The following is a 72,089-nucleotide window of genomic DNA, read 5'->3' on the forward strand; positions in this document are numbered from 1 at the left end:
TGCCACGTTCCTCTCTTGTAATCATTGCATCCCAAGAGTCCAAGGCAGTTTGGATCCAACTCGACTGGTTGCGTGGGACTGTGGACCTTGAGGCAGAGGGTGTGGCCTCCACTTCTAGCTGATTTGGGTTGAGAAGATTATCCATACCTGGTTGGAATTCATCATTATCGGCTCTTAGCCATTTCCCAAAGAAACCAAAGTTGACCCCCTCACTTAAGAGAACTTGGACTCCCTTATCTTGACAATTGCGATGATCATGGCCGAGCATCCCACAGTCAAAACAAAAGTTCCCCAATTTTTCAAACTTAAAGGGGATCCATAGGACAGGGAGATGGTCCCTTTCCAAAGGAAAACCTGGGACTAAAGGGCAGCTAATATCCATTTCAACTCGAACTCTAACACATTTACTCCAAATCCCTGACCCAGGACCGACCAAATCAGTATCCAATGCTCTGCCCGCTATACTACCAATTTTAAGCACATTCTCCTTACTTCTTCTGTTGAGAGGAAGGCCATGGATTTGAATCCAGAACTCAGTGGTGGAGAAATCAACTTCTGACACACTAATATTAGAGCAGAAACGTTTTAGGATTAAATGCTCGCCCTTGACTGTCCAGGGTCTTCTATCCCAAGCACGTCTTACGTCTGCCTCATGTTTAAATGAAAACATAAAAATGTTCTTATCCACTACAGTCACCTCTATATCATTTATCACATTCCAGGCTTTCACCAATATTTCTTTGACTAAATTGCTTGGAAAAGATTTGTTGGTTAGAATCTTACCAATCAGAAGCTTTTTTGAATTTTCACTGGAAGATGGGACCACCTCAAGATTGATCTTACTTTTCAGCCAGCTGAGTTTGGCCGCTTGTGAGGTTATTGTGTCAACCAAATCTTCTGCCATAACATAAAAGGCCCGGATAAAGGAAAAAGGACGATGGAGTAAAACTATTAAGGGATGTATTATAATGGAATTAGAGCATAGGGAGGATAGAGATAAGAGGGGATGGAGAAAAACCCAAAGCTTCACTTGGAAGATAGGAACGCTCACAAGGAGAAGCTAAACTTCACTAGGAAGATTCGAGAGGTGCATACTGATATCATAGTAATAGTCTAGTGTACATTGAAAGTTTTGAATATCTTTACTCAAAAAAAAAAAAAAAAGTTTTGAATATCGAGAAACCTATGTAAGAGTAACCTCAAATCTGGAGGTTGTGAAGTGTCGTTTAGCTTAAATTCTAATATAGTGTTAGAGCTTTAGTTCAACAATTATAACATTATATTTCACGCTTCATCAATTATAACATGGTATAAGAGCTATATCTTACCTTTTAAAACATAATCAAAGTTATGTTTCACATTTTTTTAACGTTGTATCAGAATTATATTTCAACAATTTTAATATGGATATTTTCTTTAAAAAAATTTGATAATTAAGACAGCAGAGATCTGAACCTTGATAAACTTTATAAAGGACAAGAGGCAATAGTACCAAGTTACGAGACTCCTAGCTAACATGTTGGATTCTAATTTGGGGACACATTAGTTAGTCTATGAATTGTCATAATTTATATGCCTACAAATTGATGAGTTGGCCAAAAAAATTGATTTTAATTATGTTCTCTAAAAATTTTGGTCTAACCCAAATGTTTCCTAATTTATATTGGAGCAAAGAGAGTCAATTTTGTACTAAAAGTCGTTTTGATTTGAATAGGAAAATGAAAATTTTCAGTTTTAGTTAATACTAGTGTACCATCTCAGGGTTGTGTGTGTGTGTGTGTGTGAGAGAGAGAGAGAGAGAGAGAGAGAGAGAGAGATTTAAAATCCACATATTTAATAAGCCAAAATATTAGCTTAAATAACTATATTTTTTTTTAATTTTAAATATTTTTAACTATTTTTTATTGTACTTGCCTAGATATCAATTCTTATCAAAACACCCGAAAATCTCTAGTACAGAGTATAAGCTGGTGTTTTATCCAGGACATTTTGGTACCAATATAGGTTTTATGGCCGGTACAGTATTGACGTCCTTGATTGGACTCCTCATCCATACACACAAGACAAATATAAAGTACTAGATTGATAAGCGCCATCGTTGGTCTCAATGGTGAAGAAATTTCTTAAAAGGGCAGTGTTTCTTTCCCACATGCATTTCATCCTAACTGGATTTAAAATTAAAAAACTTAATACTTACCCCCAAAGAAAAGTTAAAATAAAACATCATAATGAGGACCTAAACTAACAGCACGAAAACAAAGATGAAAATATAGCAAAAGCTTCTCATATTTCCCACAATAACTGTAATTTCACATCATTTCTTGCTACAAAGAATTATGATCACAGATTCACAATACCTCCTTTTCAAGTTTTAAGACAGCCATGAAGGCTTCTTGAGGTACATCAACTTTACCAATTGCCTTCATTCTTTTCTTTCCCTCAGCCTGGTAAAAAAAAAAAAAGGAAACACTTATGCACAATCCTAACTGCAAATCACAGATTTTACATTATAGGAGTAGTCAGTTAAATATATATATAGCTCAACTACTACAAACTAAAAGACCTTTCGCTTTGCTACAGTTGAATACAAACAATAAAACTGTACTGGAAACTTTTAATATGTACAGTTACAATTTACTAACAAATTTGAAAGAATTTGTTTCCTCTGATCTATTAGATAACAAATACTCCTCCCATTCCACAATAACATAGACAGATGCTAGTGACATTGCAAATTTCCAATATTGAACTACCAATAGTGGTAACTCTTCCCGTGTTGTCTGACAATGCAAGATGAGTTGTACCTAAAGCACATATTTGTTTGCACGTATTGAAGCACGTAGGTTTTAATTTTCTTCAAACACGACATTCCACGGTCCTTTCAAACAAAATTTATCTAGATAGGAATCCTCTGAAATACAATGGACTTCAAGACCAGTTTAGCCAGTCTTAGGACGTGTTAGTACGCATACCTACACACCACCAACCCCTAGAACAATAAATAAAATAAAATCAAGGTGAACATGTCCATAAGGAAACAATTACAAAGCAGATCAATTTCTTGAATAACCATCTCCTATTGGCACTTAGTGTTGAGACTGTAAAGTAAAGCAAGTGAGCATTTTTAACAGCGTAACCTCCAATCTTTAAGCTAGTACTATAATCAACCTTCCACATAAGGCATATTTCACCTCATTCATGCTTCTCAGCTAGACGTAACAAGACAAATCTAGAAATGAAAGACATACACGTCATAATCACAATGGGTAGGTAACCCAGGGACTATCTCAACCCTACAACTGTATTGCCAATTCTGAAGGCAATTCTAGGATGTAAGTGACTTTTTTCCATTATATTGCTATAATTTTCGATAACTTTTCTTTTCTACATTCTTTCTTTGTTGCAGTAAGTATATAGTAATCACAATTTACTTGTCTTGATTGACACTTTTGAGATCTCAGATTGATGCAGCTCTGAACTCATTAAAAGCCTATCTATTTGATCTAGAACTCACAGAATCATGGTTGCCAATCAAAGTCTGACCATGGAGAAAGAACAGCATTACAAGAAATACAAATGAAGATTTCATGCAGAAAGCAGTTCTGAAAAGACTGAAGCAAAATGCTAGATAAACAATAGGAGATGCACATGCCTCCTAGATTGGGATTCATAGATAATCAAACACGCCACCAATATTCTTATTATATACCTATGTCTTATATTTCAGTACTTTCAGGTCAAGGAGCCGACATAATTCGAAGCACATCCATGGAGCATACCCAGCTCTTTGAGCATATTATTTCATCTTTTAAATAAAGGTTTCCCACTTTGAGTAATTCTCTTCAACCAAATTCTAAAATATTAATTATTCAAGTGTAGCCCCGAGCAGGGGTTTGTAGTTAGCACTTCATCAAATGACCACCAATTAATGAGATTATATGCTTTTCTGCTGTATTTGCATCCTTGCAACATCAATACAAAATATAATTTGTTAACAAATCCAATAAATTTTGGCAAGTGCAGCACCTGTTTTTTAAGCAGTTTCTTCTTCCTTGAAATATCCCCACCTACAAGAATTAACAAGAATGAAAAACATTCATGTCATTTAGTTATGAACACCAGTCACATGAGGGACAGGAGGAATGAAATGTTAACTCAGAAAAAGTAAAAATAACATTTTCTATTTATTAGAGAGAAAAGGTTTTGTAAGTCCTTGCATTACAGAATATATACAAAGCTGATAGATGAAGGCAAGAAAAAGGAATCAGGCTCCTCCAGAATTGCAATCCTTGTTTTCCCCCTACTAACGAGGGTTTTCAGAGCTCTTCGAGCACTTGACTATTCCCACTGGTGTGTGTGGGACGGACTATAGGGAAAAATCCCTAGGGGATGGCCCCAAGATGCTGGCTAGAGGTTTCGATTCATAATTACAATCTGGCAGCTGTATATCCTATGATAAACATTTATCTACTTCCTTAAAAGATGTTTGAGCAAAGTAAATGCACAGGAGATCCTATATGAGTGAGAAGACTAGACTTCAAATATATCCAAACATTCTTAAAAGAAAGAAGAACATCTTACCATAGCATTTAGATAAAACATCCTTCCTAATTGCTGATAAAGATTCACTAGCAATCACTTTTGAACCTATGCAAGCCTGTAATGGATAGAGGACATTAATGTTGCAACCAAGTTAGCATTACTAGCCAATAAGAGTTAACAAAGTGAAGCCCAGAAATATGCGTTCTGTGTATATAGATGATACTAGAATAGGATATCAGTGAGGGGAAAAAATTGAACACAAGTAAGAAAATATTTTAGTGGTTTAAGACACTAAGACAACCAGGGTACTGAGTGAATTCAAATGTATTACAGTTCAAGTCAATTGTAGGAAACTTCATAATACAAAGACACCAACTATAGATTGTGGTATGTCCTCCTCACACACACATATTAAGTAATCATGGTTTTGATGCAACTTCATTGCTGAAGCAGACGTAGCCAATATTCTACATGAACTTGTAGAAAACTAGGAGCCAAAAATGATACACAAGTGAATTCCTGACAATCGGTCTAGTAGTAAAGTTCATGATTTTCAAATCACAAATCTCATATTCCTCAATTTTAATTTAGCGGTTACATATAAATTTATCTGTTATTTGGGGGCAAAATCGAGTGACCAAATAAGATAATTTTAAACTACTCTCAGCCTAGATGCCAACAAGAAGTTCAAGAAAAAGCAAAGATGTCTCAGAAGCTTGATAAGGGGCAAACTTGAGACGCTGGATTGCCTAGTCTAGCTGATATCAACTCTAACTTTAGGTTTTCTTTCTTGAGTAAGCTGCTGGTTTAGTGTAATTCAAGATCCTTAGGATCTATTGGGTTTTTTGTTTTCCTATAAAAAAATAAGTAATACGAAACTCTATTAGTAATTCAAGATGCCTTCCATGCATCCCTATCCAGTGAGAGAAGACATCCATCACAATGCTAAGAGGTGGATTTGGAAGTCTCAATGTTTCTCAAAATAAGCTATAGCAAAATTTCTACTGCACGAGTAATAATTTGGGTCAAGTTTTATTATTGACTTTTTTTGTTAACTAGATGGTTTGGGAACGTTTACAGGAGAAGTTAGAATCCAAACTCCAAAGCACAAATTCAAATTTGGTAAGTTACAATGCACTCCCATTATTGTGAGAGAATTAAGTGCCATTAGCTAGAGCTCATTTGCTATCAAAAATTTCCAATCCATGTTAGCAAAAATAGAAAAAGAATGTAGAAGGCATTTTTTATGGGAGGTTCATGTTGCACTTTGAGGATGGCATTTAAGCAATTGTTTCAATAATAACACTCCGTTTGTTTCGATGGAAAACCTTGTGTAAAGATAGTTTTCCGTGTTTTCCAGTGTTTGGTAGCATAAAAAAAGATGAGTCAAAGGAAAACTATCTTTGGTCAACATAAAAAGTATGGGTTATTTTAGAAATTATTTTCCATTAAATTTTTTTGGAAAACAACTCTATCTCACAGCAAGCTAAATAAGGGAAGTTAGGAGGTTGTTTTTCAATTCATTTAAATTTGCTACCAAACATTGGAAAATGAGATAGTTTTATAGAAAATGTTTACTGGAAAATAACTCATTTTCTAGAAAACACCATTGCTGAAACAAACAGAGCAGTAAACATTATCACACCAAGGCTTTTGCATTACTTAGAATTAATGTTGCATAAACTACAAAAGGAGAATATCTTACTTGGATGGGTACTTTAAACATTTGTCTAGGTATAAGCTCCTTCAGCTTTTGAGTCAAAGCTCTTCCCACAGCATATGCCTGAAAAAAGGCAGCTAGAGTTGTTTTCATAACACCTTTCTCAATGTTAAATTTTGACAAACACGTAGTAAAGTGTCCAGCTCAGAACATACATGTTGGACACAACAATATAAGTAACATCTCTCTCTCTCTCTCTCTCTCACACACACACACAAAAAGATGTACATACTATATATACACACTTTTCCTAAGAATCTATATATAACTCCCATGATTTAAACAAAACTAGAATCACCTTATCCCTGTGCACGATAGTAGCCAATGGTTCCACACTATCGCCATTAATCTGAATGTCAAGTTTTAATAATTCACTTTCCTTGTACCTGTAAATCAAAAGGTTAGAATAAATGATAAGTTATTGAGAAGATAAAAAGTATCTCCGTTGCAAAATGGTAAAATACATAGATCATCCATTAGGCCAGAAAAGGGAAAGTTGAGAACCTTCATTTTTTTAGAATGAAATTTTTTACTCATTTCGCCCAAAAAAAAAAAAAAAAAAAAAAACTTATCCTATCAATTCCATATAATAGAGCAGACAAATATTATATCCATTTACCCAACAAATGTGTATTCCATGCTGGCATAACCCTTACTTCTGGACTTCAGCTGGTCAAAGAAATCACCTACCATCTGTAATATAAAGATTACAAAACAGATAAGGTAAAACAAGAATAAAATGGAACAGGATGCTATAAGAAAAGAAAATATTAGCTAAACAGAGATCTACAAGGGAGTTGATCAAGGCAACTTGAATACAATAATGCAAAACATTACCTCTGCTAGAGGTAACTCATAGGTGAGTGATGCTCTATTCTCAGTAATATATTTCATTTCTTTAAACTCTCCCCTTCTGTCTTGAGCCAGCTCCATAAGTGGACCAATATAGTCTTTTGGCGTAAGCATCTCAATCTGTAAGTATTACTTCAAAATGAAATAACACATAATTTTTCAAGCCAAAAAACGAATACTTTTTATCTTTGATTAATTTAACATTTAAATGAACCTATTAAATTACCGATTCTCTCAAAAACTTAAGCTATTAGGAAATGGTAGTGGGGCCCAACATATGGTATTTTTAATATTTTAAATGAGAGATAGAGTGGAGTCAGGGATCAAACTCAAGATCTCCTGCTTTGATACCATGTTAAATTACCAATTCTTTGAAAAGTTTAAGCTATTAGGAAAGTGTAAATTTAAGCATTTAACCTTAGTTCTAACGAAATCAATAAATATCTCAAGTTGCAATAAATATCTTAAGGCACAAGAAATAACCTTAACAAATGGCTCCTCAATCAACCTCCTCTTTCCAGGTTCAGGAAGTATAGATGGGTTTGAGCATTCAACCTTTAAGAATATTGAGATTGAAATTGGCAATGAGGTCAACATAACATCTAGTTTAAATAAAAGAGGTTTATTTGCAAATAGGGAATATAACATCATCAATATACAGTCAGAAAATATGGATATCAGATCAATGAAAAGAAATAAAAGGATGACAGCATTGCTGTGAAGTAATAGATGATGGTGATGGTGCAACTAAAGTGTGGTTAGAGAAACAATGACCTCTTGGAAGCCTAAGGTTAAGACAAAACTCAAGAGTAAGTGTCCATTATAATTAATTAGGTTTTTATATTTTATATATTTGGTTATTCTAGAGTCAAGGGTATTTAGTAATTCGGCAATTGTTGGGTGCGGGCCAATGGCCATAGTTGAGGGCCTTAGGTTTTATTTTACCATTAAGTCTTATTTAGTTGGGATTTTATGTGTGAGCTTTGGTTTGTGTCCATTAGGGTTTGGTTTTCTAGTAAAAGTAGGAGTCTAGGAGAAGTTAAGATATAGGGCTTATATTAATATGTTGTACTCAAACAAGGAATTGATTAATAAAATATCCAGTGTTTTGAGTATTGAGGCATGTTGGCCTAATTGTTCTTCCTCTCTTATTTTCTCTCTTTTATTCTTTTTCTTCTTCTCTCTCTTGTAAAAGTGTTCACGAGTATTGCTCACCCACATAGTTCATGCACATTGTTCATAGGTTGTGGAGAAATTCAATTTCCATTTTTCTTTCCATCATTTCAACCATAAATCAAATAATGTCCCTTCACTATGAAACCCATCTTTTAAAAGGTACTAAACTCTAAATCCACAAATCATCTTAAACCATAATTGACCACAGGCACATGTAACCAACGTCTCCAATTTTCCCTACATTAATTTGGTATTAGAGCTGAAATATTACTGCAAGTTCTTTGATGAGAAAACATCCTATTTCATTTCATTTTCTTCTCTTTTCAACCATCAATTAAATATTGTGTTTTGAACCCTAACCATTCTTCTAGAGGGGTTTTAAACCCAATATCCCCAAATCTTCTAAAACCTAAACCCACTACAACCACACTATTAACATATTGTGGAGAAATTTGATTTTGTTTCCTCTTCCCTCTTTTCATACCTCAATCTAATCTTTGCCCTCTCCTACAACACCCTTCTTTTAAAAGGTTCTAAAGTCTAAACCCTAGATCCACAAATCCTCTTAAACCATAACCCACCACAAGCAAACATAGAAAAATTCTCCAATTTTTCCTCTCTAACCCACCACAAACAAACATAGAAAATTCTCCAATTTTTCCTATGTCAATAATGTTATGAAAATTACTTATTAACAAAGACACAAGATAAATATTTGTGACATTGTAACAAATCCCCAATATAGATTTTAAAGTGAAGATTACACCAAAAGTGCATCCCACTATATTGTCCTCACTTACCTATCTAACAGTATTTTTCCATACTAGCACGGAGAAAAAGAAAAGGAAAACTTGTTGGCTGAAGGGTTAGTTTTCCAATAAACTTACCTATTGCTCTTGAATTCCCAAGCCAAATGAATATATCGTTATGGTTAGTGTAGGCTAACCGGGTAGCATTTTTCTCTTGGACTGCTGCTTTAGGCAAGATTCTAACTATAGATAATCTTCGGAAGAGGCATTTTGTTGTTCTTGAGTGGTGTTATATGTGCAAAAGGTGTGGGGAAGCTGTAAATCATCTCCTCCTTCACTGTCCTATAACATATGAGATGTGGAGTCTGGTCTTTTGCTTGTTTGGTATTTGTTGGGTGATGCCGCAAAGGGTAGTGGATTTGTTGGATTGTTGGTCATGCAATTTTAGGCGTCATCATAATATAGGTATATGAAGGATGGTGCCGCACTGTTTAATGTGGTGTATCTGGCGGGAACAGAATACTAGAAGCTTTGAGGGACGCGAACGGTCCATTCTTGAGTTTTAAGTCTTTTTTCCTTTTTACTCTTCTTGAATGGTGTTTAGTTTTACCATCTTTTTTCTTGTCTTTTCCTTCCTGTTTTGCTTGATCATTGTAATTTGGTTTCTTAAGGTTTTTGCCTCTCTAGTACATTTCCTATGTACTGGACTGTGTTCTTTTTAATAAAAATTTTCTGTTACTTATCAAAAAAAAAAAAAAAAGGTTTGAGAACATGACAACCATACTAAAACCTTAAAAATGCATCATTCTTACAAATCATTGATGCAGAGTTAATTTTGATAAGAAAATGAGAAATATGTTGCCTCTTAATCAAAAGGAAAATTTTTAATTTGCTTCAACTTGTAATGTGGCGATTGAAGAGACTATCCATGTGTAGTTTTAATCACATGACTTTTTTAATGAGTCATGTGACTTGTTTAAATAATACACATGGATAGTTTTATAAATTTTTACACAATGAATTGGAAGATGGCTTCAAACTTGTTTGAAGCCAAACTTTGTCCTAATCAAAATTTCAAGTTTTTCTGTCCCTAAGAGCTTCAATCCTACGCATAGACGGCAGTTAGTAATAGATAAATATAAACATTCATCTCATATTCTTGAAATATGTAAATAAAAACAAATGCAATGAGTTTAGGATCGAGAAGAAATTACAGTTTCACCATTTACACAAGTCACTCTATATACAACACTTGGCGCTGTAGTGATCAGGCTCAGATTGTATTCCCTCTCGAGCCTCTCCTGTAAAGACAGAAAAATTTTTAAGGGCATATACAAGACTTGAAAGGTTCAGACGCATTTTAAATTATTGGTGAAAGACCACTAAAGGAAAATGGTAGATGCTTCGTAGAAAAGAAAGCGTACCTGAACTATTTCCATGTGGAGAAGACCCAAGAACCCACATCTGAAGCCAAAACCCATGGCACTTGAGGTCTCTGGCTCAAACTGCATAAATGTTATCGAATCAAGGAAAGCAGCTTAAATTCAGTTTATCAATATCGGCTCACTCTCTGTCAATGTCAAATGCTTGAGGTATAACAACTTAACATATATGGGGTAGTCATATTGCAGAAACATGAGCCAGATAGCAAATAAAGAATTTATGTTTTGTAGTTTGATAATCATGTAAAGCTTATCCCTTGGCATAACAATCAATTAAATATCAAACAATAAGCCACCTTAGACTTAACCATAAAGATTGACCGAGGACATTTAAGAAAATTTTATAAGTTCTTTTATAGAGGGCGAGAAAAAAGTGCAAAATGAAACTTAATATTCAATCTTTTCAATTAAACCCATGTGCTTCAATAGAGCACATCCATCGAAAAAGCATGAGTCATGTTGTTCACTAGAACATGTTAAAACTCCACTCAAATGTCAATTTCCCTTTTATCGTAACCCAATTTATAAAACCAAACATTTATTCAAATGTTTGTTGAAATTGTAAAAGTGAAATGCCATTCTGGAATATCCAACATGGGTAGTTCACTTTGATTAGTAAGTGTGCAAGCAAGATGTCAAGTCCTTTAAATCATTCTGACAATTCAAGTGTTTCCAACCAAATTTACATATGTATGTATCAACATTTGATTTTATATAGAGGGATGTTTGGACCAAAAGTTACCCTTAGAGCGTCTAGGGCCAATCATTTATCTTATAACTTATAACACTCATTTTGTATAAGATAAGGACTTAATGCCTTAAAGAAAAATGTATATTTTTTAATCACAAAATTAAAACCAATTTCTTTAGAAATGTTTATTGTTAAATTATCAATTGTCCCAAAAGCTTAAGCTATTGAGATAGGGTAAATTTAATCATTTAACCACACAATTCTAACACTTACCTTTTTTTTTTTGTAGGTAATCATTTTTAACAAGGATAAATTAGCCAAGAGTATTGTAAATTTGAGTCTTTTCACATCAAGCTTGCCTGCTAAACTTCAACATAAGCTTTTACATGATTATTAGATGCATTTCATGGCTGGAAACTTAAAAAAGAGGTGCTTAGTTTATATAGCATATTGGTCATATATTACTGCACCTTCAACGCAGCATCGTTGAGTTGCAGTTTCTCAAGTGCATCACGCAACTCAGGGAACCTGGCAACATAGGAAGAAATAGAATGAATCCAGAGCCAAGGGGGCACAAAAGTTCCATTCTAGAATTCAGAAAACCAACAAGAACAAGAAATAGATCATTACTGGTCTGCATCAACAGGAAACAGGCCACAGAACACCATAGGAGTGGCTTCCTCGTATCCAGGAAGTGACTTTCCCGCCTTTCTACTGTAGTGTGTAATTGTGTCACCCACCCTAGCATCTGCAACTGATCTTATAGAAGCTGAAAGATAGCCTACCTGAAAAGGTAGAATGAGACATAGTTATACAGATTTATCAATGTCTTTCCACAGCATTGGCAACAATATTTTCATTAGAAAATGTGAAACCAAGGATTATTGCTTAGAAAAAACTACAGACAAGAAGGTTAAAGTGTTTATGATGCAGGGAGCGTGAAGAAAAGTCTACTTTAATTTAGTTTATTTAATTTTAGATGTCAATTGTATCTTTACTATTTTACTCTACATCTATTAGCTAATTAGTATTTTATTTTATTTTATTTCCTAGTTATTTTCATAATCCAATAATTGGGCTTTGACCCAAGTCAATTAGGATTAGGGTTTAGTCCTAATAGTCTATATAAACCTGCTACTGTACTCCTATGAAGACAAGCTCATGATAAATAAATTTCAGTTGAAAATTATTCTATGACCTGGTGCTTACTCCAAGCAACCAAGTGTTGATTCCTAGGTCTTGTTTCTCTTGCTTGGTGCTAATTCCAACCAATCCTAAATGCTGGTTCTAGGTTTATTTTATTTGTATATTTTTGTTGATTCTCAATTCCTTTTGAGAATATGTGCATCAATTTTGTATCAGAACTCATTATTTTGCATCAATTTTGGTATCGTAGCAAAATTTGACATAGTTTTCCTGTTGACTCCCAAAATCCACCAATCACAACAACTCAAACACGATAAACTTGTACCCAAACATCTAAAACCTCCCCAAAAATAAATTTGCCATTGTGTTTTTGAAAGAAAGAAAATAAGATGTTTTCTATTTAAGTCACCATCATTGTTGCACAAGAGATCACTGCAACCCTAACCACCATCACTCCAAGTTTTGCCCGCACTATCAACATACAATATTTAGACTCCAACATGCTTTATCCTGTCTCAAACTGAATCTGTTCAGTATAGGTCAAACAACTTGTTAAAAGATTCCAATCTCAATCCTGCACTGGCCTCACAAAGACTGGTCCAATGCACTACTCCATCCCTAATATCAAAAAGTCACTCACCATAGCATGTTTGTTAACTGCAATTTGAAAAAGATCACAGAATAGTGGTAAAAGGGAGGGAGAGAGAGAGAGAGTGATGTTAGCTCTGATTAAGATTTAAAGGCCACATATTGGAAAGGAGGGGATTCTAATAGACCATGGAATTTTGAACTGCACAAAAATATACAAACCCCTTCTGATATGCCTCCACAATCCCACCCCACAGAGGTTTTTTCCTCAAAGAAACTTAGGCTTTGATTTTTATTATATTTTTTAATATAATTTGATCGAAATAAAAATTGACATGTATAGCTAGAAAAATGAAACTTCTTTACCTGTTTGTTTATCACGAGTTCTGCTTCATAAACAGGAGATGTAGGTGTATTAGTTAAGAATCGTGTTTAATCTATAAATAAGAAATTGGAAATATAAAGAGGAAGACTTCTTTGGACAACCATAATAATTCCACTACTGACCTAATTTCATTTGCACACCAAAATAGGACTGCCTATTCAAATAGTTTAGTACCCATAGCAGCTCCATATCACTCTGTGTGTGTGTTCTCACGCACATGCATGCTCATGCGAGGATACGAGAGAAAGAAAGAGCAGTAGCAACAAGAACAAATTACTTGAAGCCATGCTGATACATATCATACTATAACCAAATTATTGAAATTTATTAATTTACCTCACCAGCAAACAGTTCTTCAACTTGCAACTGATTAGGAGACAAAACTCCAACTTCATCAGCAAAATAATCCTGTCGTTTCATGAATAAGTGGTATAAAAATTAGCACTACTTTGAATAAATTTTGAGTCAAGTATGGCAATAAAGCAACAAGTAGTGTACAAAACAATGAACAAAGGTCTCAAATCAGAAGATAATCCTATCAATATAAAAATTGGGGGATAGAAGACTAGAACAAGTATTTCACCTTCCCACTGGCCATAAAATAAATTCTGTCACCTTTCTTTATGGTCCCATCGATGACCCGAAAATATACTATAACACCCCTATATGGATCATAGTAACTGCATATAGATTCAAGGAAGCAAAATATATGACTTAGGATGAAGTTCAATGCCATATGTAAGTACTATAACCACAAAGGCAATTAATTGACCAAAAGAAGAAGATTTCTTCAGAAAATTTAAGGCAACTACATGCATAAGGGCAGAACTGATGTTTCTTTCAAAAACAGATGGATGATAGTATTAATACAAAGAATATAACGACATGATAGAATATGTGAAACATGTATATCATTATTCTATAGATGTGCACCTATGTTTTGAGATTAAAACGTTCAAGACAGTAGAAACAAAGAGACCGGTTTGGTGATGCACATCATTATTCTATAGATGTGCACCCATGTTGATGTAGCCACCCTCTACCCTTAGGCCAGCCAACCAACCCCTCTACTCTTAAGACTGACAACCAGCCACCCTCTACAAGCCAAACAGCCAGCCACTCTTTCTGACCTCTTAGAGCAGCCAGCCAGCCCCCTTATTTTGACATCTCAGATCTGCCATATATTCTCATTAATTTCAGCTTTGACTTATGTTGTGATAGCCTGCCCAGATGTAATTGTTAGAATTGTGTGGTTTAATGATTGAATTTATCATATCCTAAAAGCTTAAACTTTTGGGACAATCAATGATTTAACAGCAACAATTAGCTAGTTTATTTCCTAATAGTTAAAGATTATAAATAGGCTTGTTGTGTAAGAGTAGAATCAGTTTTTTTTTTATGTAACTTAACTTAGTTTCAGACCTGGACAGAAACTCTATTTCTCCAATTTTTCTCTGTAATTCCAGCTTTGATTCTTAATTCTAAGGCGATTCAAGTTCAAATTCTCATGTTTACAAATTTGGTGAGTACGCCAAAGATTCAAAGCCATTGGTTGCAAAATTTTAATCACCCCAACTAACTGGGGTCAGCTACATGGATTCTTTCACTCTAATGGGCCCTCTTTAGGGCCATGTCCCCCATTTTCTCATCCCAACTATCTCTGAAAATCCAAAGAAAATTGATATATCAGTGACAGCTGCAAATCATGCCAGCTCTCAGAAATTGGGAGCATAGATCCCCACTCTATAGTCCAACCTATCAATGGTCACATAACCAGTCAAAAGATCTCTTCTTTGTGCACGTATTACATCACATTTGCGTATGTCTGGATCATCATATGATGTTATTGTTTTCTATATCAGACACGTTTAGAGGGGCACCGGGCATGACCAAAATTTTCTCAAAAAGCAGTCCCGGGTGAAACACCAGTTGACATGTCTAATCATAATACAATGGTTTTAATCAAATAGGGAGACAGGACTAACATACATGTGGACACATTAAGAGAAAATACTAATGGCGTTAATTGTTATAAGACTCCAATAAAATCTAAAAAATAAGAAACATGTGCAGCTTTTTGGGGTTTCCAACCACCAACAGACTCTAGCAGCATTAAACTGTAAATATAGTCCCAAATTGCATTAAGCCTATCCACTAATTGAAACTCCAAAAAATAAGGCATTATTAAGTCCGACTGCAAAGGTTTGCTACCAAGTACCACTGCTTCTTCACTACTACCATGTAACATGGAGAAGAAACTATAGAAATTGATGGAAACCAGTTGGTCCAACTTTATCTTTGTGGTTTATTGACACAATAATAACAATTGAGTTAGGTTGCAATTTTTGGCAAAGTCCATGTGACAAAACTTGTGTCAAAGATAGGCTAAGCTCTAGGCTTAGGCCTAAGGCCCCACCTATCTCAAAAATTAATAGCCAATAGAAACCCAACCCAATTGAAACCTTAAATAGCTTCTCCACAAAATATATATATATATATATATATATATATATTTGTTTTTTTGCCAAACAATCATCAACAGCAGAGCATTTGCTACTTCACTGTCCTACAGCTCAATAGTTGTGGTCTCTTGCTTTTACAGCCTTTAGAGTGTTATGGGTCACTGGTAATACTTAGGCAGGTGATAAGACTTGTTTTAAAGGCACTTTGTTGTCCTTGAGTGGTGTTATATGTGTAAAAGGTGTGGGGAATCTGTTGATCATCTCCTCCTTCACTGTCCTATAGCTTTTGAGATGTGGAGTATGGTCTTTTGCTTATTTGGTATTTGTTGGGTGATGCCGCAAAGGGTAGTGGATCTATTGGATTGTTGGGCTTGCAATTTCAGGCGTCATCACAATATAGTGATTTGGAGGATGGTGCCGCACTGTTTGATGTGGTGTATCTGGCAGGAACGGAATTCTAGAAGTTTTGAGGGTTGCGATCGGTCCATTCTTGAGATTAAGTCTTTTTTCTTTTTTACTCTTCTGGAATGGTGTTTAGTTTTACCATCTTTTTCTTGTCTTCCCCTTCCTGTTTTGCTTGATCATTGTAATTTGGTTACTTGATGTTTTTGCCTCTTTAGTACATTTCCTATGTACGAGGCTGTGTTTTTCTCTAATATATTTTTATCGTTACTTATCAAAAAAAAAAGACTTGTTTTAAATCACTAGTGTGAATCCCCAAGCTTGAGACCAATCAAATAAAGTGCCTACAAAAGAGGCTAGAAGCTGATCCCCCAAGCTCTGGAAATCTTCAAATGTACAATTATTAGGCTCCCTCCAAGAATAGTTTTCTGATATTATTGTTTGAGTATTGTACTACTATTTGGGTGGGGGTGGGGAGGGGGGGGGGTGGTCATGTAACTCTATACAGTTTCCCTTACTTTGAAAGATGTTACAGTTTTAATTCTGTGACTAATATAGTTTATCAAGCATATTAAGTTCAACGACTTCAAGAACGTAAACTTATTTTAACTTGTATAATATTAGTTTGAAAATTATTCCTGTGCTAGCATTCAAAATAGTGTAAAAGTAATAATTACAAGTGAAGGAAAATATACAGGGAACATTCAGGCACAAAAACAATGCAGACTCTTTACTATGTATAAGAAACAAAAAACAAGAGCATAATGAAACATCAAGTTGATTTCCATCAAAAATATGTGATCAAGTCAAATATATACCTATCAAATATTAAAGCCCTCAATGGCCTTTCAGCAGTATCCTTGGGTGGGGGAATACGTTCAACAATCGCGTCAAGAATTTCAGTTATACCTATTCCCTCCTACATAAGCAAAGGAACACCAAATAAATATATATAGACTCTTTACTATATGTTTGGATGAGTAAAGATGCATGCCATGTGTTCAACAAAAAGAAAAAATGATCAAAACTGACCTTAGCAGAACAGCGTATGGCATTGCTACAGTCTAACCCAACAACCTACATTGAAAATGTGTTGACTTAGAACCAGTTAAGAAATTGACCCACTAGAAATGATGTCTTTCTAATTGTAAACCTTTGGGCAGGAATACTGCAATGAGGCTATAGCAGTAACGATAGGCCATTTTTTTAACTTGATATGTAAATTCATGGAAAAAAGATACTGAAGGGGTTCATCCAAGTATAAAAGAAGTATACAGAGAGATGCTCCTCTGACTTAAAAAAATATAAATAAACCCACCAAAAGTGTACTGAATCAATAAATTCCACAAATGGGGGGGCAAAGGTTATATACAAACATGTGGTTATTAATTAATACTTAATGTAAGAAAACCCACAAAATAATAACATATTCATTATATTTTCTTAATTTGTGAAGGATTTTTTGAATGACTAAGCCATTTTTTTATTACTTTTTTCTTTTTCAAAGTCAAAACTCTACATATGAAGGATAACAATCAGTGTTTTTAGAGTCCTAATGTCACACCCCAACTCATCATTGGCATAACATTGTCCTCTTTGGGAATGACATACAGCCTCATCCCTCAAGGTTTTAAAAGGCCTCAACATTCTGTCATGCCCTAACTCATCATTGGCATGATATTCTCCTCTTTGTTGAGTGACACATAGCTTCATCCCTCAAGGTGTTAAAAGGTCTCAATACCAATTAGAGTCCAAGGCTTCCATATTAGGTGTAGGACCTCCCCCTACCTAGGTGATGTGGGACTCAACCAAGATTTGGTTCTTCCTCACCTCACCCCACTTAAGAGGTCTTTTGGCCTTGGAGGTCCTGCACCTTATATGGAAGCTTTGGACTCTAATTACTATTGAGGCCTTTAAAACCTTGAGGGATAAGGCTGTGTCACTCAACAAAGAGGCAATATCATGCCAATGATAAGCAAGGGCATGACAGAATGATATCAAAGCTATCCCCTATGCAGATGGGATGGTGGGTAGATCCCACACGGGGACGTGTGGCAATTAAGGGGGGTGGATTGTGGTGATCCAAAAGGCCAAAAGACCTCTTAAGTGAGGTGAGGTGAGGTGAGGTGAGGTGAGGTGAGGTAGAACCAAATCTTGGTTGAGTCCCTTATCAGCAAGGTAGGGGGAGGTCCTACCTTGGACTCTAATTGGTGAGGGACAATCAAATGCGGACAATATCATACCAATGATGAGTCAACGCATGACTCCTAAAGTCCAAAAGTTTAGGGTCATATTAGTTTTTTTTATATCACTTTGAAAGATAACTATAATATTTTCCCTTCTATTAAAATTCTATTTTCATTATTTTCTCTAATCTTCGTATTCTCTCAATAGGTTTTGAACCTTAAAAGACATTTATAAAATACAAAATATTTTCTTTCTTTATTAAATAAAATTTGGCATATAAAAGAGATGATAGTGCGTGTGTGTATTTAAAATAGTATACCTTAAACGGTAAGTCAGTAACTTTTAGTATTTTTAGTGTCCTGTCCTAGAGACAAAGAATTTAGTTTTAGGGTTTTATTAGTTTTTTTTTATCACTTTTGAAAGATAACTATGATTTTTAGCCTATAGCTAGGCTACTTCCCCGATCTTTTTTTTTTTGATAGGTAAGAAAAAGTATATTGAAAATACTACAATATGCATGGATAGCAAAAGTAGTCAAAAAGTACAAAAAGAGAAGAAATACAGAAAACATAGTTAATTACAAAAAAGCAAAGAACTAACGAACAAAGGTATGCCTTTCAAGCCATCCCCTATTTGCTCAAAATCTAATCCCTCCACCATAGGTCGCCATACCTCTGTCTCCTGGAATAGTTTTTGATAAAACTGTACTATCAGAGAAGCCACTTCAGATTCCTCCTCATACACACCCCATCCACCTACAAAATACCCAAATGATTGTACCTTCTGTGAAGGTTTTCCATCCTGTGGAAAAACTTTGTATGATAGTTGCCTTCCTCAATGCATAACATCCTCGATTTCTAATTGTCTATCTCCAAGAAATTTCTTCCAAGGATACGAGTCGCACTACCTGGGACCTCAATTCTTCTCTTTCGCACTTCTCCACGTCTGAGAGTCCCACACACCTTCTTTAGCATCCAACCTCTTCAATTCCTCCAACAATTTTTTTCTTATTTATGCCTACATTTCCAAACTCCCTACAGTTCCACTGTATGGAATCTTCTTTCAACGCCTTCAACTTCTTGGCTAATACAAAACTAGGAGTACCATAGAAAGAACGCTGATTCCACCATGATTGAATTCTATCAACAAACCCATCTGTCTTCAACCACATATTCTCAAACCTGAATGGGCTTTTTCCCCTTGCCATTCCCCCTGCCTCCAAAAGAATTGGATAGTGGTCTAAAATAGGCTGAGGCAACAGCCATTGGATCACATCCAGATGGTGTTCCCCGACATTTATAAAATAGGAAAGATTTTCTTTGTTTTTTGAATGAATTTGGATATGTAAAAGAGACTATAGTGTATGGAAGTATGTTAACAAAAAAAACTTAATATAAAAAAATACATAAAATAAATTCATGAAACAAAAAAGAACAAAAACAAAAATCAAGTTATTATTAAGGAGGGGCCAAAGTTTTAACATAACTTCTAGTAGCGTTTCTTCATAATAATAATAATAATAATAATAATAATAATCATAATAATAATGAAAACAACAATTACAATAAAACTAAAGAATATTAGTACTGATTTTTTTAAGCGGGCCAGGGAGCAATATATATTAAATAGATTGAAAGAGATAGACCTACCTATTAAAGAAACAATGCCTTAGGCTCACAAGTGGAACATTCCACTCATTCAAAAGTTCAACTATTTCACTCCATCAACAAGACAAGCATACAAAAAAAGGGTCAATTCTTTTCATAAGTGTAAAAGAGGGGTAATTTTTCAGTCATTGGATTCTCATCCTTAGCTCTATTTGAAAAATTAGAAAACACTATCCTTAAAGGATACCCCCACACCAAAGATCATTCAAAGGAAAATGCTTGTTTCACATGAGTTCGAAACATTTCCTGTGTTTTGAGATGCCAATGCATTAGCATCCTTTGTACAAAAACAAAATCAAGACCATGGATATGAATTAATGTTAAAAATTTTGGCAGAGCATTATCTGTCTTCTTTTCTCACCATGTCCTCTCTTGTCTCTTTCTTACCTTACCATTCTCTCCGTTTCTTACCCTATATCTCCCTCTCCATCTCTATTTTCTCCCACCTCTGCTTCCCTCTCTCCACAAGATTATGCTTCTTCCTATCTCTTCCTCCTATTTCTTCACCCCATATAACGTTCAGTCTTATTTGTATTCCTATCCCCTTCCTTAGCCATAATGCTCTAGATTTTTCACTTCATTCACCTTTTTCAAGATTGCAAACCATGCTGATTCCCTGTTGTGCTAATTGCTCACCATGATGTGCAAGTATTTTCTATGTGGAATAGATATGCTTCTTCCTATTTCTTCCTCCTACATCTTCTCCCTACATAACCTTCAGTCCTTATTTGTATTCCTATACCCTTCCTTAAGCCATAACGCTCTACATTTTTCACTTTATTCACCTTTTTCAAGATTGCGAACCATGCTGATTCCCTGTTTTGCTAATTACTCACCGTGATGTGCAAGTATTTTAAAACAGAATTTCTAGTGGAGAATGGTGCAGTGGTAAAATGACCAATGAAAATAAATAGCCAAAAATATTCTTTTAATCCCTGAAAGTCCATGTTCTATTTTCTTCCCTAAATTTTAAAATTTTCTATTTCAGTCTCTGAAAATTTAAAATGTTCCCCATTTTGCTCTTTCATCCACTTTCATTAAGTTTTTTGTTGGTGCGTCTGACAGAATGCCTCTTTTAGGAACCGATATAGCACTTAGCCTATATTTTACAAATGAAAAGAATACAGTTTATGTTCTATTTTTGTCCCTAAAATATTGTCCAAATTCTATTTTTGTCTCTTTCATTAGACATCTCAGCAAAAAACTTAACAGGAGTGGACAGAAGGAAAAAAATGTAGAATATTCTAAATTTTCATGGATGGATATAGAATTTTTTTTTTTTTTTTTTTTTTTTATATAGAACCTGAACTATATTTTAAGGAAGAAAAAAATATTTCAACCCAATAAATAAAGTTCTCGCAAGTGGTAGCCCATTATGAACAGTTGGTCTTGGTTATACTACTCTTCCATGTATATCTAAATGCTATATGACTGATCAAAACAAAATCTATATGCCATATGAGTGATAAAAATAAAAAATAAAAAAAACTAAATGCTAGATCATTGGTTTTTTTATTAAAAAAATAAAATAAAAAAGAAGCCAGAGGTGAAAATTGAGTTTGGTTCATATTTGGCCTTTTGTCCTACTGAAATGAGCAATTTAGGAGGGTTCGCTCCCCTTCAATTGACTAGCAGAGCCAAATTTTATAGAGAATAGGCCTAAAAAATTATACAAACTGCAGTATGCTCCTGCAATACATAGATTAATTAAAATTCATATGTAAAGTAAGATCATAAATATTAGTGAAAATAAAAAATCACCCTAAGTTATATGACTACTGCTTATCATGTAAGATTATTTTATTATTAGAACCAAAAATTATCGTAGTTGAATAAAATAACTTAAATTAATGAATAAAAAAAAATCGAACAATTTTTTTATGACTTGGAACCTCACCAAGGCCAAGGCCATTTGGAGCCAACCCTGGATACATAACCCCACCTACCAAAACTATGTATCAGGAAATCAGTAGAACTCTTAGTGGGGATTTGAACCCAGGATGTCTAGGTCTTCAGCTCATCCCAAGCCTCCCACCACTAGGCTGCACCCTAACAAGTTAATTTTTTCAAACTTTTAATAATAGAATTTGGTCAAAATGGTAATTTCAACTTATTGAAATTTGCTAATAGAATTTCATCTCAAGTAGAATTAGCTTGATGACTTTAACGTATTTATATTGCAGTGAGGACTATCCTAGCTAAAGGGGAGGGTATCCACTTGACAAAAGCACAGCTTCTAAGACCTAACTTTAACCATATAGTATATGATTCTCTTTTCCAGCATCCCAGCCACCCAATAAAATTACAAGCATCAATACATGCAACACACCCGTTAGACATAGAATCTTTCATTTTACCAACCTCTTCAATCTCCCGAACAACACGATCCGGCTCAGCACCTGGAAGATCTATTTTGTTCAAAACCTGTAACAGAATGGTCTGTCAATGATAATATCACACAAAAAATATAATTTCACCTGTCTATGCATTGTCAGGACTGAGGATTATGAAATGAAACAAACATCAACAAATGAAGAAAAATAACAATATCAAGAAGTTTGCAAGTAATCCCAAACTTTTAAAAATTCATGTAGAGTTACATGGACATGTTTTTTTGGAGCTTCTGTGGCATGTCATATGAGTATTAGCACTGGCCACTGAGAAGAAATTCTCTATGGCATCAGTACAAGTGAGTTGTGACATGCAAGAGCCAAAAAAAAAATATGATGAAGTTTAGATGACCAGATAAACTGGCATGGTACTATTTCATTAGACGTTCTAACTGACAATCCCCCACAGTCAAATATTACTTGGTTCCACACTATTGTTCCCCAGTACTAAACAGTAGGCTATTTCTGATAGTATGGGCACACAATGATATTAATGGCCACCAAAACCATTTTATAAGACTTACTGATTAGATCATAATTTATGCCCAGCACGAACTGTTACAGGCCAATTGAGAGCTTTACTATTAAGTATTTGATGATGATTGATGAATAACCCATTTAAGCATTATAAATTCGATTTACATTTATATTCTCAACCAATACTCCTCTTCAGAGGCTTATAATGCAGCAGCAGAAGTGTGAAACTCTAAAGGGCAATTCCAGTTTGTCTAATGTGGCACAACCGGATGGAACAAAATCGATGCACGCTTGAGGGAAAGGAACTATCTTTTCCAAATCTCAAGTTTCTCTTTTTGAAGACGCTCTTTGAATGGTCATCATACTGTTCTACTCCTATACAATACTCTTTGATGGAGTTCCTAGAATCCTTATGCTTTAGAGCATTCCCATCTGCTTATGCATAAAAAAAATGCATTTTGCATCACAAAAAACCACTTTATTTATTTTACATAACCACTCTTACAACACACCTACATCCCATTCTATGTTTCTTTTTAATGCTTTATTTTAATTTTTCTCTTTGTATACTTCCTGTATACTCTTTTTTGGTATTTAATATAACGCTATTCTTTATCAAAAAAAAAATGCAGCAGCCAAAGCAGTCATAAGGTCCATAGCATGGCTGGAGCATGCCCTCTTTTAAGGCCCAAAGGCAGTAAAGAGAAGTGGTATTTTAGGATTGGACCTTAGTAATCTAAACAGCGCATCTATGTAAAGGGTCAGTTAGCCATACAAGGAAACCAATAAACAAGCAGCTGGCATACATGTTTCCAGCTGCATGTTTTGAATTTTTTTTCCTTACAAAAATAAAAAAGTTAAATATTAGGAATAGGGATGCAGCCATGGAAGATTAATTTGTTACTACTTTGCAAATTCACTATTCAAGATTTATTTAATGGAGCCCACATGAAAAAAAGTTGTGTTTTAAAGCTCTAGTTACTTGTGTCTTAGGGTTGGAACAATGCTAATTTGGGGTGGTTTGGCTGATGAAGTTAAAATGCATTTGGTTAATTGGAAGACTGTATGTCAGCCTCTACAAGCAGGCAGTTTGGGTATCAGAAGTTTCAGCCACTTTAACACTGCCTTATTGGCTAAGTGGTTATGGCGGTTTGCTGTGGAGACAAATACTATGTGGAGAGTTGTGATAGCTAATAAATATACATGTATTAGGGGTTAATGGTGTTCTGAAGTATTTAATAAACCTCATGGGTTTTTGATGTGAAAGCACATTAGAGGTGGTTGGGGGAAGTTTTCCCAAAATCTCTGCTTTGAGGTGGGGAAGGGTTTCTGAATTCGTTTTTGGGATGATGTGTGTCCGGGAAGTTACCTCTTAAGGAGGTATTCCTGTTGTTGTATAGAATTGCTCGTAACAAGGAGGCATTTGTGGCTGAGCATTTGTGTTGGCAAAATGGGCTTGTTCATTGGTATGTCTTTTTTTATTAGACTGCTTCAAGATTGGGAATTGGAGAGCTTGAATTCTTTCTTTGCTCTTCTTTATTCTATTGAGGTGGGTCAGAGTGAGGAAGATAAAGTAGCATGGTTTGCTGCCCGGAGTGGTTCCTTTGAAGTTAAATTGTACTATAAACTTTAATGGGTAACAGTAGCAACCTATTCCCTTGCAAAAGTTTCTGGAAGGTGAAAGCTCCTTAGAAGGTCGCTTATTTCACTTGGACAGCTGCTAAGGGAAAGATCCTCAAGCTAGATAATATAAGGAAGAGGAATATTTGTATTGTCAACAGATGTTGTATGTGTAAGAGTGATGGGGAATCAGTGGATCACCTACTTTTTCATTGTTCTTTTGCTTATAATTTATGGTCATTTGTGTTCAACTTAGTGGTGTTCCTTGGGTTATGCCTAACCGGGTGGTTGAGTTGCTAGCTTGTTGGCATAGAGGGTTTCAGCGGCATTCAGCAGCTTCTATTTGGGGTGCTATTCCGCATTGTATTATATGGACTATATGGAGGGAGTGGAACAACAGAACTTTTGAAGGGGAGGAGCAGTCTATCACTGAGTTGGAGCGCAGTTTCATTCTATCTCTATTTGAGTGGATAACTGCTTTCAATGCTCTTTCCTTTTCTTCTTTGTTGGAATTTTGAGATTTATGTAGTTTTGTATAGAGTTTTGTTTTCCTTTGTACACGCTCCTTGTGTACCCAGGTAACTGTTTTTGTTGTACCTTTATTTTTTATTTTTCAATAAAGTTTTGTTTACCGATCCAAAAAAATAATTTGGGTTTTTATTTTAAAATTTATGGTCAATTTTGTATTCAAGGGAAAAAATCCCCTGCGAATTAAAGGTATTTTAGTAGTTTAATTAAGTCTATAATTTTTTGAAGATCCTAAGTATCTTGGGTTTTGTTTCCTTTGAGTTCAAGTTAGTCAATTAGCCTTTTGGTAGTATTCAGTTTACTAGTCAAGTAAGGAGTCCTAATAGTACTAGTACAAGAAAGAGTCCTTACATATATTTTTACACAGTGTAATAAATAGAGGGAGTTTATTAATGAAAATATTGAGTGCTTTGAGCATTGAGGCATATTGGCCTACATGTGTTTTTTTCTCCCTTTCTTCTCTCTTTTCTTCTTCTCTCCTTATGGTACTATTCATGGCCACTAAGCACCCGAAAATTATCTTATGAGACCATCTCATGGAGCACCCCTCTCACAACATGTGGGTCCCACAAATGTGTGGGGCCCACCAAAACACTATAAAACCTTCTTTTTTCATTCTTCCTTGCAACCCTAAATCAAACCCTTTTCTTTTACCTATTGAAACCCTAAATTCCACACACTTTCTTCTACCAAATAGCCATCAAAACTCTCATCAAATCATTTTTTAATTCCCAAAACAACCCCATGACCCTTTTGTTCTACGTCAAATAGGGTGATTAAATATATAAATCGTCTAAGCAGTGTCAAACTAAAAGTTCCACATAAGCCAATCCCATGATATGCTTTTAAGAAGTATCATCACTGCACTCAAGGAGTTTAAAAGCCTTTCCTACTTTTTATAAATGACTCACAATTAAAGCAACTACATTTCACTCATCTCTACATATTTTCTATGTAGTCTCAAACTAAAAGTGCCACTAAAGCCAATCCCATGAACATGCTTTCAAGAATTATCACCACTGCATTCAAAGAGCTTAAAAGCCTTTCCAACTGCTTATGACTGACTCACAATTAAAGCAACTATAATTCATTAATGTGAAAAAAATTACAAAAATTCGCTAAAATAAAAAATCTCACCAAGATCAACAAAAACTAAATAATAAAATACAAGTGAGAACAACTACCTACTTACAGGGATGATCTCTAGGTTGTTTTCCAAGGCCAAGTAAACATTAGCAAGTGTTTGTGCTTCAACTCCCTACAACATAATAAACATAATCAATAATGCCAGCAGTGGAGGATGTAGTAACAAAAGAGTTATAGAAGAAAAATAGCTAATTTCAAGTTTCATCATACCACATTATATGTGGCATGTTTAATGTTATGAATGATTAAGTTAAAACAACTAATGTAAGTGGATAAAGATTCACCTGAGAAGCATCTACAACAAGGAGAGCTCCCTCACATGCAGCAAGAGATCGAGAAACCTAGATGTAGATAAATGAATAAAACAAAAAAATCCAAAACAGTCATTTAATTCTATGCAATGCTACTGAATTTCTGACTGAAACACATCATAGAATGGAGATAACGAGTGACTGTCGAAACCACTGTGAAAATCTATGCTTAATTATTTGATTCATCACTCAAGTAGGCAATTAAGTTGTAAATTATGGAAGACTAAGGTTAGGTGCAAAGAAAGAGGGAGAGAAGAGTGGGCAGAGAAAGAGTTGAAGAAAATAGGTTTAGCACTTGGTTGATTAGTCCCTCACCATAGCAGATATTTATGTTAAGGATGATATGACATTATTACAAAAACACCCTTTAGCTAATATAAGATAAACAAGTCAATATAAATATAATAATGAGTAACTGTAAGTCTCTAACATAGGCAAAGGCAAGACAATTAGTAATATGAAGAGATGTAAGAGAAGCAACAACTGTGCACAAAAGTCATTGATAAAGCAAATGAGTACAGGAAAAATTTAATTCTTTTCATGTTAAAGCAAAGGGATTCCTAAACAATGACACACTACATTACAATCTGGCTACAACGAAATTGAGAAACAAGGGGAAAAGAAGCCATTCACCGGCAGTGGCATGATCTACAACTTTGGACGATACTAAAGCTTAGTAATATAAGGACACAAAAAATGTCAGAGCACAAAGGTAAAATGTCCAATGATAAGCGTAATAGAAATTAGTAGGATAATAGACAGGAAATACTTAAAGATAAATCATTGCAATATTAAACCGAGTAAGATCACCATATATTGACCAACTAGTTTGCAACATTGGCATACCTCATAAGAGAAGTCCACATGCCCTGGAGTATCAATTAGATTCAGGCAATATGGTTCACCTTTAAACACATAACGCATTCGAGCTGCCTGTCACAAATAGATAAACAACTTAAATCAATTTCTCAAACGCTAAAGATATATCAAAGAAACCAAAAATAGATCACAAAGCACTAAAGCTGTCGATTATAAATAGATCTCAAAATGCATCATTGAATGATGTGGCTCACCACATTCAATGATACAATGTCTCGCATGCCTAACACTAAAGATATATTATCTCTTTCTTTCCCTTCCTTTCACACACTTTCTATACGAAACAGCGTTCAGACTCAAATTACAACTTGTTAGAATAATGGTTAAATAATTAACTTCCTAATGGCCTGAACTTTTGAGACAATTGGTAATTTATCATGGTATTAAAACAAGTAGTCCTAAGTTTGAAACTTGTCAACACTCGACTTGTTAGAGCGTAAACTTTATGGACAATCGACAATAATTTAACGCATCTAATAAACCTTCAAGAGCTAATCAACAAACCTAAATCTAATAAACCTTCAAGAACTAATCAACAAACCAAAGGTAACAGTGAATTAGGTAAAGTTGACAAAGAATACAATAAAGAAACTGAGAAATGAATCAAAATACCTGTAGTTTGATAGTGATGCCTCTCTCTCTTTCCAAATCCATGTTATCAAGAAACTGTTCCTTCATCTCTCGCTTCAGCACAGTTCCAGTAATTTGAAGCAGTTTATCCGCCAAAGTTGATTTTCCATGGTCAATATGCGCAATGATGCAGAAATTCCTTATTCTAGACACTGGAACCTGCAATTTCAAAAGCAAAACAAATATGAAGTAGCAAAGATCCTATTGAAACCAACAAAAAAGGTAAAAGTAAAAGTTTGACCTTACCTTGAGAAGACGATCTTGTCCGGCTTGGACGGCGACATCAAGGTCGGTGGAGGAGGACTGGCAAAGAACTGGCCGAGAAGAAGGAGAAGAGACTCTGTTGCTGGTGGAGAGAGAGAGTGGAAGCGAAGAGAAGCTTCTACTACGACTCACTCTTCTTCTTCTTCTTCTTCTTCTTCTGCTTTCTTCGAAACTAAAGCAAAAGGTTTGGGAGCAATGGTGTTGATGATAGTTGTTGTTGCTGTTGTTAATGGATAAGAAGAGCGCGCCAGAAGAGAGGCCTGAAGCCATTTCACCACTTTGAATTGATTTGGTCCTCTCTCTTCTCTGTTTCTTTCTTTTGTATTTGCCCGCTTAACCATATCCTTACACTATAATACCTTAAATAAATTTTTTTTTAAAAATAATTATATTGCCCTTACAGTTGTCAGTTGTTGCGCTAAAAACGTTTGTGATGAATTTCCCAAACCAAAAAAGAAAAAAACGATTGTGATGGCATAATGCCAATAAAAAATAAAATCACCAAAACACCATTCTTGGTCTTGTTAATTTGGTACTTTTTTTTTTATTTTGTTGTTACCTGTTAATTTGGTCAGTCTTATTTTCAACTTTCAGTTAATTTTGGTGGGAAAATACTTGGATCTAGCTTCTGTCCAGTGGCCACAGGCCATTGGACAAAAGCTGAACCCAAAATACTCATATACTTCCTAAACTTTGTACTAGTGGCTAAGATATATATGAACTTTTATATTGACGCCTAAATTTTACGACTGCCAAATCAATATTCTAATCAATCTGTTGTTAATGCGCTAACGAAATGGTCACGTGGGACTCATGCGGACTTTAAAAAACAAAGTCAAGTGACCTTTTCGTTAGTTCAATAATGGTAAACTAATTGAAGTATTGGTTTGGTAGTTGTTTAAAGTGTAGGGAGCAAATTGGTCAATATAAAAGTTAAAAGGGGTGTCTTGGCCACTAGTCAAAAGTTTAGGAGTGTGGGCATTTTTCCCCAATTTTCATTGTGAGTCAATAGTATACGGATCAATTTTCGTTGTGAGTTAACAGTGTCAGTGATCCAAAATGAGAATTTCTTTTTTTTTTAATAGATACAATAGATTTTCAACCTATGACCCCTGCCTCATTATGATTAACTTTTATACATACATATATATATATATATATATATGTAGTATTTCAAATCTATGGTGCTCCATGATGATTGTTTTTATTATTAAGTCAAGATACCAATTAGTTTTTTATGTAAACGGTGATTGAATCTCTAATTCAATTACAAAAAACTTTATCAGTTGTGCTTACTAAACCCACTATTATGATTGTGCTCTACCATTAGGTCAAAACACTAAGTCTTTGAGTTAAGAGATAGAAAAGTAGGAGGATAAAAAATTGGGAAGGGATAGAAAAGTGCGAGAATAGAAGATATTTTTGTTTTTCTCGTTTGTATTTGGTTAGAGGTGGAAAAGTAAATGAATGAAAAATAAATTATTTGGTTGAGAGAAAAATAAGAGTATAGAAAATAGAGTTTGTGTAAATTTACTCAAGTGCCCTTATCAAAAAATAATGTCCAATTATAAAAAATAAAAATAAAATGAAAAAATCTGAGCCCTACCAGTTTTCCCTCTTAAAATCCACCCAACCAAACACTCCAAAAAATCATTTTCTCTCCCTCCCTTTTTCATCCTCCCTAAAATCCACCCAACTAAATAGATCTTAATTGATTTGTGATATAGGCGGGGTGCCAAGAAACCCGTTGCTTTTTTGCATAAGTGAAACTCAAATCCTAAATCTCTTATTGCAAGAAACTTTACCGTTAAAAAATTAGAACCAACAAAATAAATAATAAATTAAAGTTAAAGGATTTGAAAGGAACAAATTAGGAGTGTGAGAAATTTGGATTTTTAACAATCTTAAAGAGTTAGATTTCATGAAATTTGACTCTTTAAGATCCATATTCCACTCTTCTTCTTTTTTTATATAAGATAGAAATTCTATTAGAGCCTAATCTAAGTGTATATGTGTGTGTAGCTCCTTTCTAGAGACTTAAACTCCAGCTCTTACTCTCCACTTCCCACAAGCACTTATACTTGTGGAGTGATCATCGCATCAATGATGTGCGGTGGTCTTTTTTTTTTCTTTTTTTTTTTCTATAAATGTGAAACATTGGACTTTCATGAAATTTTAGTTTTTCTTATTTTTGTAAATTAAAAATAAGCGACAATTCCACAAAATAATTAACCTCCAAAGAGATTTCACGAGGCTCTTTTGAGAGCAACCAATTTTTTGATCTCTGTAGATATGGATGCAATTTTTTTTTTTTATACTAATGTACACTTTGGTCCTTAAAGCTTGGTGTGGAGGGACAAGGATCCAAGTGGCTGACAAAGTTCATGCCGAGATAAACTTCAGGAAAACACGGGTGAATTGTCCTCAGAAAGTATACACTTAACTCATGCCAAGGTTGCACAACCATAGTGGACAAGGATGTTGAGGACATTTGCCTAGCCTTGGAAGGTCAAGGGGTAGAGTCAGAAGCGGCGCGGTGCAATTAGAGGGGGGACAAAGGTAACTTGGTATTTAACAAGGAAGAGAAGAAAAATGAAGGACAGAGTAGCCATCCCCTCCGCATTAAATGCATTGCAACTACTTAGCTGGTTGCATTAATGGGTAAATGACCCTAAATAGTGTTCTCATAGCTAATACCCTAGTGTAAAAACCTTCTAGCAAAATCTTGATGGGACAAGTATCATGGTAGTTTGATCATGACCTTCCAAATGTAAGGTCCAAATGCATCTTTGTAATGATATATAAAGCAAAGAAGCACCTAGATCGAGAGAGAGAGAGAGAGAGAGAGAGAGAGAGAGAGAAGTCTACCATTAGTAGAATTATCCTCGGATTAAACTTGAGGTTGAGCACTAAGTCTTTTCTAGACAATTTTTCACTCTAAATAATAATCCCCACTTCAGTAGTATTTGACTGGAATTTTCATCTTTGGTCCTGTAACAGGTACTTAGGGTTTGTTTGGATACAGCTGAAAATTGAAAATTGAAAAACATTGTAGTAAAATAATTTTAAAATGTGAAAAGTTATTTTTCACGCATAAAATCACTGTTCATGGCCAATGAATAGTGATAGACGCGTGTCCAGGAAAAAAAAAAAAAGGCTAAAACGCAGACGCATTGTGTTTCAGCCCAATCCAAACGTTACCTTAGAAGTTGACTTTGCATCCCATCTCTATCATTTAATTGTGTGAGCAAATAGGCACATGATCAAGGTCCAACCTTGGTCCCACTTTTTGCCCACCACACTTGGGATATTTTCATTTTGGCCTTTGCGTTTGATCCATTTTCATATTGGCCCTTTACTTTTCAAAATTTCCATTTTGATCCTTTACGTTTGATTTAATTATTTGTTTAGCCCTTTACATTTTAAAATTTTCATTTCTATGAAGAACTAATAAGAAAACTAAGTCAAACATAAAAGGCCAAATATAAAACTAAATCAAACTTGAAGAGCCAAAATGAAAATTTCAAAACATAAAAAGCCAATATGAAAACAAAACCAAACATAAAAAGCCAAAATAAAAGCAACCTCCTCAAACTTTAAGGGAAAAAAAAATGATTTTAGTTCTTTTTAAAATTTAAAAAAAAAAAGTCAATTATGATGTAAAAAAGATCCTAACGTGTTCCTTTTATAGCAGCTGATGCTTTTTTTTCCTCCTTTGCATGGTCGCCTAGGGTCCACGTTAGTATCAGTGCTTTAGTTTAGTGCTTCCATTGACATAACATAATCATACTCTTCCATTAACTAATTGCTGACAGGAACCTTTTTGAAACACATTTAAATGATTATGGGTCAAACTTAAACGTTAAAAATGTTAGGGAGCTTTTGAGGAAAAATATTGAAAACCAAATGTATAATTAAACTGATATTTCAATCAAATATATTATACAAATAAGATATATTGTTTTCATATAACTTGTCTCACATTCTCTTAAAAATTTTCATGACTTTTGAGTAAAGTTAGTGGTGTATTTTTGTATTAGAACCCGATTTCTCTCCCTTGTGTGTGTTTTTTTTTAAAATAAATAAAAATTCATTTTAATGGTCTAATCCCAACCCTATAAGTGATCAATAAAAAACACATTAATTTTTCATGAGTAAATATAAAATTCACTAAATAATGGTATATTACTCTCGCAAAAGTCTATGATCATAGGCAACTCATGACCGTATCCAAAAGTCATTATTTTAGTAACTCTTAATTTAAATCAAATACTTTTTTTTATTCTTTTGAATGAAGAGTTAATTGTGAGAACAATGAATGGTTTTGACCCTTATAAATCTCAATCATTTGATAAGTTCAAGTTTAGGAGAAGGAGAGGAGGCATGGAAGGAGGTAATATGATGAGGAGACTTGTGAGGATGATAATTGGCTTTTATTGATGGTTGTTTTACTTGGAGTGCAGCCAATGACTTTTGCCTTTTGTCCCTCTATCGCTCTCCAGTTTTTGCTCGTCGCCTCTTTTTTCCCTATTGATCATGAACAAAGTTTAGCTACAATTTTGATTGTAGCCTAAGGCTACAATTTTACTCAATATTTTTTTATTGGAGGTGAATTTTGGCAAGTCTACCATTGGATTAAATCTTTTTCTTATATCCTCCATACTTGCAAAATTTCTAGAAAATTAAAAGTCAATAGCTATGTCATCAATAAAATTTTTAAATTGCAAGTTTTTGTAGTTTAAAATTATGCATAAAATATAAACTTATAGATCATATAGTAAATAATATTCTACTGACACAAAATTTAACATGTGTATTAAGGGCGTAAAGAACATATAATTCAATGGTTAGATTTTCAAAATATGTAGTAATACTTATTTTATTGAGTAAGGTTGTAGCTTAAGGCTACAACCAATTTTGTAGCTAAATTTTGTCCTCAGATTATCTTATATATGAAACTGATTGCTTTGAGAAATGCTTTGGAAAATGCAAGAATTTTAAATATAGGTATAGTCTTCATGTGTCTAAAACGATGTATGTTTTATTGCAAGGTCAATGGAAACAATCTCTTTAACAAGAAACCATAAGTGTCAACTTTGGATCGGGTATAAATCTCTCTCTCTCTCTCTCTCTGGTAGATATGCATAAGGAATCTTACAGACATACTCAATTTCACACCATATTGAGTCGTCAACTTATAGTGGGACTAATATTGCTTTCATCTAGGTTCATATTATACACAAATCACAATTTGATATATTAGTTTAAAATTGGGTTCAAGTTACACTTGGTGTAACTCTAAGTAAAGTTACACCATCCAATAACTTGTTCTAGAATTCATATTTTGAAAATCTCACCGTTGAATTACATGTTTTATATGTTTTTAACATTCATGCCAATTTTCATGTCAATTGGATATTATTTACCAATTAATCAATAAACTTATCTTTTATGCATTATTTTAAACTACATAAACTTGAATTTAAACAAATAATTGATGACATGACTATTAATGTTTTATCATATTAAAATTTTGAAAGTATGGAGAATATATGAAGATAATGTAATCTAATGGTGAATTTATCAAAATTTGCATCTAATTAAAAAATATTGAGTAGTATAGTATTTCTTAAAATTACACCAGGTGTAACTTTAACTTAGTCCATTAATTCGGTATGAAATTAGACATGTCCCTAAACTTATTGAAATACGCATGGCAAGACACCAAAGTGATTATCTGATTTCTCTTATATATATATATATATATATATATATATATAAAATGGGTTCAAGTTACACATTTTTTAAACCATTAGATTTAGGTAGATCTAATGGTAAAAAAAATCCTCATTAATGCTAATATTCTAATTGATCTAATTTATTATCATTTATTTAATACATTCCATACTTATTTCTAAACTCAAAATAATTTCTATGTCTGAGCAACAAAAAAAAGAAGCCACAGTCGTGTACTGAGTATTAATCCAATTATTATTAATAAACCCACAGCAAAAAAAAAAAATCAATTGTATTAATCCATTTATTATTAATAATCCTTGTAGGGATGAAAGGCCCAGAAATGTATATTGGGCCATGAGCCTTGTCCAAGGATGTTTAGTAGTTTGAGGACAAGTAAATGTTAGGGAAGAAGTATGAGTCAGAGTGTTATAGACGAATTATGACCATGAAGGTTTGGGAAGGTAGTCCGAGGAGGAATACCTCCTTAGCTAAGCAAAGTAGAGATTAGAAGATTTGATCTGCCATCAAGGGCAACACTCCGGAGGATTCTACTAATAAAGATAAACCTTATGAGAGAATAGGACAAATGGAAGCTGAGAAATATTTAAGAGAAAACTGCTACCACCGCATTGAATGCTCTGCAACTAACTCTCTGGCCGCGTTAATGTGAAGGTGATATCTGAACAGTGATATTCAGTCTTACAACTACTCCTAAAGACTTCAGGAAGGTGCTCTAGAGACTTCAGGAAGGTGCTAATGAGACAAGGATCAAAACCAGCAACTTGACCTACACATAGAGGGTGGAAATGAAGAAAAATAGAAGAATATAAGGGAGAAAAAGGCCCCTTACAAGGGATTTATCTGAGAATCTGGAGAAAAAGCACTGTAGCAACAAGAATTAAAATTGTAATCAAGTTTAAAAGAAATATATACAAGAACTGTTCTCCTCGGACTTTGCCGAGGAAAGATTTCTTTGCATAAAGCTTATTTTTCTTTGTTTTCTTATCATCTTTTGTCCCTTGTGAGCTTTGTTCAATTCATTGAAGCCTAGTTTTTAGCTCATTCTCTACAAATTCATTGTGTTGAGCTCTTTGGGCCTTAATTCTGTTTCCTCTTAGGCTTAGGATCCAAACCGCGCCCATACAATGAGCGTCTTCTGTAGGGATTACTTGAGCTTTAGTGAGATCAACGTTCAGTTATGGTAGGCTTGAGGCCAAACCGGGAAGAATCTGTCAGATCTCAACGTCAAGATCATTTTCTTAATCTTGAGCGAAGAAGGGACCGACAGGTTAGTGTGCACACTACACACACTAGTAGGAGCCAATCTCGAAGTGGGAGTTACATCTCTCATGAGGAAAATACTAGGAGCATACAACTGGAGATTGACCAGTTACGAAGGAGGTTACGCCGCGAGCGACGCAGAGAAACTTCCTCAAGTTCTGACCATTCTTTTGGTGATGATAGTGATAATAGTTACTGGCCTAGGTCAAGGACTCCCCATAGTGAGTCTTTTTCGTGTGATGAGGAGCGCCATTGATAATAGTGATAGTAATGATAGCCGTTTTTGACATTTCTCAAGAACAAAACACAATCCCTTGATTAAAAAGAACGGGGTTGAGATCAAAACCGAATTACATTGATGCCATAGTCTTAAAGTTCAATTTGGCATACTTAACATTAAACTAAAATAACATCACAACATCAATATCAGTTTTAACAATCAATAGTTCTAAAATCAAACTATGCAGAAACGTTAATGTAGAATTTTCAAATACCATGAAAGTAATTTTCTTTGATTTTAAAACTCACTCAACACGTTATACAAACATGAGATTGAAAACTGTTCTGATACCATTTATTGGAAAAACATAATTTTGCATCTCATACAAAAACACGCAACGGAAATAAACGGGTCTACTTCATTCATGTGAGATAACATAGAATATCTATATTTTAGAAACAGAGAATAGGAAGGCGTACCTTGATGCAGTAAAATTTAAAAAAAAAAATGAAGATTGAACTTGGGAAGACTTTCAATCTTCACTCCAATTTAACATATGCCCAAGATGTGTGGCTTCTTAATCAACTCTATACGTACTTGTTCAAGAGAATAAGAGAGATTCTTAAGAAAATCTATATGTTTATCTTTTAATCATACATATATATATATATATAATTTTATTTTTTTTGCACTTGTTACTTTATTTAATAACTCTTATTAAATAAATAAGTGATTATCTAATTGGGTTAGCCTTTTGGGCCAGCCCAATTGGGTTTTAATGTGTGGCTTGGAGTGGAACCAAAATGAACAAATAAAACTCTAACTCCAATGGGCTTCAGACTTATTTGTCAACTCCTGACAAGTCCAAAGTTACTATTAATTACATTTAATACCACTATATAAATATAATTGAATCCTAGGCCTTATGAATAAATTACGTCCTAAAACTTTATTATCAAAACATTTAACCCCTTCATGAAATTATTTGTAGTAATACAAAGTCATAATATATAACTGTCACATTGAAGATTGCTACGTCTTGATCCTTGAGTATTTAGTTTTATCCTTTAAGTTATTCATATATATATATATATATATATATATATATATATATATATATATATATATATATTTATGAAATCCAATTTCGTAAAATATAAACTTTAGTAACTCTTTACTAAAGTGGTTAGACCTAACATTCTAAATAACCAAACTTATTAAACTTATTTTAAAGGAATATTTTATATCTCTATAAAGAGATTAAGAATTTTCATCTTGAGAATGTGTGTTACTTCAACACCACTTGTAATTGCCCAACATATTGAGATTTTGATTGTTACATTAGATCTCACTCTTGATATATCAAAGCAACCTATATTTCATGATCAAGTTCACTATTCTCTTAGGATTGAAAGTTTATGTAAATAAAAATCGTGAGATTGATTATTCATTTGACAATTATTAATAGAATAATAAATCTCACAGTGGTTTAGTTCAATATGTCTTATACATTTAAAACATATTAACATATCAACTAGAAGTCTCCACTTCTATGATCAAGACCAATTATCTTAGTTGACATGTTATAGTCTTCATCAACGACTATGAATTAAGATTTTAAGTTTATAAAAAACTTGTGATTTACATCTTTTGTAACTAAATCACAAATCACATACTATGCATCTCAAGGACTATATGATAATGTCCAAACATTCATGTTACCATTATTGTTATTATTTTTTTTTTGAGAAACATGTTGCCATTATTTTAGATAATAAAACAACTTTATTACTTATAACACAATGTCATACATAACATTATACAAAAATTCAAATATGAAGCAATAACATACCCTAACTTTTGGGTTAAAATTCAAAAATCCTTTTCAAAAGCAAGAGAGCCTAAGTCCATGAGTATTCTCATTGAAAAGTTGTGTTCCATCCATGCTTTGGGAAAGTTTTGAAACCCTAAAACCCTAAGGCGTGGGTAAGCCCACTAAGAGCCAAATGACAATTGAAAGGTTAAATCTTTTTGAGCTAATTGACCAAGCCCTTTGAACTAGGGGCAAGACCCATATGAGAATAAAAATCAAAATGGATTGAACTCTTGAATTAGGGGTAAGGCCCTCATGATGGAGGAGAGTGAACTTTCAAGATAGGCTTTGTAATGGGACAAATAAAAGACTTTGATGTGTCAAGATAAAACTTGGTCACTTTTTTCCTTTCAAAAAACTAAATCCAAAAAAATTAAAATAGAAAAAAAAAATAAAAGAAGAGAAAAGATGTGGACTTCTAAATGTCATGGCTCATTTTAAATACAAGTTCAAATAAGTTTTTTCAATAGAGAAAATTTTTAAAGCATGATGGGCTTGCATTATAAATGGGTTATTGATCATTGTTTTTAAATTTTTTAATGAGACCATTTTCATAAGGCCTTATAGAGCACAAGATGTGGACCAACTTTGCAAAATTCATAAATAACCAATGCTTAAGGCCAAATGAGGATGAGAGGCTGAGATGAGTAACTTGTAAAATGGATCCAAAGCCCAAAGAAAAAAAAATGAAGAATGAAAAAAAAAATAAAAATAAGAGAAAAGGAAGTTGAGCTTGGATTCAAATGAGGGAAGGAGAGAGCGTGAGGTGTGTGAATGATGTAACTGGGTTTTAAGCAATAGAGCAAAACGTGAATTTTGAAAGATTGATGTAGCTCATCCTATTTCTAAGTCCAAGTAATGAAATGATATAAGACTTAAAATGCAAATGGGGTACACATGTAGTCAACATTTTGATGTAAATAAAAAGTATTGATTAAGACATTGAGTCCAAAGCTTTAAGACATTGGGTGCATGTATTTATTTGATCAAATTTTGTTTCAGGCACAATAACAATCCCTACTCAAAAGAACTTCCTATGTTCACTTGGTTTCGATCACTAATCCCTAGTCGCCTAAAGGAAGTTGACACCAATGTACTTGAAGACATGGCTAGAGCTCCTAATGATACAATTGAGAAGATTACCCAAATATTGGCTAAGCAAAGAGAGATGCTAGCACAAATAGGAACTCGCCTAAGTTGTTTAGAAGAGGGAAGAAGGAAATTAATCATGAAAAGAATGGGAAGATAGACAAGATAGCTGTTGAGACCACCATGATGAAGGAAAAGATGCAACAAACATTTCACAAGACCCAGGGGATGGATGATTTCTTGTAGACTATGGGTGGATTAGGCTCAACCACATTGGTGTCATTGCCTCCCAAGTTCAAGAAATTCTATGCTGAAAAGTTTGATAGAAGTGGTAATCCAAGGCAACATATTCAATAATATTTGAGCTTAATTGGAATGAAGGGATTGGATGAGAAGCAAGCTTTGTGTGCATTCCCTATGTCTCTCACAGGAAATGCCTCGACTTGGTAGTACAACTTGGATGGTGGGGTCGCTTTAAACATATCTCGGCGAAAGGGTATCAGATTATCTTATGTGATCCAAGGTCTGTCCCACATTTATTGGGCTTAACACCTCATCTTGTCAATAGGAAACGGGTCAATCTCCTTTGGCTATTATATATGCCAAAGGATTAAAATTGTTATTATTCTCTTACATAGATACAATATGATTTGAACTCTTTAATATTTGCATCATGATTATTTACTTTTTACCATCATATTAAGATACCAATTAATTTCCTTTTTGTCTAGACAAGATTCAAACCCATATCTCATATTCATTAACAAAAGTTTTTAACCATTTAGCCATGTGAAATCTACATATATACCATTGGACTAAGTAATGTGTTTGAGCTTAGTAAGAGAGTGTAATTAAGTGTGTGTGTGTGTGTGTGTGTGTGTGTTTAGAAGTTAGTTTGTTTCTTCCAAAAAAGAAGAAAAAAAGAAGAGAGAGATGATAAATCTTGTAAAAATATTGTCCTGTTATTAATGACTCATTGTTATAAACTTGTTGTTACACATTGTCGATGCCTGCCCTCGATCGGAATAGAGCGGCAGAAAAAACTACTGTTGTCATTTGTGGGCCCTCGTTTAACCACCTGTTGTGGCGACAGCTCCTGCACGTGCAATGGAAAGGGAGAGATGCATAGATAAAGGCGAAAGGGTGAAAATCAAACAAGCAAGATAGATATGTCAAACATAGCAAGCGAAAAAGTAAAAAGGGAAAACAAGCAAGAAAGCAAACAAAAGTTTGGATTGAATGTCCATAACTTCATTGTGTTGAAGTATGGACGACACACTAGCAAGCAAGACTCATGCATGGACATGTAAGCAAGCGTGTAAAAATGCATATAAATCCAGCGGGTGGCACAAACAAGCATGGTAAGCATATCATCGCATGGAACAAAAAAGAGGAAGGGTATGCATAGAGCAACCGACATCATGGCGATGCATCCCAAGTGGTTACGTCCAAACAAGGCCTCATGGGCGTTGGGCGTAACCACACAACCACACACCCGCTAACGGCGTCAAACGTGGCAAAGCCTAGAACTAGAGAGGCTAACATGGAAGATAAAGCGTGGAAGCAAGCAAACATGGACATGCAAGTAAGGATGATCTAAACCCTTTGATATAGGCCAAGGTGTATGGACAATGACAAAGACCATAGGGTCTGGATCGGGTTTGAACCAATAGGCTAAAACGCAAGAAAGCAAGACAAAGCGGCAAAAGAGCTACAATAGCACATGGCATGACAAACAAAGCCTAGGTCTAGGCACACAAATGTGGCATGGGGCTCACAAACATGTAAAGCATGTAGAGAACATTGATCCAAGTACACAAGCATGTGAAAACCTAGATCTAGACATATAGGCATAGAAACGTAGATGTAAGCGTGTAAAAGTCTAGCACATAGACATGGTAGAACATGGATCCAAGCACATAGACATGTACGGATGTAGATATAAGCATGAAACATGAGGAAAAGTGCATAAACACATAGATCCAAGCAAAGCGTGACAAGCATGTGAGCATATAGCCCTAACATCAACATAAAGCAAAAAGAGGAATGCAACAAAAGAGAAGCACAGTATAAAGCCCTAAGCATGTAGATCTAAACATATAAGCACCAAACGTAGATCTAAGCACAAAACATGGCACAAGACATAACAACCAAGAAATTTAGGCTAGAATCACAAATAAAGCAAGAAACATGCTAAAGAAAGTAATAAATCATGTTACTCAAGCAAAAATAGCAAGATAAATTCTAGAAAAAGATTTAGAAGGTTAGGGGGTGTGGATGACAACTAGAAAAGCTACATCCATGCCCTTAAACCCTAAATCCAAAGTGTAGAACCAAGGAAAGGAAGATTAGGTATAAGAACAATACCTTGTGTTTTTGGTGAAGAGAGAAGAATCGAGAGACTTTGATGTGTTTTTTGGTGTTTTGGAAGAGAGAAAAACGTGTAGAGAAGGTGGGTAGAAAGCAAGCTCCAGAAAAAATGTGGTTTCCCTGGTATAAGGGGTGCTTGGGGCTATTTATTGCCCTAACACAAACTTTGAGGTGGCGGCCCTTCAAGGGCCATCAGCCTTAAAGTTCCTCTGGTCGGGTTGATCTTAACATTTTTGGAAAGGTCTTGACTTCCTGTTTCTGAAAAGGTATGGATCTTGAAAATCCAATGGTCGAATCAAAAGTTATGGCTCTCAGAAGTTTGTGGTACATCGATCGGTGCGTCGTCCCGGTTTTTGGTGATATCTCAGTCATTTTAACTCCAATTTTGACCCATAAATAGTCGTTGGAATGAGCATTTGATAATCTTTGCAATGACGTTCGTTTCAACCCGTTTTGATAGCTAGATCAAAATTAGGGTTTTTGGGCCTACCTAAGATCAGCTTCGGGTTAAACTTGATCAAACTCGGTCAAAGTTGTCAAAATTCTCCTAGTAGCTTGGGTTTGATGTAAAATTGTGAAAAACATTTTTTTGTGAGGGTTTGGACCTCGTTTGACCTTTGGTCGAATCTAGGGCTGACCAAGGGCATTTTGGTCATTTTAGCTGAAAAAAGCATTTCGGGTGCTCCGGTGCCCGAACGGGTTGCGACATGCCGTTCTGGATACTTTCGCGGACCCACAGAGAGAAAATGGTATTTTTGGATTTTTTGGAGTCCACCACGCAAATCAAGGGTGGACAAAATACGTTATAAACACACATTTTTAATTTGGGTCATAGGGTGCTCTTAAGACAATTGTTAATAGATCATTCTAAGAAAGTTTTGACCTACTTTCATGAGAAATATAATAAACCATCAAACAATTAATTGTTATATATATATATATATATATATATATATATATATATATATATATATAAAATTCATTTTTTACCTTATGAGCAAAAATAGGAGGCAGACCGTCAATAAACTTCTCTTTCCAATAAGGCTTCGTAGAGTCCTTTCTGAGCATGACTCTGGAAGTAAATACATCTTGGTACCATCTGTAATCAGACATAGTAGGACATCTCAAATTATTCAAATAATCAGAAATTCGAGACGAAATATTGGAAGGAGTACCAATAAAATGTTTAAGAATGGTGTAAACCAAAGTATTAACACCATCAGGAACACCACGGTTAATATTTTGATAAAAAATAGGCATACCATCAGTATCTCTTTTAACAGCATGTTTAATAGATTCTCTGGATTCTTCTGTGAGATGTGAATCCCACCATCCGCGAAGACAACCAGTAAAACCAGATGCAAGCAAATCAACAATATCAGGATGATCAAGACTGTCATGGTTATTTATGTATGCAATACCAACCATAGACATGTGAGCCATTTTGTTAATAATTTCTTGTTCAGACAAACCATCAATATTCCATTCATAAAGTTTATCAGCAGAAACAGAAAATTGAGTTTGAGAAGATCTTTCTTCAAACTGTACATCAGGAGGAGTAGGTTTAGTATACCAGTTTCTTTGGCTGTACAGATAGAATTTCTGTTTTTGTTAACAAACCTTATACTTCTGCGGTTCGACACTTACAATGGGTAGAACATGATGACCCAAGAATATTCCTCACAAGAGATCCTATTTACGAACCATTAATGTATTGTGGTTTCTGTAACCAATATTCAACTTATCATGAACATGAATGCAATGATGATCCCCCATGGGATCCCTTTCCAGGAGACCCTTATGCTGGCTACCCGTCTGATGCAGCTTCTACTTCCTAAAAGCATAATGATCCAGCTAGATGATGCTACTATTTGCCGACGATACTTTCCTGACAATAATGATCCACTATTGACTATTCCAAGACAGAATTATTTTGCGGATATGATGCTACTCAAGAGTAAAACTGTTTACTAAAGCTGTTATTACAATATTGACCACTTTTGGCACTACCAGCCAACCTACTTTCGGCCTCAAAAGCTGATCTGATTCCTTCCGGATATTGCGCTCCTATTACCCCTCACGGGTCCTGATGAGAATAGTAAAATGTAATACTGTTTACTACTTTATTCACTTATATAAGGGGGGTTGTCCCTTATTGTAAAACTCAGAATCTTTTTCTAGGATTTCCCTTAGAACTCTCTCTAGGACCTCCTTAGATCAAGATATCTCACTACAAAGCTTGTAACTAGGAACCAGGACTAGCTTTCAAGCCTTGTACTATTTACCCAACCTGTTGATTACCCAACCTGTTGATCACTGTAATCTTGTTGCTACTACTACTGTAAGTACTTTGATGTATATTCAATAAACAACTGCTGTTTTCAATACTTTGAATTATTTTGATATACAACTGCTTGGCTGGTTCTACCGCCTTACTTTCAATTATTATTTACTTTGAATTAATCCATATATCTGCTATCTGTTGTGCTTCCGCCTTCTGCGCTGTCGTCCTTCCCCCTTTATGGTATCAGAGCCATTCTTTCCTTGGCCGATAGTGTTGTTGTGTCTTTCATCTTCTGTCCGTGTCTACCTGACCTTGTGATACTTCGTTGTTGTGTCGATCTCACCGTCGTTGGCGCCACCGCCATTGTAAAAAGTCCCAGATCCGAACAGTAAGGCCCGTGAAGCCAGGAGAGCGTGAGGGCGTGAGAGGAATAGGGTTGATGTCCGGTATGTGTTACGAAATGCAACGGTTGTGAGAAAAACATAATAATTGAGTGTTATAACTAAGTTAGATATTGATAGGATGTGGAGATCCGACTCCTCTGTTAGCTCTAGGACTGGTTGTCCTCCTGATATTGTGAATGAAGAAGACCACACTGTTGAAGAAAGTGAGTACCCAGATTTTAGAAAATGGAATATTCCTAAAGTTTCTACTAAATCTGTTTATGATCTTAATTGGACTGAAAAAAGTATTTTCTCTGAATATAGAGCTCGAACTGTTGAACAAACTTTTTCTATTTCCAGAACTCATGAAAAATGTTGTTTATTTTCCAAGAAAAATATTAACGAGTTTTTGTCTAAGAAAAATCTTAAATATTTACACATTGGTTTGGTTCAAGTTGCTGTTAAACCTTTAACAAGAAAAGGAATTGATGCTTCTGTGCTTATGTGTTTGCGTGATGCTAGATTTAAGAAATTTAATGATAGCATTCTTGGCATGATTACTGCTTCTTTGTATGATGGTCCTGTTTATTTTGATTGTTATCCTGATCTTGCTCTTGCTCTTGATGATCCTAATATTATTAAAGCTTTAACCTTGAATATATTGACTTCTGGTTATGATATGGATGATGGTAGTAGACCCTTTACTCTTATTTACCGAATTTTTTATAGATTGCTTGACTCCCAGCTAACTCCTCGGTCTAGAGGACGTGATCCTGCTGGAAAAACTATGTTGATTCAATGCTCCACACCTGATGCTAAGATCCAAGTCCCTAAAATGATTCAATGGCAAGATATTACTCTTCCCAAAGAATGGACTTTGGAACAAGTCGCACCACTTGTTAAACCTGTTTTTGATGAACTTGATCTTACTAAAATTGCACAATATTCTGATGGAACTGTTAAAATATTTTTTGATGATACCAAATGTTTTCCTACTCACAAACCTTTGAGAATCAATGAAGGAAGAAAATCCTTTGTTGGATCTGAAAGTATTGTTAAAAGAAATGCTGATGTTGACGAATTTTTGAAAAAGAATTTTGAACCACTTGATTTAAAGCTAAAAGGAGTTGCTAGCAACAATTCCCAAGTTAGCAATACTTATTATTCAACTAAACCTGAATTTCTTCCAAAAGATGATCACGAAGAAGAAGAAGATGCAAAATCTGAAGCTCCTTCTGGATCTGATTTTCCACCTATTGAAACTCCTCCTCCTTTTAAACATTTGCGTGTGATAAATTTGATGGATATGGATGTTGAAACCCCTGCTTTTCAAATTGATATGGTTGCTTTAAGTAATGAATTCTTTTCTAAAGCAAACCGTGATAAAAGAAAGTATTACCAAAGTACTTTTGCTCAGTCTGAGAAAGACAGAATCAAAAGGAAATGGAGAGAAAAAATGAATTTGTTAAAACAACATATTTTGTTTTTTGATTATCTTGAGAAGTATTATGTTTCAAGAAATGAGGTTCATACCAATTACTTGAACGTAATAAAAAAATCTGCTTTTGTTAAACATGATAAAACTGTTGTTAAATCCAGTCATCCACCCCTTGAAACTATTTTGATTACTTGCAAAAGTGATATAGAAAGCACTGAGGTGAAAGCCTCCCCTTTCAAAATTGCTGATGATAAAACTCCTGTTTCTGCCATTATTGAACAAAACAATTTTACTAATGAATCTTTGCATATTATTGGTCAACAGCTTGACCGTATTGAAGAAAAAATTGATGAAAAACCTTCTATTTCAAAACCTGAGAAACCTTTGATTGATTTACCCAGTCAAAGAAAAAATATTGATTTTAAAACTTCTCAGAGTAAGACTTTTGATTTAGTTAATTCCCAAGGATCAACTGTTGAAAAGATTGAAAAAATGCTTGCTGATTTAAAAGTTAAAACCGAGCAAACTTCTACTTCTAGAAGTGCTGCTTGTGCTATTTCAAGAAATGAGAAAGAAGTTGTTTCTGATGCCGACACAAATTCTGACTCATTATCTTCAAAATCTTCTAAAAATGCTTTTGATGATGACATAAGTTTACCAGAAATTAAAAGATTTGTTGGAAAACCCAATCCCACGTCTTTTACAAAAAACTGGTATACTAAACCTACTCCTCCTGATGTACAGTTTGAAGAAAGATCTTCTCAAACTCAGTTTTCTGTTTCTGCTGATAAACTTTATGAATGGAATATTGATGGCTTGTCTGAACAAGAAATTATTAACAAAATGGCTCACATGTCTATGGTTGGTATTGCATACATAAATAACCATGACAGTCTTGATCATCCTGATATTGTTGATTTGCTTGCATCTGGTTTTACTGGTTGTCTTCGCGGATGGTGGGATTCACATCTCACAGAAGAATCCAGAGAATCTATTAAACATGCTGTTAAAAGAGATACTGATGGTATGCCTATTTTTGATCAAACTATTAACCGTGGTGTTCCTGATGGTGTTAATACTTTGGTTTACACCATTCTTAAACATTTTATTGGTACTCCTTCCAATATTTCGTCTCGAATTTCTGATTATTTGAATAATTTGAGATGTCCTACTATGTCTGATTACAGATGGTACCAAGATGTATTTACTTCCAGAGTCATGCTGAGAAAGGACTCTACGAAGCCTTATTGGAAAGAGAAGTTTATTGACGGTCTGCCTCCTATTTTTGCTCATAAGGTAAAAAATGAATTAATTGGTAAAAATGATTCTATTGACTTTGATAATTTAACCTATGGTGATATTTTCAGCACTATTAAGAAAATTGGAATTAATATGTGCAATGATGAAAAATGGTTAAAACAACAGTTAAAAGACAAAAAGAAAGCTAAATATGAAATGGGTAATTTCTGTGAACAATATGGTTTACCTCCTATTGCCCCTTCCAGGGAAAAAGGAAAAAGTAAACATGATAAGGTTTACAAAAGTTATTCCCATAAAAAGTATAAAAGACACTTTGTTAAACACAATGATTTTTATGCTAAAAACAAAACTGCTTTTCGAAAACATGATAAACAGAGATCAGGTAAAGGTAAGTGCTTTAACTGTGGCAAATTTGGTCATTTCAGTAAAGACTGTACCCAAAAGCCTGGTAAGTTGAAAAGTAAGCTGAACTTGTTAAACATCAATAATAATGATCAAAATGAATTATTTCAGATTCTTGAATCTGCTGCTTCAACCGATTCCTTTGAAGAGGATTTTTCCTCCTCATCTGATTCTGATTATCACTCCCGTAGTGATGTTTCTCGGTCTCCCAATATTAAACTTGGCTGTAGAGATTCTTGTTGCAATATGATTAAATCTGTTAAAATGTTAACCAAAAGTAAAGAGAATGATGATTTACTATTAACTATGATAAGTAAGATTGATGATCCTAATTTACAGAGAGATTATCTTGATAAGTTTTTGAAAAACTTAACAAAAGAAGATAAGGTCAAAAGACCTAATTCCACGATAAGTTTTGAAGAAACTCTGAAAAGATTTAATAAAAATAAATCAAATGAGATAACTGTTAATGATCTTCAACATGAGATAAAAACTGTTAAACAAGAAATAATCCAATTAAAAAATGATGTTAAAACTATTAAACATGATATTGATCATCTTAAACAAGAATTGTTAATTCTAAAAATTGATAAAAATATGGATAAGCACCAATCTGATGATGATGAGCAAAAGGACGGAGATGAATCCGATCAACAAGTTTCTCCTTCTGGTAATGTTTCTGATCGTACTTTGATTAATTTGATTGATAATCAATTGTCTCTTGTTAAACATATGCTGCCCAAATGGTACACTAAAGTCAAAATTGTTGTTGCTCATGATTATGCTTTTGATGTTGTTGCTATGATTGATTCTGGTGCTGATGTTAATTGTATTCAAGAAGGACTAATTCCTTCTAAATATTTTGAAAAATCTACTGAAACATTAGTTTCTGCTAATGGAACCAAAATGAAAATAAAATATGAATTAAATGATGCTCATATTTGCCATGATAATGTTTACTTTAAGATTCCCTCTGTACTTGTTAAGAACATGACTGATAAAGTAATTCTTGGTTTGCCTTTTATTAACTCTTTGTATCCTTTCCTTACTGAGGATGATGGAATTACTACTGATCCTTTTGGACAAAAAGTAAAATTCAAATTTTGTACAAAGTGTGAAACCCATAATAAACATCTTAACTTTATTAAACAAAAGGATAGCTTTACTCAATTGTTGCCGACAATTATTGCCGATTGCCATAGTGTCCTGATGGATGATAGATACTATGATAATATGGAAATCTCTCTTGTTGACCACTTACATGATGACAAAATCCTTAGTGAAAGGCATATCTTCACCAAGGCTTTTCATATAATTCCTACGAATGATAAAACTCATGAAAGTCTTTCTTGCATGAGACTTTTGACCAAGTCTTTCCTTTGGTTCATAATCCTCCGCAGAATGATATCCTACTACAATAATGATTCCCATCACCTATCCTACTACAATAGTGTTTTCCATCACCCTTTCTACATTATTCCCAAACACAATCATGGTCATCCCAGTATTCATTGTCCGGCACAACTATTACATATTCTTATTAAACTTTGGTTTTTGAAACAAACTTTTCAAAAGAATTTTATTGATACTATTGACTCACACTTTTCAAAAAAATATTCTATTATACTATTAACTTTGGCCAACTGGCTTAACATCCTCTCCCTTACTTGGCAGGACAAAGTAAGATTTAATACTACCACTACTAAGTGGAATATTATGACTTCTTCGGCAGAGAAGAAGGACAAGGGGAAAGCACCTGCACAGGACTTTCCTCAACCTTTTGTAATGCATGAAGGCGCATCTTCTGGAGTAAAATCCAGTAATGCAACATCCCTTCAGGAATTTGTCCCGGCTGAGGTGACATATTCCAGTGGTGATATCATATTAACTTTGCAGGAAATATTGAACACAGACTTGCAATTCCATAATGGAATCTATAGTGAATTACCAAATTCCATTAAATTTATTCTAGACAATCTTCAAGCTGCTTATTCTTCAGACCACCACAAACTATTCAACAAAACCATGAGAGCACTTGAAATTCACCTTGTTAACCTTGCTACCCAAATTATTGACCCTAATACTGAAAATGCAGCCTTTGCCGACCAACTTTTTAATTGCCTTGTTTACGCTCAAAACCATCATGATGAATCACACATGATTAGTCAACTCTTTGGCAAAGAGGAAATCCATTCAATGGATAGAAAGACTATAATGGGTACTGATTTTGCTAAGATTGAGCCTAAAAAATCAATCTTTGCTTAAAAGTGCTGTTGCCAACTTGCCTCCAGAAGTACAAACTTGTATTTTTGAAAGCAAGGCTATGACTAAAGATCTTGATCTTTGGTTAAAATATTTCAAAGCTCTTGTTTCAATTGCTCTTACCATTGTTGAACCTGATGGCCCCAACAGAGGCTACCTGAAAAAGAAATGGGGAAAATACTTTGGGAGCAGTCTCAGAGTACATGAAAAAACCCATCCGTTCCCCGGTCTATTGATTAATTATGAAGATGGTTCTGATGATGATCCTTTTTGGCTTTCTCAAATGTTTGAATTTGGTTTTGTTAGACTCATCAAATTAACGAGTCATAATCAAATTAACCAATTCCCTGATATTATCAAAAAGGCTGTTGCAGATGTTGCAGCAACCCCTTATGTTTCAATCCGATGTTGGAGTACTTTACCCAAATGGGAAAAGAATAATTGGATGAATGTTCAACCTTCCAAGCATCTTGTTCTTATTAACGGATATACTCACCAAGGCCAATGGTATGAAGGCAATGCTTATGTTTCCCATAGACATCCCTATGCTCTTGCTGAATGTTGGAGAAGTTACTTTAATAATCGAATTCTTGATGTCTCCAAAGAATTATGGAAAGACTACCATTTCTTTGGCTGTACAAATAGAATTTCTGTTTTTGTTAACAAACCTTATACTTGTGCGGTCAGGCACTTACAATGGGTAGAACATGATGACCCAAGAATATTCCTCACAAGAGATCCTATTTACGAACCATTAATGTATTGTGGTTTCTGTAACCAATATTCAACCTATCATGAACATGAATGCAATGATGATCCCCCATGGGATCCCTTTCCAGGAGACCCTTATGCTGGCTACCCGTCTGATGCAGCTTCTACTTCTTAGAAGCATAATGGTCCTGCTAGATGATGCTACTATTTGCCGTCAATACTTTCCTGACAATAATGATCCATTGTTGACTATTCCAAGACAGAATTATTTTGCTGATATAATGCAAGTGTTACAATGTTGACCACTTTTGGCACTACCAGCCAACCTACTTTCGGCTTCAAAAGTTGATCTGATTCCTTCCGGATATTGCGCTCCTATTACCCCTCACGGGTCCTGATGTGAATAGTAAAATGTCACTATTTACTTTAAACTGTTTACTACTTTATCCACTTATATAAGGGGGGTTGTCCCTTATTGTAAAACTCAGAATCTTTTTCTAGGATTTCCCTTAGAACTCTCTCTAGGACCTCCTTAGATCAAGATATCTCACTACAAAGCTTGTAACTAGGAACCAGGACTAGCTTTCAAGCCTTGTACTATTTACCCAACCTGTTGATTACCCAACCTGTTGATCACTGTAATCTTGTTGCTACTACTACTGTAAGTACTTTGATGTATATTCAATAAACAACTGCTGTTTTCAATACTTTGAATTATTTTGATATACAACTGCTTGGCTGGTTCTACCGCCTTACTTTCAATTATTATTTACTTTGAATTAATCCATATATCTGCTATCTGTTGTGCTTCCGCCTTCTGCGCTGTCGTCCTTCCCCCTTTATGGTATCAGAGCCATTCTTTCCTTGGCCGATAGTGTTGTTGTGTCTTTCATCTTCTGTCCGTGTCTACCTGACCTTGTGATACTTCGTTGTTGTGTCGATCTCACCGTCGTTGGCGCCACCGCCATTGTAAAAAGTCCCAGATCCGAACAGTAAGGCCCGTGAAGCCAGGAGAGCGTGAGGGCGTGAGAGGAATAGGGTTGATGTCCGGTATGTGTTACGAAATGCAACGGTTGTGAGAAAAACATAATAATTGAGTGTTATAACTAAGTTAGATATTGATAGGATGTGGAGATCCGACTCCTCTGTTAGCTCTAGGACTGGTTGTCCTCCTGATATTGTGAATGAAGAAGACCACACTGTTGAAGAAAGTGAGTACCCAGATTTTAGAAAATGGAATATTCCTAAAGTTTCTACTAAATCTGTTTATGATCTTAATTGGACTGAAAAAAGTATTTTCTCTGAATATAGAGCTCGAACTGTTGAACAAACTTTTTCTATTTCCAGAACTCATGAAAAATGTTGTTTATTTTCCAAGAAAAATATTAACGAGTTTTTGTCTAAGAAAAATCTTAAATATTTACACATTGGTTTGGTTCAAGTTGCTGTTAAACCTTTAACAAGAAAAGGAATTGATGCTTCTGTGCTTATGTGTTTGCGTGATGCTAGATTTAAGAAATTTAATGATAGCATTCTTGGCATGATTACTGCTTCTTTGTATGATGGTCCTGTTTACTTTGACTGTTATCCTGATCTTGTTCTTGCTCTTGATGATCCTAATATTATTAAAGCTTTAACCTTGAATATATTGACTTCTGGATATGATATGGATGATGGTAGTAGACCCTTTACTCTTATTTACCGAATTTTTTATAGATTGCTTGATTCCCAGCTAACTCCTCGGTCTAGAGGACGTGATCCTGCTGGAAAAACTATGTTGATTCAATGTTCCACTCATTATTCTAAGATCCAATTCCCTAAAATGATTCAATGGCAAGATATTACTCTTCCCAAAGAATGGACTTTGGAACAAGTCGCACCACCTGTTAAACCTGTTTTTGATGAACTTGATCTTACTAAAATTGCACAATATTCTGATGGAACTGTTAAAATATTTTTTGATGATACCAAATGTTTTCCTGCTCACAAACCTTTGAGAATCAATGAAGGAAGAAAGTCCTTTGTTGGATCTGAAAGTATTGTTAAAAGAAATGCTGATGTTGACGAATTTTTGAAAAAGAATTTTGAACCACTTGATTTAAAGCTAAAAGGAGTTGCTAGCAACAATTCCCAAGTTAGCAATACTTATTATTCAACTAAACCTGAATTTCTTCCAAAAGATGATCACGAAGAAGAAGAAGATGCAAAATCTGAAGCTCCTTCTGGATCTGATTTTCCACCTATTGAAACTCCTCCTCCTTTTAAACATTTGCGTGTGATAAATTTGATGGATATGGATGTTGAAACCCCTGCTTTTCAAATTGATATGGTTGCTTTAAGTAATGAATTCTTTTCTAAAGCAAACCGTGATAAAAGAAAATATTACCAAAGTACTTTTGCTCAGTCTGAGAAAGACAGAATCAAAAGGAAATGGAGAGAAAAAATGAATTTGTTAAAACAACATATTTTGTTTTTTGATTATCTTGAGAATTATTATGTTTCAAGAAATGAGGTTCATACCAATTACTTGAACGTAATAAAAAAGTCTGCTTTTGTTAAACATGATAAAACTGTTGTTAAATCTAGTCATCCACCCCTTGAAACTGTTTTGCTTACTTGCAAAAGTGATAAAGAAAGCACTGAGGTGAAAGCCTCCCCTTTCAAAATTGCTGATGATAAAACTCCTGTTTCTGCCATTATTGAACAAAACAATTTTACTAATGAATCTTTGCATATTATTGGTCAACAGCTTGACCGTATTGAAGAAAAAATTGATGAAAAACCTTCTATTTCAAAACCTGAGAAACCTTTGATTGATTTACCCAGTCAAAGAAAAAATATTGACTTTAAAACTTCTCAGAGTAAAACTTTTGATTTAGTTAATTCCCAAGGATCAACTGTTGAAAAGATTGAAAAAATGCTTGCTGATTTAAAAGTGAAAACCGAGCAAACTTCTACTTCTAGAAGCGCTGCTTGTGCTATTTCAAGAAATGAGAAAGAAGTTGTTTCTGATGCCGACACAAATTCTGACTCATTATCTTCAAAATCTTCTAAAAATGCTTTTGATGATATAAGTTTACCAGAAATTAAAAGATTTGTTGGAAAACCCAACTTCACGTCTTTTACAAAAAACTGGTATACTAAACCTACTCCTCCTGATGTACAGTTTGAAGAAAGATCTTCTCAAACTCAATTTTCTGTTTCTGCTGATAAACTTTATGAATGGAATATTGATGGTTTGTCTGAACAAGAAATTATTAACAAAATGGCTCACATGTCTATGGTTGGTATTGCATACATAAATAACCATGACAGTCTTGATCATCCTGATATTGTTGATTTGCTTGCATCTGGTTTTACTGGTTGTCTTCGCGGATGGTGGGATTCACATCTCACAGAAGAATCCAGAGAATCTATTAAACATGCTGTTAAAAGAGATACTGATGGTATGCCTATTTTTGATCAAAATATTAACCGTGGCGTTCCTGATGGTGTTAATACTTTGGTTTACACCATTCTTAAACACTTTGTTGGTACTCCTTCCAATATTTCGTCTCGAATTTCTGATTATTTGAATAATTTGAGATGCCCTACTATGTCTGATTACAGATGGTACCAAGATGTATTTACTTCCAGAGTCATGCTCAGAAAGGACTCTACGAAGCCTTATTGGAAAGAGAAGTTTATTGACGGTCTGCCTCCTATTTTTGCTCATAAGGTAAAAAATGAATTAATTGGTAAAAATGATTCTATTGACTTTGATAATTTAACTTATGGTGATATTTTCAGCACTATTAAGAAAATTGGAATTAATATGTGCAATGATGAAAAATGGTTAAAACAACAATTGAAAGATAAAAAGAAAGCTAAATATGAAATGGGTAATTTCTGTGAACAATATGGTTTACCTCCTATTGCCCCTTCCAGGCAAAAAGGAAAAAGTAAACATGATAAGGTTTACAAAAGTTATTCCCATAAAAAGTATAAAAGACACAGAACCCACTTTGTTAAACCCAATGATTTTTATGCTAAAAACAAAACTGCTTTTCGAAAACATGATAAACAGAGATCAGGTAAAGGTAAGTGCTTTAACTGTGGCAAATTTGGCCATTTCAGTAAAGACTGTACCAAATGATAGGTATAAAACTGCTTTTACCACACCCTTTGGTCACTATGAGTGGAATGTTATGCCCTTTGGTCTAAAAAATGCTCCTAGTGAATTCCAAAATATTATGAATGATATTTTCAATGCCTTCAGCCACTTCACTATTGTTTACATTGATGATGTTTTGATCTTCTCCAACTCCATTAGTGAACATTGGAAACATTTGTACTCATTTCTAGACACTATCAAAAGAAATGGCCTTGTTGTCTCTGCCAAAAAGGTCAAACTGTTTCAAAACAAAGTCAGATTTCTTGGATACGATATTTTCGAAGGACAGATCCGTCCTATTGATCGAGCCATTCAATTTGCTGATAAATTTCCTGATGAAATTATTGACAAAACCCAACTTCAAAGGTTTCTTGGATCCTTAAATTATGTTGCTGATTTTTACAAGAATCTAAGAAAACAATGCAAACCACTTTTTGATCGGTTACAAAGTAATCCTCCTCCTTGGTCTGATATTCATACTTCTCTTGTTAAACAAATCAAATCCCATGTTAAAACTTTGCCTTGTCTTGGTATCCCAACTGTTAACGCCTTCAAAATTATTGAAACTGACGCCTCAGACATTGGTTATGGGGGCATTCTAAAACAAAAAGTTTCACCTAATTCTTCTGAGCAAATTGTTCGCTTCTACTCTGGTGTATGGAATGTGGCACAATTGAACTATAGCACTATAAAGAAAGAAATTTTATCTATAGTACTATGCATTTCAAAATTCCAAAGTGATTTGTTAAACCAAAAATTTTTATTAAGAATTGATTGCAAAAGTGCTAAGTACGTTATTGAAAAAGATGTTGAGAATATTGCTTCCAAACATATTTTTGCAAGATGGCAAGCTATTTTAAGTGTTTTTGATTTTGATATTGAATATATTAAAGGATCTCAAAATTCTATTCCTGATTTTCTTACCCGTGAATTCCTGTAGTGCCACAATGGCAAGTAGAAGATCCAAGGATAAAGGTCCTGCAACCTCACACGACCAAATTGTTAAACGAGAACCCGTCTCCCCAGGAGATATTGCTAACCGCCTCACCACTTTAGGATCAATCCCCAAGCCTATCATTCATAATATTTTGGAATTCACTAGGAGCATTTTTTAGACCAAAGGGCATAACATTCCACTCATAGTGACCAAAGGGTGTGGTAAAAGCAGTTTTATACCTATCATTCTCACTAACCTGAACTTGCCAAAATCCAGACTTCATATCAAACTTAGAAAATATGACAGCATCACTCAACCGATGCAACATCCCTTCAGGAATTTGTCCCGGCTGAGGTGACATATTCCAGTGGTGATATCATATTAACTTTGCAGGAAATATTGAACACAGACTTGCAATTCCATAATGGAATCTATAGTGAATTACCAGATTCCATTAAATTTATTCTAGACAATCTTCAAGCTGCTTGATCATTTTTATTGGGGATAGGGTACCTGATCCACTCTAAGACTTTGTTTAAAGGTTTGTAGTTAATCACAAGACGAGGGGTACCTCTCTCAAGTTCAGCATTTTTTTGGACATAGAAAGCTGCACAAGACCAAGGAGACTTACTGTTTCTAATAAGTTTTTTCTTGAGCAAATCATTGATCTCTTTTTTACAAAATTCAACAGTTTCAGCATTCATTTGAATAGGACGAGCTTTAGTAGGAATATTCCTCTCATTAAAATCTTTGGCATAAGGCAAGTTAACAACGTGTTTCTTTCTGTGCCAAAAAGCATTAGGAATTTCAGAACAAACATCACTTATTAGTATTTTTTGAAAATTAACAATTTTGGATTGAAGCAGTTTATCAGAAAGTTGTTCAACAATTTTCTTGTACCTAACTTCTTGTTGAAGGGAGTTGAGGTGTTTGACTTTAGCATGGATCAAATTAACAGTTTCAGGGGTTTCATGCTTTTCACAGAATTTGAATTTTACTTTTTGTCCAAAAGGATCAGTAGTAATTCCATCATCATCAGTAAGGAAAGGATACAAAGAGTTAATAAAAGGCAAACCAAGAATTACTTTATCAGTCATGTTCTTAACAAGCACAGAGGGGATCTTGAAGCAAACATTATCATGGCAAACATGAGCATTATTTAACTCATATTTTATTTTCATTTTTGTTCCATTAGCAGAAACTAATCTTTCAGTAGATTTTTCAAAATATTTAGAAGGAATTAGCCCTTCTTGAATACAATTAACATCAGCACCAGAATCAATCATAGCAACAACATCAAAAGCATAATCATGAGCAACAACAATTTTGACTTTAGTGTACCATTTGGGCAGCATATGTTTAACAAGAGACAATTGATTATCAATCAAATTAATCAAAGTACGATCAGAAACATTACCAGAAGGAGAAACTTGTTGATCGGATTCATCTCCGTCCTTTTGCTCATCATCATCAGATTGGTGCTTATCCATATTTTTATCAATTTTTAGAATTAACAATTCTTGTTTAAGATGATCATTATCATGTTTAATAGTTTTAACATCATTTTTTAATTGGATTATTTCTTGTTTAACAGTTTTTATCTCATGTTGAAGATCATTAACAGTTATCTCTTTTGATTTATTTTTATTAAATCTTTTCAGAGTTTCTTCAAAACTTATCGTGGAATTAGGTCTTTTGACCTTATCTTCTTTTGTTAAGTTTTTCAAAAACTTATCAAGATAATCTCTCTGTAAATTAGGATCATCAATCTTACTTATCATAGTTAATAGTAAATCATCATTCTCTTTACTTTTGGTTAACATTTTAACAGATTTAATCATATTGCAACAAGAATCTCTACAGCCAAGTTTAATATTAGGAGATTTAGAAACATCACTACGGGAATGATAATCAGAATCAGATGAGGAGGAAAAATCCTCTTCAAAGGAATCAGTTGAAGCAGCAGATTCAAGAATATGAAATAATTCATTTTGATCATTATTATTAATGTTCAACAAGTTCAACTTATTTTTCAACTTACCAGGCTTTTGGGTACAGTCTTTACTGAAATGGCCAAATTTGCCACAGTTAAAGCACTTACCTTTACCTGATCTCTGTTTATCCTGTTTTCGAAAAGCAGTTTTGTTTTTAGCATAAAAATCATTGGGTTTAACAAAGTGTCTTTTATACTTTTTATGGGAATATCTTTTGTAAACCTTATCATGTTTACTTTTTCCTTTTTGCCTGGAAGGGGCAATAGGAGGTAAACCATATTGTTCACAGAAATTACCCATTTCATATTTAGCTTTCTTTTTATCTTTTAATTGTTGTTTTAACCATTTTTCATCATTGCACATATTAATTCCAATTTTCTTAATAGTGCTGAAAATATCACCATAGGTTAAATTATCAAAGTCAATAGAATCATTTTTACCAATTAATTCATTTTTTACCTTATGAGCAAAAATAGGAGGCAGACCGTCAATAAACTTCTCTTTCCAATAAGGCTTCGTAAAAAGACGTGAAGTTGGGTTTTCCAACAAATCTTTTAATTTCTGGTAAACTTATATCATCAAAAGCATTTTTAGAAGATTTTGAAGATAATGAGTCAGAATTTGTGTCGGTATCAGAAACAACTTCTTTCTCATTTCTTGAAATAGCACAAGCAGCGCTTCTAGAAGTAGAAGTTTGCTCGGTTTTCACTTTTAAATCAGCAAGCATTTTTTCAATCTTTTCAACAGTTGATCCTTGGGAATTAACTAAATCAAAAGTTTTACTCTGAGAAGTTTTAAAGTCAATATTTTTTCTTTGACTGGGTAAATCAATCAAAGGTTTCTCAGGTTTTGAAATAGAAGGTTTTTCATCAATTTTTTCTTCAATACGGTCAAGCTGTTGACCAATAATATGCAAAGATTCATTAGTAAAATTGTTTTGTTCAATAATGGCAGAAACAGGAGTTTTATCATCAGCAATTTTGAAAGGGGAGGCTTTCACCTCAGTGCTTTCTTTATCACTTTTGCAAGTAATCAAAACAGTTTCAAGGGGTGGATGAGTGGATTTAACAACAGTTTTATCATGTTTAACAAAAGCAGACTTTTTTATTACGTTCAAGTAATTGGTATGAACCTCATTTCTTGAAACATAATAATTCTCAAGATAATCAAAAAACAAAATATGTTGTTTTAACAAATTCATTTTTTCTCTCCATTTCCTTTTGATTCTGTCTTTCTCAGACTGAGCAAAAGTACTTTGGTAATACTTTCTTTTATCACGGTTTGCTTTAGAAAATAATTCATTACTTAAAGCAACCATATCAATTTGAAAAGCAGGGGTTTCAACATCCATATCCATCAAATTTATCACACGCAAATGTTTAAAAGGAGGAGGAGTTTCAATAGGTGGAAAATCAGATCCAGAAGGAGCTTCAGATTTTGCATCTTCTTCTTCTTCGTGATCATCTTTTGGAAGAAATTCAGGTTTAGTTGAATAATAAGTATTGCTAACTTGGGAATTGTTGCTAGCAACTCCTTTTAGCTTTAAATCAAGTGGTTCAAAATTCTTTTTCAAAAATTCGTCAACATCAGCATTTCTTTTAACAATACTTTCAGATCCAACAAAGGATTTTCTTCCTTCATTGATTCTCAAAGGTTTGTGAGTAGGAAAACATTTGGTATCATCAAAAAATATTTTAACAGTTCCATCAGAATATTGTGCAATTTTAGTAAGATCAAGTTCATCAAAAACAGGTTTAACAGGTGGTGCAACTTGTTCCAAAGTCCATTCTTTGGGAAGAGTAATATCTTGCCATTGAATCATTTTAGGGACTTGGATCTTAGCATCAGGTGTGGAGCATTGAATCAACATAGTTTTTCCAGCAGGATCACGTCCTCTAGACCGAGGAGTTAGCTGGGAGTCAAGCAATCTATAAAAAATTCGGTAAATAAGAGTAAAGGGTCTACTACCATCATCCATATCATAACCAGAAGTCAATATATTCAAGGTTAAAGCTTTAATAATATTAGGATCATCAAGAGCAAGAGCAAGATCAGGATAACAATCAAAATAAACAGGACCATCATACAAAGAAGCAGTAATCATGCCAAGAATGCTATCATTAAATTTCTTAAATCTAGCATCACGTAAACACATAAGCACAGAAGCATCAATTCCTTTTCTTGTTAAAGGTTTAACAGCAACTTGGACCAAACCAATGTGTAAATATTTAAGATTTTTCTTAGACAAAAACTCGTTAATATTTTTCTTGGAAAATAAACAACATTTTTCATGAGTTCTGGAAATAGAAAAAGTTTGTTCAACAGTTCGAGCTCTATATTCAGAGAAAATACTTTTTTCAGTCCAATTAAGATCATAAACAGATTTAGTAGAAACTTTAGGAATATTCCATTTTCTAAAATCTGGGTACTCACTTTCTTCAACAGTGTGGTCTTCTTCTACTAAATCTGTTTATGATCTTAATTGGACTGAAAAAAGTATTTTCTCTGAATATAGAGCTCGAACTGTTGAACAAACTTTTTCTATTTCCAGAACTCATGAAAAATGTTGTTTATTTTCCAAGAAAAATATTAACGAGTTTTTGTCTAAGAAAAATCTTAAATATTTACACATTGGTTTGGTCCAAGTTGCTGTTAAACCTTTAACAAGAAAAGGAATTGATGCTTCTGTGCTTATGTGTTTACGTGATGCTAGATTTAAGAAATTTAATGATAGCATTCTTGGCATGATTACTGCTTCTTTGTATGATGGTCCTGTTTATTTTGATTGTTATCCTGATCTTGCTCTTGCTCTTGATGATCCTAATATTATTAAAGCTTTAACCTTGAATATATTGACTTCTGGTTATGATATGGATGATGGTAGTAGACCCTTTACTCTTATTTACCGTATTTTTTATAGATTGCTTGATTCCCAGCTAACTCCTCGGTCTAGAGGACGTGATCCTGCTGGAAAAACTATGTTGATTCAATGTTCCACCTCTGATGCTAAGATCCAAGTCCCTAAAATGATTCAATGGCAAGATATTACTCTTCCCAAAGAATGGACTTTGGAACAAGTTACACCACCTGTTAAACCTGTTTTTGATGAACTTGATCTTACTAAAATTGCACAATATACTGATGGCACTGTTAAAATATTTTTTGACGATACCAAATGTTTTCCTGCTCACAAACCTTTAAGAATCAATGAAGGAAGAAAGTCCTTTGTTGGATCTGAAAGTGTTGTTAAAAGAAATGCTGATGTTGACGAATTTTTGAAAAAGAATTTTGAACCACTTGATTTAAAGCTAAAAGGAGTTGCTAGCAACAATTCCCAAGTTAGCAATACTTATTATTCAACTAAACCTGAATTTCTTCCAAAAGATGATCACGAAGAGGAAGAAGATGCAAAATCTGAAGCTCCTTCTGGATCTGATTTTCCACCTATTGAAACTCCTCCTCCTTTTAAACATTTGCGTGTGATAAATTTGATGGATATGGATGTTGAAACCCCTGCTTTTCAAATTGATATGGTTGCTTTAAGTAATGAATTCTTTTCTAAAGCAAACCGTGATAAAAGAAAGTATTACCAAAGTACTTTTGCTCAGTCTGAGAAAGACAGAATCAAAAGGAAATGGAGAGAAAAAATGAATTTGTTAAAACAACATATTTTGTTTTTTGATTATCTTGACTCATTATCTGACTCATTATCTTCAAAATCTTCTAAAAATGCTTTTGATGATATAAGTTTACCAGAAATTAAAAGATTTGTTGGAAAACCCAACTTCACGTCTTTTACAAAAAACTGGTATACTAAACCTACTCCTCCTGATGTACAGTTTGAAGAAAGATCTTCTCAAACTCAATTTTCTGTTTCTGCTGATAAACTTTATGAATGGAATATTGATGGTTTGTCTGAACAAGAAATTATTAACAAAATGGCTCACATGTCTATGGTTGGTATTGCATACATAAATAACCATGACAGTCTTGATCATCCTGATATTGTTGATTTGCTTGCATCTGGTTTTACTGGTTGTCTTCGCGGATGGTGGGATTCACATCTCACAGAAGAATCCAGAGAATCTATTAAACATGCTGTTAAAAGAGATACTGATGGTATGCCTATTTTTGATCAAAATATTAACCGTGGTGTTCCTGATGGTGTTAATACTTTGGTTTACACCATTCTTAAACATTTTATTGGTACTCCTTCCAATATTTCGTCTCGAATTTCTGATTATTTGAATAATTTGAGATGTCCTACTATGTCTGATTACAGATGGTACCAAGATGTATTTACTTCCAGAGTCATGCTGAGAAAGGACTCTACGAAGCCTTATTGGAAAGAGAAGTTTATTGACGGTCTGCCTCCTATTTTTGCTCATAAGGTAAAAAATGAATTAATTGGTAAAAATGATTCTATTGACTTTGATAATTTAACCTATGGTGATATTTTTAGCACTATTAAGAAAATTGGAATTAATATGTGCAATGATGAAAAATGGTTAAAACAACAGTTAAAAGATAAAAAGAAAGCTAAATATGAAATGGGTAATTTCTGTGAACAATATGGTTTACCTCCTATTGCCCCTTCCAGGCAAAAAGGAAAAAGTAAACATGATAAGGTTTACAAAAGTTATTCCCATAAAAAGTATAAAAGACACAGAACCCACTTTGTTAAACCCAATGATTTTTATGCTAAAAACAAAACTGCTTTTCGAAAACATGATAAACAGAGATCAGGTAAAGGTAAGTGCTTTAACTGTGGCAAATTTGGCCATTTCAGTAAAGACTGTACCCAAAAGCCTGGTAAGTTGAGAAATAAGTTGAACCTGTTAAACATCAATAATAATGATCAAAATGAATTATTTCAGATTCTTGAATCTGCTGCTTCAACTGATTCCTTTGAAGAGGATTTTTCCTCCTCATCTGATTCTGATTATCACTCCCGTAGTGATGTTTCTCGGTCTCCCAATATTAAACTTGGCTGTAGAGATTCTTGTTGTAATGTGATTAAATCTGTTAAAATGTTAACCAAAAGTAAAGAGAATGATGATTTACTATTAACTATGATAAGTAAGATTGATGATCCTAATTTGCAGAAAGATTATCTTGACAAGTTTTTGAAAAACTTAACAAAAGAAGATAAGGTTAAAAGACCTAATTCTACGATAAGTTTTGAAGAAACTCTGAAAAGATTTAATAAAAATAAATCAAATGAGATAACTGTTAATGATCTTCAACATGAGATAAAAACTGTTAAACAAGAAATAATCCAGTTAAAAAATGATGTTAAAACTATTAAACATGATAATGACCATCTTAAACAAGAATTATTAATTCTAAAAATTGATAAAAAGATGGATAAGCACCAATCTCATGATGATGAGCAAAAGGACGGAGATGAATCCGATCAACAAATTTCTCCTTCTGGTAATGTTTCTGATCATACCTTGATTAATTTGATTGATAATCAATTGTCTCTTGTTAAACATATGCTGCCCAAATGGTACACTAAAGTCAAAATTGTTGTGGCTCATGATTATGCTTTTGATGTTGTTGCTATGATTGATTCTGGTGCTGATGTTAATTGTATTCAAGAAGGACTAATTCCTTCTAAATATTTTGAAAAATCTACTGAAAGATTAGTTTCTGCTAATGGAACCAAAATGAAAATAAAATATGAATTAAATGATGCTCATATTTGCCATGATAATGTTTACTTTAAGATTCCCTCTGTACTTGTTAAGAACATGACTGATAAAGTAATTCTTGGTTTGCCTTTTATTAACTCTTTGTATCCTTTCCTTACTGAGGATGATGGAATTACTACTGATCCTTTTGGACAAAAAGTAAAATTCAAATTTTGTACAAAGTGTGAAACCCATAATAAACATCTTAACTTTATTAAACAAAAGGATAGCTTTACTCAATTGTTGCCGACAATTATTGCCGATTGCCATAGTGTCCTGATGGATGATAGATACTATGATAATATGGAAATCTCTCTTGTTGACCACTTACATGATGACAAAATCCTTAGTGAAAGGCATATCTTCACCAAGGCTTTTCATATAATTCCTACGAATGATAAAACTCATGAAAGTCTTTCTTGCATGAGACTTTTGACCAAGTCTTTCCTTTGGTTCATAATCCTCCGCAGAATGATATCCTACTACAATAATGATTCCCATCACCTATCCTACTACAATAGTGTTTTCCATCACCCTTTCTACATTATTCCCAAACACAATCATGGTCATCCCGGTATTCATTGTCCGGCACAACTATTACATATTCTTATTAAACTTTGGTTTTTGAAACAAACTTTTCAAAAGAATTTTATTGATACTATTGACTCACACTTTTCAAAAAAATATTCTATTATACTATTAACTTTGGCCAACTGGCTTAACATCCTCTCCCTTACTTGGCAGGACAAAGTAAGATTTAATACTACCACTACTAAGTGGAATATTATGACTTCTTCGGCAGAGAAGAAGGACAAGGGGAAAGCACCTGCACAGGACTTTCCTCAACCTTTTGTAATGCATGAAGGCGCATCTTCTGGAGTAAAATCCAGTAATGCAACATCCCTTCAGGAATTTGTCCCGGCTGAGGTGACATATTCCAGTGGTGATATCATATTAACTTTGCAGGAAATATTGAACACAGACTTGCAATTCCATAATGGAATCTATAGTGAATTACCAGATTCCATTAAATTTATTCTAGACAATCTTCAAGCTGCTTATTCTTCAGACCACCACAAACTATTCAACAAAACCATGAGAGCACTTGAAATTCACCTTGTTAACCTTGCTACCCAAATTATTGACCCTAATACTGAAAATGCAGCCTTTGCCGACCAACTTTTTAATTGCCTTGTTTACGCTCAAAACCATCATGATGAATCACACATGATTAGTCAACTCTTTGGCAAAGAGGAAGTCCATTCAATGGATAGAAAGACTATAATGGGTACTGATTTTGCTAAGATTGAGCCTAAAAAATCAATCTTTGCTTAAAAGTGCTGTTGCCAACTTGCCTCCAGAAGTACAAACTTGTATTTTTGAAAGCAAGGCTATGACTAAAGATCTTGATCTTTGGTTAAAATATTTCAAAACTCTTGTTTCAATTGCTCCTACCATTGTTGAACCTGATGGCCCCAACAGAGGCTACCTGAAAAAGAAATGGGGAAAATACTTTGGGAGCAGTCTCAGAGTACATGAAAAAACCCATCCTTTCCCCGGTCTATTGATTAATTATGAAGATGGTTCTGATGATGATCCTTTTTGGCTTTCTCAAATGTTTGAATTTGGTTTTGTTAGACTCATCAAATTAACGAGTCATAATCAAATTAACCAATTCCCTGATATTATCAAAAAGGCATTGCGTATGTTGCAGCAACCCCTTATGTTTCAATCCGATGTTGGAGTACTTTACCCAAATGGGAAAAGAATAATTGGATGAATGTTCAACCTTCCAAGCATCTTGTTCTTATTAACGGATATACTCACCAAGGCCAATGGTATGAAGGCAATGCTTATGTTTCCCATAGACATCCCTATGCTCTTGCTGAATGTTGGAGAAGTTACTTTAATAATCGAATTCTTGATGTCTCCAAAGAATTATGGAAAGACTACCATTTCTTTGGCTGTACAAATAGAATTTCTGTTTTTGTTAACAAACCTTATACTTCTGCGGTCAGGCACTTACAATGGGTAGAACATGATGACCCAAGAATATTCCTCACAAGAGATCCTATTTACGAACCATTAATGTATTGTGGTTTCTGTAACCAATATTCAACCTATCATGAACATGAATGCAATGATGATCCCCCATGGGATCCCTTTCCAGGAGACCCTTATGCTGGCTACCCGTCTGATGCAGCTTCTACTTCTTAGAAGCATAATGGTCCTGCTAGATGATGCTACTATTCGCCGTCAATACTTTCCTGATAATAATGATCCATTGTTGACTATTCCAAGACAGAATTATTTTGCTGATATAATGCAAGTGTTACAATGTTGACCACTTTTGGCACTACCAGCCAACCTACTTTCGGCTTCAAAAGTTTATCTGATTCCTTCCGGATATTGCGCTCCTATTACCCCTCACGGGTCCTGATGTGAATAGTAAAATGTCACTATTTACTTTAAACTGTTTACTACTTTATCCACTTATATAAGGGGGGTTGTCCCTTATTGTAGAACTCAGAATCTTTTTCTAGGATTTCCCTTAGAACTCTCTCTAGGACCTCCTTAGATCAAGATATCTCACTACAAAGCTTGTAACTAGGAACCAGGACTAGCTTTCAAGCCTTGTACTATTTACCCAACCTGTTGATTACCCAACCTGTTGATCACTGTAATCTTGTTGCTACTACTGCTGTAAGTACTTTGATGTATATTCAATAAACAACTGCTGTTTTCAATACTTTGAATTATTTTGATATACAACTGCTTGGCTGGTTCTACCGCCTTACTTTCAATTATTATTTACTTTGAATTAATCCATATATCTGCTATCTGTTGTGCTTCCGCCTTCTGCGCTGTCGTCGTTCCCCCTTTATGGTATATATATATATATATATATATATATATATATATATACCATAAAAAGTTTCTTAAAATAGTTCATAAATCAATGTCCCTTGTTCATTAAAAAAAAATTAATGCCTTTAAGCATTTTAGGACATCAATTAACATTTTCCTATTTAATAATTAATACCAAGGTTTTTATTTATATATATATATATTTTTTAAATTTTTTTGAGAAATTAATACCAAGGTAGTATGAAAGAAGAGTCCCACCCTCCTTTGACTCAAAAGCCCCCCCCCCCGCTCTCTCTCTCTCTCTCTCTCTCTCACAGACACTCACAGTCACTGTTAGAATTGGGCTCTTTTTTTAATTTTGATTAAAGTTTCGAGATTTCTCTTTCTCGTGGTTTTGGGGGGTGGTTCTGAGGAGTTGAAAAATAAATGATCCCAACCCGAAAACTGTTTGAGACCTGGCCCGAGATCATGTGGCGGCGTATTTGGGTTTGCTTAATATTTTTATTATTATACATATCAGCAAACCCTAGTGTTGTATGTGTATAAAAGCAAACCCTGGTGTGTATGTGTATGTGTATGTGTATTTATATTTATCTCTATGTCGGCTGTGGAGGGCATGAAGAATAATAAGAAAAGGAGTGGGAATTTTGCACGAGATCGAGGCTGCACACTCGATATGCTCAGTTTAACAAAGTAAATTGATCATCCACACTTTGTTGTTGAATTCGCATAAACAAAGCAACAACCTTTATAATTTATTTGTTGGACATTAGACTTTTTTATATTAATCAAATCACAGCAACTTTTATCTCCTCTTTGTACCACAATTTGATTCTTGCTTTCAAATCATGTGGAATGTGCTTTAGTTGCTTAAGTTTTGTTTCAAAATCCAGCCTTTATGGCTTAATATTGTATGTTATGCTTGAATTTTTATAATTACATGTACATCTGTGCTGTGAAGTCTTTATTATTATTATTATTATTGTTGTTCTTATTTACTTTGATCCTTGTTTTGTTGTTCTTATTATTTAGTTGTTCTTGATTTTTTTTCCCCAGACTGTCGCTCAATCTTATGCAAAATAAACGTGTTGGGATCAGTAGGAAAAAAAGAAAGGTAAGTTGTTCTTGACTTTTTCCCCCCTTCTTTAGGATGTGTGTTTCAAAATAAATTTCTACAACTGAGGACATTTAGAGGCTTCACAAAAACAATTAGTGGAAAATTGGGATTAAGACTGCTTTTATGGCCTGTTTGGGAGTTTAGAGAGGGAGGAGAGTAGAGGGAAGTAGAAGGGAGGGGAGTAGTGGGGAGGAGAGTAGAGGAAAATGATTACCCTCCACCTTGTTTGGATGTTTTTATAATTAGTAAGGGGGAAGGGAGTAATTAGCTATTCCCCTTGTTTTTAACATTGTAATTTTATAAATATAATAAGGGTAAATTAGGTAATTTACTTTATCAATAATTTTATGTGCTCTACTCTCCCTTCAAATCTCTCCAATTTGGGGGAATTAAAAATGAGGGGGTTGGAGGTAGTTGAAACCCCTTCAAACCCCTCCAAACCCCTCCCCCTCCTTCCTTAAAAAACTCCCAAACAAGGTAATTGAATTACTCCCCTTCCCTCTACTCTACTCCCCCTCCTTTTTTAAACATCCAAACAGGCCATTAGTTGTCTCAGAAAACGGACTATACAGTCTTAGTGCCTTTTAGTGCAGATACATAATCATGTGATTCATCAAAGACAATATGTAATTATGCGGCTGATCACTCGAGTTTCTTAAAAAGTAAATTTGGTATTTTTATGTCTTAGAAGTTATAACAGGGTTAAGGAAAAAAGAAAAGAAAAGAAAAAGAAAAACTTACATTAGTTTAAACTTTTGAAAGCATACATTAGTTTAAATTAAATAAAACTCACATTAGTTTTAGGTAATGCAACTCAATACTAAACATTTTGATATTAGCTATGTGCCCAGAACTGCTAACAATAAGGTTAGCTGCTTATCATAAATTTTTCTATATGCTTGGAGTTACAGATAAGTAGGATTGAAGGCAGAGAATTGTGCAATATATTGCCCTAAAATAATTTCTCACCCTGTTTTCTGTAGCGTCAACGTCAAGATCCCTCAAAGGACTGGATCAGTGACTTGCCAGATGAAATCCTCATTGATATTGTGTCATTATTGTCAATGAAAGAAGCTTTGAATATCAGTATTCTTTCAAAAAGGTGGAGACATATTTGGAGGTCTACTGTTATTTTGAAGTTTGATGGTTCAAACAAGTTGCTTTCCTCTATTGGGAATAAAAAAAGTCTACAAAGACTTGCCTTTGTAACATGGGTGGACAGAGTTCTAGACTCCCATTATGGTTCTGTGGTAACAGAATTTAGTGTTTGTTATGCCCTAAATAAAAGGGCTGCTTGTCATATCAATCAATGGATTTCTTTTGCTGTAGGGAAAAAAGTTCAAAGGCTTGAGCTAAAGTTGGAAGATGATGATTCTTCCTTCTCTGGATTGTACACCTTCCCATCTTCTAAATTCAGAGCAGAAGAAGCGTCATCTATTAAACACTTGGCTTTAAATGCGTGCCGAGTGTATTCTCCTGGGTTTGATAGTTTCAGATCTCTTATAACTCTATCTTTGGATCATGTAGTTTTAACTGACATCGTCTTCAACAACATTTTTTTGAATTGTCCGCGTCTTGAGCATGTTAGTGTTGTAGTAGCCAAGAATCTGGTTAATGCAAGAGTTGTCGGACCAAATCTGCCTTTGAAACATTTAAAGTTGAGTATTTGCGATCAGTTGGAGAGTATTGAGATATGTGCAATGAATCTTGTGATATTTATATATGGTGGCAAACCGATAAATCTGTTCCTTAGGAATGTTCCAATGTTACGGGAGATCCAGTTTTTTGCCAGTGATGTAATGATTAATGATACAATAGCTTCTACCCTTAGCCAAGTTGTTTCGCTTGAAACTTTAGCCTTGTTTTGCGAGAATGTGTGGAACATAACCGAAGAATATCCTGAGGTTAGCAAACATAACATGAAACATTTTTGCATATTTCCTTTCTTATCTAATGTCTTATATTACTTGTTGATGCACTACTCATTGGTTTTTATTTGCAGATAAAATCAAGAGTGTTTCCGACTTTTTCTAAACTTAAAGTTTTGGTGTTGACGGTCAAGACAAGTTTTTGGAGTGGTTACATTGGATTTCCTTCTCTTCTAAGGGCATGTCCATTATTGCAGAGATTAGGGATGCATGTAGGTACTCATATCTCTTGATATAATGAGAGTTTTGGCATTATAATGGCTATTTTGAAATGGGACTTTAATTACTTGTTGATGGTTCTATTGTTCTTGTTTAATGTATGAATTCTACCTGGTACAATTGTAGCTTGTTGCTTGCTGAACTAAATATGATTCAGAGCTTTTCTTGATAATTTTCTCTTCAGAACATCTTTGTTTTCTGCGTGTTTGTTTAGTGATTTTTGCCATGTTCTGATTTGTATGGATTTTCTTGTTTTTAAAATAAAATAAGGCAGCCATGGAAAACGGATGTTGCCACTATTGTATGTGTAAAATATATAGTTTCAGCATTTCTGAAATTTTATGGTGTGGGGCTTTCAAGTGGATATAGCATAGGGACAAGGTTTACGTGGTCTTAAAGATGGTCATTGAAGTTTAGGCCTTAGGTTTAAGGGTCCAGTTAACGGGTGCTTTTAGTTTTAGGGAATTTGTTAATTAACCACTTTAGGAAAGTTTTGATACCACTTTCATAAGAAATATAAAAAGCTATAAAAAAAATAAAAAGCTTTTTTCTCCAATAAAAAGTTTCTAAAACTATTTACTAAACCAATACTCTTAGGGCACCCCGTTAACTTTCCCTAGGTTTAAATGAGATGTCAATTTGAGTTTTTGTTTTCAACTCCTGTACAGATTTTTTTTACATATAGTTACTCTTATATATATATATATATATATATTTTGCTGCTCTTTTGTTTTTAACTCCTGTACAGATTTTTTTTTTTTTTTTTGAAATTGTTGGGGTGGTTCAGAAAATTTAACATAGTCTCCCTGTCTGGGGATTTTTTTTTTCTTGATCCGTAACTTCTGTTGACTCTTACCGTTTGGATAGAACTTATTGCTGAAAACTGAAAACTGAAAACTGAAAATACTGTACAAAAATAATTTTTTAATGTGTAAAAATTACTGTTCATCCTAAAAAGTACTGTTCATTGGCCTAAAATCACTGTTCATGGCCAATGAACAGTGACACATGCGCGTGGAAAAAAAAAAAAAAAAAAAAAACTGGCCAAACGTGGACGCAGCCTCCTATCCAAACGCATTCTGAATCACTTAAATTGAATTGTCTTACTGATACAAAGCAGGACTTTCTTAATAGTTCAATGACATTTAAATTGGCTATTGAAATTCCCTTTATTGCAGTTTGACTTTCGCCCTTTGGATCCCGAATTTCGTTCAGATGAAACGAGGACGAGCCCAGAAAGTCAATGCCAATTCCTTAAAGAGGTTGAGCTGAGTGGGTTTCTTGGTCAGACATATGACATGGAGCTGGCTGTGTATCTTATAAAGGCTGCTGTTGTGTTGGAAAGAATGACCATACGTAGCTATTGTAGATTTTTCAGTTCAAGGGGATGGAGAGATTGTGAGATATTGGAGCCAGAGGAGATGGAGATGATTAGAGAACGTGCTGCACAGCTCCACAAAGAGATGCCTCCAACAGCTAAATTGGTCATCCTTTGAGTTATAATTATTTATGAAGCAGTTGAACTTCTTTTGTTACTGTGCTTTTGATAAATGAAGATTAAATGGTACATGTAGCTTGTAGCTGTAGGATTGTTGGTTTGAAATAAATTATCTTCAAATTTTTATCATTAGATTTGTATGAGTATGCTCAATTAATGAAATCTAGAGATGATTTAGAAAAATTTATGTATACTACTTCAACCATTCTTGGAATCTGAAGGCTTCCAATCGATTGAGTCAAAAGATTGGCCCCCTCCCAAGTCCCACCCAAAAAGAAAAGAAAAAGGGTAGTATCAATGCTATAAGAGTTTGTATTTTTTTTTTTTTTTTTTGGTTTCTTAAAAAGAAAAAAAGAAGTGTCGCCTTCTAAGAAGTGATAGCTTCAACGTAAAAGAAAAGAGACATATTGGGTCTAAGAGACCTTCAGGCTTGTTGCAAAGAAAGGATTTGTCCCCCCAATGGTAGATGGACCATGCACGATTATAAAATCGTTGGGATCTACGATAGCATAATAAGTAATAATGTAAGTGTTGCAACAAAAATAATCATAGGATGAGGACGTTGCTCTATTGCCAAAAAATAGGCAGTAGCAACAAAAATAGGTACAATATGTTAATACAAACAATTAAATATTGGATTTTTTTTTTCCTTCTTTCAAAAATTGCCTGCTATAAATAGGGCTATTTAAGTTATTACAACAATAAATAATAATGCAAGATGAGAAAAATAAGATTCTTCTCATAATATCATAACAAAAATACCTAAAAGTTATAGAGATGGAAAGTGAGTGTAGTTGAATTTTCTAAACAGATTTTTATCACAAAACTAATATCATATCCAACATAATAACTATTATAGCAAAAAATATATATTGTTTTATACTACTATATAGATTAATTTGAGAATGAGCCAAATGCTGATGAAGAAGAATACGAAGAAGATGCTCATGAAAGATAATTTTGATATTGATGACGAAAAGGAATAAAATGCAAAAGACGATTTGGACACAAGTGTTGATAAAGTAAAGAACGAGAGCAATGGCTAAATAAAAAGAAAGGTGACAGTAAAGCGGGTGTTTTGCCAGTTTTTATTTTGTTTTTCGATTGTAGTAGAAACATATGGATTTTTTTTTTTTTTTTTTTTATGGACAAAGTTTGGCAACAAACTGGGTTGAATTTAAAAGCATTCACATCAATCTCAACAAACTAGCCCAAAGTTAAAAATGAAGCTAAAAACCCACATAAAACCTACGCACCAATCTCAACAAAGTACCAAAAATTTTAAAATTCAATCTTACCTCACTACAACCAATGAGACACTATTCCTTGCTACTACTAATAAAATTATTTTTTTATTCTCTTTTCTCTCTCTCCTCTCCTTGTTGACTCTTCTCTCTCTTCTCGCTCCCTCTCTCTTTCGTCACCCAACTCTCTAGGTTGGGTCCAACGTTGGGTGTGGTGGTTGGGTCCAATTTGGGTTTTGGCTAAGTTCGACAATGGCTAGGTTTTGGCTAGGTGGTTGGGTTTGATTTTCATTTTGGCTAGGTTGTGGTTGGGTTTTAGGATGGTAATTAGGTCCAATTTTGGGTTTTGGCTAGGTTCAACGGTGGCTGTGTTTTTGTGGCATGGTTGTTGGGTTTTGTGGAAGTGGTTGCTGGATTTTGGGATTTGAGTCAGTGGCGGCAGAGTTGGGATATTATGGGTTTTGTTGTGTTTGTGCTGCCTTGGTGTGCGATTGTGCAAGGTGTGTGTGGATTTTGGGATTAAAAGCGAGATTGGGAACCAAGAAGCTTCAAGACAAGTCACGCTTCAACTCAAGTACCTAAGCAGCCCAAAAACAAGAGTTCACCAAGACTAGTGGAGGCGCTTTTAAAAGCTAAAATTCAAAACTTACAACACGTTACTATGCTCATAGATTGCTTGCTCACTCACAAGTGCAGGAGATTGTAGCAATATAATTCTCGGAGTACCAAGGTCGAACCACAAGGAGTAGGGTAAATTCAAGACAATATAATTAAACAACAATTCGGGTGAAGAAAAAAAGTACTTTTGCTTGGTGATTGTTAACAAGAATAATAATAAAAGCTTATTTAAATCAATAATGTAAATACTA

At 34.3% G+C, this 72,089-nt stretch overlaps 2 protein-coding genes across 2 annotated transcripts; one reads left to right on the forward strand and one right to left on the reverse strand.

Annotated features, from left to right (window-relative positions):
• Positions 1-2,229: 2,229 nt before the first annotated feature.
• Positions 2,230-28,586, reverse strand: LOC142631523 (translation factor GUF1 homolog, chloroplastic). Its single transcript, XM_075805689.1, has 22 exons — positions 28,237-28,586; positions 27,973-28,149; positions 27,328-27,414; positions 26,455-26,511; positions 26,217-26,282; positions 22,371-22,433; positions 17,188-17,232; positions 16,974-17,074; positions 13,875-13,971; positions 13,628-13,699; positions 11,803-11,957; positions 11,643-11,700; positions 10,464-10,544; positions 10,254-10,340; positions 7,598-7,669; positions 7,100-7,234; positions 6,882-6,955; positions 6,561-6,648; positions 6,248-6,325; positions 4,582-4,657; positions 4,027-4,067; positions 2,230-2,444 (listed from the first exon to the last, which is right to left on the reverse strand). The coding sequence occupies exons 1-22, from the start codon at positions 28,522-28,524 to the stop codon at positions 2,349-2,351; spliced, it is 2,094 nt and encodes a 697-aa protein (XP_075661804.1). The 5' UTR covers positions 28,525-28,586; the 3' UTR covers positions 2,230-2,348.
• Positions 28,587-65,612: 37,026 nt separating this feature from the next.
• LOC142630569 (F-box/LRR-repeat protein At3g26922-like) lies at positions 65,613-70,159 on the forward strand. The gene is made up of 5 exons (XM_075804577.1): positions 65,613-65,907; positions 66,271-66,328; positions 67,315-68,235; positions 68,334-68,471; positions 69,657-70,159. Exons 1-5 carry the CDS (start codon positions 65,813-65,815, stop codon positions 69,972-69,974), a joined length of 1,530 nt encoding a protein of 509 aa, XP_075660692.1. The 5' UTR covers positions 65,613-65,812; the 3' UTR covers positions 69,975-70,159.
• The last annotated feature ends 1,930 nt before the right edge of the window (positions 70,160-72,089 follow it).

This window comes from Castanea sativa, chromosome 4 (genome assembly GCF_040712315.1).
Source record: "Castanea sativa cultivar Marrone di Chiusa Pesio chromosome 4, ASM4071231v1".
Classification (NCBI taxonomy): Eukaryota; Viridiplantae; Streptophyta; class Magnoliopsida; order Fagales; family Fagaceae; genus Castanea; species Castanea sativa.

What these genes read in the sequence shown, in the direction of transcription:
- LOC142631523 (XM_075805689.1), bottom strand. Translation starts at nt 28,524, where the DNA reads ATGGCTTCAGGCCTCTCTTCTGGCGCGCTCTTCTTATCCATTAACAAC. An exon ending in TGTTTAAAGTACCCATCCAA is followed by an intron (nt 4,658 to 6,247) that starts GTAAGATATTCT and finishes TATCCATTACAG; the next exon opens with GCTTGCATAGGTTCAAAAGT. An exon ending in AGAAACTGCTTAAAAAACAG is followed by an intron (nt 2,445 to 4,026) that starts GTGCTGCACTTG and finishes TTTTTTTACCAG; the next exon opens with GCTGAGGGAAAGAAAAGAAT.
- LOC142630569 (XM_075804577.1), top strand. Translation starts at nt 65,813, where the DNA reads ATGTCGGCTGTGGAGGGCATGAAGAATAATAAGAAAAGGAGTGGGAAT. An exon ending in TCAGTAGGAAAAAAAGAAAG is followed by an intron (nt 66,329 to 67,314) that starts GTAAGTTGTTCT and finishes TGTTTTCTGTAG; the next exon opens with CGTCAACGTCAAGATCCCTC. An exon ending in TAACCGAAGAATATCCTGAG is followed by an intron (nt 68,236 to 68,333) that starts GTTAGCAAACAT and finishes TTTTATTTGCAG; the next exon opens with ATAAAATCAAGAGTGTTTCC.